Source organism: Chionomys nivalis, chromosome 17 (assembly GCF_950005125.1).
Source record: "Chionomys nivalis chromosome 17, mChiNiv1.1, whole genome shotgun sequence".
NCBI classification, from domain to species: domain Eukaryota; kingdom Metazoa; phylum Chordata; class Mammalia; order Rodentia; family Cricetidae; genus Chionomys; species Chionomys nivalis.
Window position 1 is genome coordinate 37854729 of NC_080102.1, and position 69892 is coordinate 37924620.

Genomic DNA, 69892 nt, shown 5'->3' on the forward strand with positions numbered 1-69892 from the left:
GCTCCTCTGAAGCTAAGAACTAACTCTCTCCATGTCCAGTTTCCCTATTAAGTAGAGGGAGGCCTCCCTTAGCCAGGCGATCAAGGTTGACAACAATGAGGAACACTAGTCACCCACAGACCCGTGTTGTGTGGTCATCATGACCCCCAGCTCTGCTCTGTCCTCTGTAATCCAGAGGATGACAAACACAGACGGAGGGACATGCCACGCATTACCTGGTCAGTCCTTCACAATTTCAAGGCCATAAAAAATAAGATCAGACAAGAAACTGAAACAGGGCCCAGGAGACAGGGTGATTAAACACAGTGTGGTGTCTTGGGTCAGATCTGGAATGGAAAACAGGCACACTGGGACAATGTGGGGGTGTGTGTGTCAGAACAGTGGTGTATGGTTACCAGTGGTGCAGAAGTGGACATCTCGATGGATGGCAGGGACAGGCGTCCAGGGGACATACATCTGGCCACTGAGTTTGTCACTGAGTAACTTGGTGGCAGCCACAGAGGCACATCTCTAGCTGGGGAATGCTCAGCTACTCAGTCACCTACAGGGACCTTCAGACACACAATTCTAGATGGAGGGAAGGCTGGAAAGCCAAGGCCCTGGGAAATGACTGGGTATGAGCAGGGCCAGGGATGAGACTCGGGTGAAGCATGAAGCCTTGGGCCATGCTCTGACTGTCAGCAAAAAGCCCTGTGTGAATCATGCTGCCCCTCCCCCATATGACTTGGCGGAATCACTTAACATCGCAGATCCCCTTGAAGAAAGTGGGACCAATTCTGCAATCCTCGTAGGATGTTTATTGTTGTTCACAGAGACATTCATTCTTGCGGCGTGCTTGGCCCAGAGCCTGAAAGATAGGGGCTGCCTTCATTACTGGTGTTACTGGCTGAGGTGGAGTGCGGCCAGGCTGCAGGAGGTTCCAGGCACCAAGTACGGGAATGGGCACTTTATTGCAAGGATTTACTAGGAGCCTGGGAAGTTTTCAATTATTTATTTATATAAATTATTGCATTTTATTTAATTGTACCGTGTGTGTATATGTGTGCTACAGTGTGTGGAGTGCGGAGGTCAGAGGTCAAATGTGGGAGTCGTCTGTGCTCTCCTACCACATGAGCCCTGAGGATTAAACTCAAGTCATCGGGATTGACTGCAAATGCTTTTACTTGCTGAGCGATCTGGTCAGCCTGAGTTTGCGTGTTCTTCAGCAAAGAATGAAGATGAAAAAATTAGCTGCTCAGCAGCTTTCGGGTCCCCGCAGCACCTGGAGCGGGTCAGTGGTCACAAGCCTGGCCACAAAGCTAGTGACCTCCAGCTCCCTGGAGACCTTGGCCGCCCCAGTTCCTGACCAGAAAGAAAAGTGGGGAGTGCCTCCACTCCCAGCCTCCCTCCAGGCAGATAGATGGTCTAATAACACGGGCAGGCTGGACCTGTGACCTGGCTCGAAGAAGCTCATTCAATGGCTGGACCTCCCATGGGACCCAGGACAGCAGCGTTGTAGAGCCCTGTGCACAGGCCTCAGGCATGGCGGCAAGTACCTGACACCAGGATGGACAGCCTTGGCTCTCAGGCAGCACAGAGCAGGACAGTTCAGAACCCAACTTCCTGTCCCCTCAGCCAGCTCTTCCTGGGAGGTCTTGAGGGAGAAGTGGGGCCATGCAGACGCCCCTTCTGTGGGAGTGTTCAGGGAGGGCTGATGGACAGTCTCAACCTACCATGTGTACCGTCAGGGGGCCTCTCACCAGGGTGCTCTTTCCCTCAGTGCCTCCTCTGTGTCTGGCTAGGGCACTGACCTCTGTCGCATACGGACTCACTTGCATTCTGTATGCACCACCAAGGACACTCCTATGCCCTCCCTGTCCTGGGGCTTGTTGCGGGGAAGCAGCTTGGCATCCTTAATATCTAGTAACTTCAGCCTCAATCCAGGTAAGCAGGGGGCCATCTACACCCCTATTGAGATTCCCTCTGCAACAGTCTCTTTGGGTCAGATGGCTCGCTCCAGGAGACATCAGAATGTGGTGCTGGCCTCTGTCCTTGTCAGCACCGCCCCTTGGGGCCATGTCCATGACCTCCTTCACTCTTGCTAGTTCGATGATCATTCCTCCTGTCTGGTCATCCCCAAGGCTGTTCTTGAACCAGAGAGCACAGATTCCCAGAATTCACCTCTCCTGTGATGGAAATCAGATGATGACTGGTTCAGCATCTGCATCTTCTTGCTATCATCTTGCTCTCTTGGCACAGAACTTAGAACTTCCTTGGGTTCCCCATGGTGTCAGCCGTCAGACCCACTGGCCTTGGGGCATCCTGATGGGGCCTTTTTAGAACCCACACTCTGTATAAGGTCAGTGTGGCCCTAACTGTGGTGTCATCTAGGGATAGGTTACAAGAGCCATTCTGGCTTCTGCCTTTGTCTGGCTGTGGGAGAAGCAGTCACTGTGTCTGGAGGGTACACAGGTGGTCTTATAGGGACAAGGGGCTGAGCCCCCCACCCCTCAGCCTACACTTACTTGCCATCTATAGCCGGCATCATAAAACATGTCCCCAGTCTTGGCCTCAGAGGCCAGGGATGGCCTTATGAGAACACTCCTCCCTCCTACTCTGGACCCCAACACATGAGTGGCAAGCTTGATTTTTGTTTTTTGCTGATTCAGCTATGGAGTTGGGAGGTAATTCATTACACAACACCAGATGATGGATATGGCAAACAGGCAGGCTTTCCTGAAGGAAGTAGGGTAGAGAATATGGGAGGGGGTAGAAGGGGATGGGAGCGGGGAGGGGCCTTAGCTTCCTGGGGGACTCCCATTTTCATTCTCTTCCTCCTAGTGACTCCCCCCAGCCCACCCTTATTAGGACCCAGAAGCATTTGATACCTGACCCTGGCCTTCAATTTTGCTTCCTGGACCAGCCACAGTATCCAGGAAAACAAGACAGCTCTGATCTGAAGTCCCCTTGCTGAGAAGGCTTCTCTGTCCCTTGCACTCACCTCTTTCTGCTCTGTGACTCTTATGGGAGGGCATCCATGTTGGGCACAGGGCAGGGTATTCTCCTTCACTCACACATGCTCTCTAGACTCCGTCTCCAGCGAGTGGAGCATTCCGCCCCAGCACTGGACCAGAGGCCCGGCAGGATTGTGACACCTTCTGCTCTGTGTACACATATCTGTGATTTGAGAATTGCCTAACCTAATTTCTTGACCCAAAATGGCAGGAAGACCAGTGACAGAAAAGTCATGTATGTCTAAAGGGCGCATCTTGCTATGCAACTAAGTGCACCTGGCCGTTGGCGTTCCCATGATTCCCTTCCCACTGTTTCCCAGGCCCCCCAAAGAAGACCTTCTGGGGGAAAATGGCCTCATGATATGGCTAAGCTAGTGGGGTCATTAGAATGCGAGCCACATTCAGTCAGCTCAGGAATGGAGGGCACTTTGCTGGTGGTCTGTGGGGACCACTCCTCAGCGTCATGAGAAGACCCCAAGGTGGGTGGAGGTCTGGGATGTAAGACAGGGATCCAGGCAGCTGGAAGTGTCCACCATATTATCTCGGACACTGGGATTCTGGGATGATTCTTGTTCAGCTCTTCCTTCTACCCATATATCACTCCACCTGTGAGCTATTAGCTCAGCTTGGGGGAGGGGCGCCTTTATTCATATCCCATTAAGACTGCCCATGGCTGTGAGGAGAGAAGGAATGAGGGTGTTTTGGGAAGCGGGAGAGAGGCTGGTTGCCTAAAAGACGAGCCCTTAATGGCCATTTTTATAGCCTGTTAAACACAGTGACATATAAAAGAGTGTTGGGCTCCTGGAGAGAAGTGAATTGGGGAAGGGCCACAGACGCTGATCATAACAGGGAAGGCCTCACCAGTGGGTACGACGGGAGTGAATGACAGCATGGTGTGCTGTGTGCTGTCACTATGGCCTCCAGAATGTTCTGGGGACTGAAGAAGGGGGAAGTAGCAGAGTCAGCTCAGTAGAGGTTATCAGGGTTCCTGGGGGAGGTGGGCCTTGACCAGTGCCCTGTGCCAGACAGTCTGGCAGGAGGCAGGGAGGGAGGCTTCTAGGGGGAGGAAGATTCTCTCAGGCAAAGAAGTCTGGAATGAGAGATTCGTGGCGTGTTCTAGGAAGGGCTGACCTCGTGCTGCTGGCTTCTAGAGCATGTGCGGGTGTTGGGAGAGATGCTGAAGGTTGCCAGGGCCAACTGCGAAGGACCAATGAGGATGTCTTAGTTAGGGCTTCTATTGCTGGGATGAAACACCGTGACCAAAAGAAAGCTGGGGAGGAAAGCTTTTATTATTTTGATCACATTTCAGTTCAACAATCCAGCAGCAGCAGCAGCAGCAGTAGTGAGGGCAGGACCCTGGAGGCAGGAACTGAAGCAGAGGCTATGGAGGGGTGCTGCTTACTGACTTGCTCCACATGGCTTGCTCAGCTTGCTTTCCAGAACCCTGATCACCAGCCCAGGGGTGGCCCCCGCCCACAATGGACTGGGCCTGCCCCCAACAACCACTAAAGAAATTGCTAATGGATCTTATGGAGGCATTTTCTCCATCGAGATTCCCCTCCCATCAGAAAACTCTAGCTGATGTCAAGTGCCATAAGACTAGCCCACCCAGCGAGCGAAGTGGGGAGTTTGGATTCCATTCTCTAGAAGACCCCAGGGTCTGCCCAGCAGCCACACCGAGGCAGACATCTTCAGTTGACTGGATGCTTCAGAGAGAGTGAGCACCTAGGCAGCTGATGCCACCCCCTGACCTTGCTGTGAGAAGTCAGTCCCACACCTGCCTGGGCTCCAGGCCGCCTCTGGAGGGTATAAACAGATAGGAGAAGGAGAAGGGGCCGTTACAGGAGACCAGGTGCAGAATGGAAAGGCCTGGCCTAGACCAGGGACATGCTGAGGTTCACCTTTGCCTCACCCCATCCCCATGTCCCGGTACTCAGGATCCTGGTGCGCACACATGCACTGAGCTAGGAGGTTGCTGTGTACCCAGATCTTCACTAACATGGTAGCCACAAGCCACATGTGGCCGTTTAAGCCTAGATAAATCAAAATAAAACAGATAAGTCTGCACTTGTAGAAGGCCTGGTTTTAACCACACAATAGCCACATGAGGTTAGTGGCTCCTTAAATCATTCCCACGATGGCAGAAAGGTAGAGTGGGACAGTGCTGGTGTAGAGAAAGCCCAGTCAAGGGGCTAGCTGGTGTGGTCTGCAGTGACTCCCTAGTCCAGGCCAACACCATCATCTGCTGTGTAGGGCAGCACCTGAGCTCAGCGAGGGAAACTGGCCACCATTTCTCTGCTCTGCAGCGGCCGGTCTTCAAGGGAATATGAGAATGATAAAAGCTCAAAATTACCGCTGAGTGAGTCTAGCCGGCTCTGCAGCCCCAGGAAAGAAGGGAGTGTCCAAGTTAAGGATGCATTGCCTTCAGGACTGGCCAGGGCTCATCCATTTCCTATAGCAGGAAACTGAGGCGGCGGGGGATGGGTGGCTCTCTGGGAAATTCAAACAGATGGAACCAGAAATGTTACTTTGCCATTCGATGCCTGGTGCTCCCTGGTGCATTGCTCAGTGTCTTGGGCCAGAGCGGATTTAGTAGGCCTCTCCCAGTGCCCACCCCAGAGCACACGTGTTCTCGGCAGTTGCGCGTGAGATCCGCCAGAGGGCGCAGGGGCAGCTGTCTCTGCCAGAAGCCGGGCTGGCGTTGGGGACCGCTCTACTGGAGCTGGACCCAGCTTGGCGCCCAGTCCCCCGGTGGTGGGGGACCCTGACTGAGCTCTTCGGCTCCCTCTTCGGGGAAGGGATTTGGTTAGAGGGTGGAGGCAGCATAATGGCTTCCTTGGTATGCAAGGAGGGACCTGAGGATAGGTGGGTAGGAGTGTGCCTGTCAACCAAAGATACAGATTTGGAGACCCAGAGGTGAGACATCCAACAGTTTCTCTGTACCACAATAAACAGGTGGCCTGCATTTCAGCGCTTGCCTACCTTTCTGGTTCTATCCTATCCTGAGCCACTTTCCTGTCCTCAGATGGCAAGAGGGAGGTGTTTCTGAGAAGCAATTCTTTCTGCTCTAGTAATACCCAACTCCGTGGGTCCCTGCGCACTTAATACTCCAGGATGCTTTACGCCTCTGCGACGTTTGCACGTGTTGTTCCCGCAGCCTGGGATACCCTTCTCCATTTCTTCAGCTGAGCAACTCCTATCCATCAATCTCCATTCATCCACTCAGACTCAGCCCAGGCCTGCATGAGATGCCCTTGTTAGGAGTTCCAGCCGCCAAGATGAGCCGCTGTGCACCACCTGAGGACAGGCACTGGGAAATGCGGTCGGAAAAGTGATTGCGAAGCACAAAGCCTGGCGGCGGCGGCAGAACTCAACTGTCTGGGTTTGCCGGTCACAGCGGCTGGAGGAGGCTCTTGACACCAGCCCAGACTCCCCATCAGCTGCTCATGTACCCAGTTCTGGGCGCAGAGCCCCGTCCCCGCCCCCCCCCCCCGCAGCCATGCAGGGAGACCCCTTGCAGGTGGTGTGTGTGTGTGTGTGTGTAGGAAGCACAGCTTGAAATGGGGCCAGGAAGGCTTTAGGAAGTTTCTTTGGGTAGCCGCAGAGTTCAGTATCCTCCAGGGGATATGGGTTAAGGCACATACACACACAGAGTGACAGTCAGTGCCCTGGTTGGAGGCAGAGAGAATTGGAGACTTTGCGAACTCGCTGGGTTACCTTGGGGCAAGCACTCTGCTGTCCGGCCTGCAAAATGGGAACGCAGCAGCCCCACCGCAGGGCTCGTCAGCGGTTACGCATGAGACCCCAGATCAGGGCCCAGGCAGAAAGGGGTGCACCTGGGGGAGGAGGGTCGAGGATGGGATTGTCCTCTAACGGGCGCTGCACCCGGGGCAACTTTGCCTCCAGCTGTTGAATGAGCTGGCGGAGGTGGTGGTGGGGTGGACCGAGACACAGCAGGGTGCGAGGTGCCGAGGCGGGGCGGGGCCGGGGGGCGCGCTCGGCGGGTGCCCGGGGCTCGGCGGTCCGCGGTGCCGCCGCCTCACAGGGCGCCACAGCTGCAGCAGCGCCGGAGCCCAGCGCGGCCCCCGCCCGGTGGCGTGTGTCTGGGAGCGCGCTTGTGGCCGTGGAAGCAGCCGGCGGAGGGGCTAGAGGGTCTGCAGCGGAAAAGCCTGTGAAGGGAGCCGGGACCCGGCTGAAGGGCCGGACCGACAGACAGACACAGTGATCTCCAGCCCCTGAGGCACCCCGCCCCGTGCCCGGGCCCTCTGCGGGCGGCAGCCCTGCGCGGCGGGAGGCGGGGGTGGCAGTGTCTGCGCGCACACGCACGCTCACAGACACACACGCCCGGGCCACGCCACAGACACACGACACGCACAGAGCCACGGCCGGCCGCTGCGCACACTCGCACCCGCGCTCACGCTCGCTCTCCGGCGCAGGCCCCGCAGCAGCCGCTGCCCGGAGGCGGTGGCATCCTGCTCGGATCTCAGCCCGGACTGGAGGTGAGTGAATTCCTCTAGATCCGAGAGCTGACCAAGGCTGGCGGAGACCCCGGGAATCCGGGCTGAGCTGAGGGCGCCCTGGCCGTCAGCGGGGGTGGGGCTTGAAAAGGGACTCGGGAGGGGAGGATGAGCCAGGGAGAGTCACTCCGGGTTCCTCCTGGTCTGGGGATCCCTGTAAGACCCCCAGGGGACCACCCTGCGTGAGGTGGTGGGGGTGAGGCTGGGCGGAGGCGTGGTGGGAGGGCAGGGAGGACCAGCGTCGAGGTGAGCATTTTCGGAGTGGTGGTGCAAAAGCTTGATGGAAGATGGTTTTGCTAGCCAGTGCCACACCGCACCTCTCTGGCCCCCATTTTGGCAAATCAGAGGCTCTGATCTCCCTTTCACTGAGTCCTGGCGGGTCAAGGAATTCATTTTCTCACTGGTAAGGGGGGTTGACGGAGTGGCTAAGTGGCTGGCTCAGGGTGAGGGAGCCTGGGTGCGGCTTGTCCCCCTTCCCCTTGGGGGCACTATGAATTTAGTAGGTGGAGCAGAGTTAGGGTACATGGGGGACCCTTGCAGGGGGCTGGATTTTTTCCTCAGAAGGGCTGGTGTGGGACAAGCCCAGAGGCACCAGCATAAACGACATACTGCAGCTCTGACTGGGCCCTGCCACTGCCGGATGTGTGTGTTCGCGTGTTTGTGTGTGTGTATGTTCAGACTGCAACTGGCTAGGAGGGGGCAGAGGGTGGGTGTGTTGGCTGGTGGGGAGGTATACGCACGTGGGAAGGGGTGTGTATTGACTGAGGATAGACCCCACCACCACACACACACACACACACACACACACACACAGAGTCTGTGGCCCAGCAGGGCTTCCTCAGAATGTTTGGAGAGCTGAGATGTGTGTGTGTGTGTGCATGTCTCCCTGTGTGTGAATCTGCGCACTTGGGGAGACTGTATGGAGGATGTAGGCTGCCAGGCCTCGGCGTGTCAGGCATGACCAAGGAGAATGAGCCAGGGACATTGCTGGGAATCTCAGTCAGCTTTGGAGATATGTGGTACTAAAGGGCACTTTCCGGGGCTCTGGACTCTTCCTGCCTTGCAGTTGCTGCAGAGGCACTGATCCCTTGTTGAGTTGTTGAGAGATACAGGTGTTGAACTGATTGTGTGTGTGTGTGTGTTTGGGTGTTTGAGTGCTCATGCATGTTTGTGTGCATGCGTGCTCTTGTGTCCGGCTGCGGATGTCACTGTCAGCAGGCCAGGCTGTGGGAGGAGAAGCTGGGGGGGAAGGGGCAGCTGCTGGCAGTACCTGGAGGAATGTGGTGGAAGCTGCAGCCCTGGCTATTGGCTTCAGTGAGGGAGGAGGGGCATCTCAACACCAGGAGCTGCACCGCGGGGGCTGGGCATGTTTGCATGTGTATGTGTTGCTTGGCTCATGCTGTTTCTGTAGCCTGTGGGCACCTGTGGGACATGTCATGTCTAGATCAACAGCAGGGCATGTGGGCTTGCACATGCCTGTACATGTTGTCTGGTATGTGGGTGAATGCACACTGGGTGAACACACGGTCTCAGCTACCTATGGGCCCTACATAGGGGGACCTCTGGACCAATATCCCTTCGTCAGGAAAAGAAGAGTAGGAAGACACTGGGGAGAAAGAAGTGTGTGTGATGTCAGTGAGAACCTTGGGCTGTGACATCAGCTTCTGGCTGTTGGTGACGTCACTGGGACAGCAGTGTGAGGGCTACCCTCATAGGCCTGGGCATGTGATATCACTGTGCATGTGGGCTGAGTGTGGTCCTGTCCCCTGGGAGGGAGAAGAAGAAAGGAAGGGAATGGGGCCTCAGAGCAAGCAGTCTCTCTCAAGGAGCCCCCATTTCCCGGTGGTTCTCCTTTTCTTAAGACCCCTCCCAGCTCTTGGGAGGCAGAGGCAGGAGGATCTCTATGGTACTTGCTAGCCTCTGAGCCTCTCAGGTCTGTGTTGGCCTTGTCCCAGAAGCTCAGGCACTGTGGGCACCTATGTTTGTAGTTGTCCATGTGGGTGCATGGGCATATGTTGAGGGTGCCTGGGGCCTTGGGTTCTAATCTCAGTTTGCCAGTTTTTGACTTTTGTGATTTGGGCACTCTCTCCCCACTTTCCTGTCAAGTCTTTCACCTGTCACTTGTGGAGGAGGCTGGAGGTGAAGGATAGGGTCACAGGAACTACAGTGGGCCCTTTGGTGCCTGGCAGTGGGTGGAGCTCAACCACGGCAGCTGTATCTTCCATTTCCTAGACCAGCCTCCTCCTCCCCCCACACCACCCACCCCTGGCAACTCCTGCTTGAACTTTGCAAAGAATTTTATTCTTTTCTTTCCCAGGGTCCTCGCATCCCATAGGTGGGTGGACTGGCTGCTGGTCACAGGGCTGCGCTTAGGCAAACTGAGGTCAATGAATTCTTTCCTCCACAGGGTGGCTTCAGGGACACATCAGATCAGCAGGGAAGGGGACCTTTTGTGCCACAGGGGGTGAGGTGAGTCAGGGTGGCAGCTGGGTTGAAAGGTTACTGGCTATAGTGGAGGTTGCCTGTGGCTTTCACAGATTTGCATAAAGACAGGCACACCCAACTGCTGATCCTTCTCTGGTGGGGAGGGCCTAGGGTCTCTGATACCCTCATGCTTTCTCCTCCACGTGGCCTCCTTGTCACTCCAGTACTGTTTTGGAAGGAGATTGGAGTGCTAGGACCACACCTGCCATTTCTGGTTGTATGGCATTCTGTAAGTAGGAAGAACTGACTGCTTAACCTTAGGATTTGACGTGAGGTCAGGCCCTGCACATCGCTTGCCTCTGCTAAGATTCTAGAGTCCAGGTCCTTCCCTTGCCCCAAACCTCTCCCTTCCCCCTGTGCTGCACTAGCCAAGTCCACTGCTTCTAAGTTTGACCCTCCGTACCCATCAGGCTGCTTGGGTGAGAACAGTTAAGAAGGCTAACACAGTTGTCTCCCTCCAGCTGTCCCGGCCGATTCCTGATCAAATTAACCTCCTCCTGGCTCAATGAACACCCAGGGCAGAGGCTCTGACACCATTCCTGGGCATCATGTCTGGGCTTGGGATAACAGAGCTCCCTTTCCTTCAGCTCAGCCCTGCATACAGTTTCCGGGAAGCCCTTGAGGGGCCCTGACGACTGGAGAGCCACCTAGGCAGGCCAGAGGAAGGGGTTGGCTTCAGAGAGCATTGACCAACACAGTGGTAATTCAGAGAAGTCTATCAATGAAGGTCTTTCCAGTCCCTGCCTAGGCCCTGGTTTGATATACAATCTATAACTCATAGATATAATCTATGGCTCTTGTTTCATCCCACAGAATCCTTGTGTAGTAAGAGCAACTGTTATTCCTCATTTCACAGACAGGACACAGGGAGTTGCAGACCAGCTCAGGGCCATAGAGCAGTGGAATCCAGACTGGAACTTTACAGGTAGACTCTGAAACCAGGTTCTGTTCATTCCTAAACACCTTTGCCAAGTGGGCCTGGGTCCTTTCATCTTGGCCTGTCACTAGCGCCCTCTCTGGTTGTAAATGGGCACTAGGACCTGGGAAGCAGTAGGTGAAGGACCTTGTGTGATGTAGGGACAGTGGGGCCAGCCCCCAGGTCTCAACTTTCTCAGCATTTCTTTCTCTGTCTCCACCCCAGGCCTGTGATATTCCTGAAGGCTGTTCTCTGATTCTGGCCTTCCACGATGTCTCCAGCATTGTGTTAGTGGGTACCTGGCAGTGTGTGTGTGTGTGTGTGTGTGTGTGTGTGTGCATCCTGCCCTTTCCAGCCTGTACTTCTCATCCCCTGAACTGCACAGGAACCAGTTCAGGAAGTGGGGAAGGGTCTGGGAGTTACGTTCTACCCCCCAGGGTTATGTCATGAGCTGGGAGAGGGTAAGGTACATCCTCTCTGTCACCCCCTCTCTCTAGGGGATGTGGGAAGTGACTCCCAAGGGTTGCTGGTCTGTCTGTTCTAAGCCAGCTCCAAGACTCAGACTTGACTCAGTTTCCCTCTTGAGTGTTGTCTCTTTCCCACTACAGTCCTCCTGGGGTCTTGGAGACACAGATTCGGGGCCCATTTGCCTGTCCTCTCTGCCCTTTTCACGACCTGGGAGGGATTTCACAGGTTTGCTTGCTTGCTGTCTGTCTCCCACTGCCTGCCAAACTCCGTAGGTTCTCAGAAAACACTCATCAAACTCACATTGCTTTCATCTCTCTAAGGATGGTTGATGTTGCTCTCATCCAGACTGTGCACACATCTGTGTACTGTTCACCCAGAGAGAGCAGCAGGCCCCAGGGCTCAGACAAGCACCTCTGGAGACGAGTTCTAAGCCTCTGGCACACAGTAGGTCTTGCTTGACAGGCAGTCTTCATTAATGAGTCTTCTGATCAGGAAGAGCTGGAGCTGCAGGCTGGGGGCAGGTGTTGTGCAGTCCCTGGCTGGCTGGGGGAGGCTGGGTTGCCTTCTGTTCTGGGCAACATGGAACTCCCTTGAGCCAGCACCTGCTCTGTGCCAGAGAGGCATGAGAGACTCTTTTGCTTGTTTAATTTTGGTTGCCGACGTCTGGTGGTGGAAGCTGGGGGCTCGGCCAGGTGGAGAGAGCAGTGTAGGCCAGGGCCGTGGAGGCAGGGAAGCTGGGAGTGGATTTTGAGAAGGCAAGCCTAGACTTGTGGTTTGCCGCACAGGCCTGTGAGTGCCGGGTAGAGAAACAGGGAATCATGCATAGTTCATGTGGCTTGGAGCATGCAGATCTCTCGGGCCTGTTAAAATGCAAGTTTTGAATGCTTAGTGTGAGTTCAGTTCACATGGGGTGGGGTGAGGGTTCAGGAACCTCACTTCAACACTTTCCTTGATGATCAACTCATTTATGTTTGTGGTTGGATGACAGTGAAGTGTATGGGGAGTACGTTACGTGTTCCTTCGGGTTTCTGAGACTCTTCCCACACTATGAGGAGGCAGAAAGGCTAGCCTGGTCTTCCTGAGGAACCTGAACTAAGAGCAGAACCCTGCCACGTGTGACGCAGGTGGATATGGACCGGCGATCTTTAGCGTGCTTTGGTTGCTATCCTGCATGGGTTCTGAGAGCCCCTTACACAGCCCCTAGATGCCACTTGGTAGCACTCCTTGGCACAGATGATCAAGAGGAGACAGTCTGCGGTCCCGTATTCGAGGTGAGCACAGCTGGTAAGGCTAGGTCTCAGAGGCAAAGAGCTGGAGAGGAACTGCCCAGCACCTTGGACAGAGTACCAGTTCCTCCGCGGAGCTGGGCCTGAGGCTGCGCATCGGAGGGTGCTAAGCCAGAAAGGCATCCCAGAGGAGGCGCGTATTCGGTGGGCCGGGGCTGGTCCCGCGGGTCGCCGCCGCCCCAGACACATCCTGCAGCTTCTCGTCCCTGCCTGGCATAGCCCGCCCCCGACTCGGCCGCCGCTTTCCGCCTTACTTCCCTGTGCTTAGAATTTGCAGCCGCAGCCGCTGACGCTCTCGCAGCCAATTTCACGGGCTCTGGGCTCGGTTCGGTGCGCAGGATGGATAGCAGCCGGCGGGGGCGGGTCGGGGTGGGTGTGGGGACACAGCGAGGCCCGCAAGGTGGTGGGGCAGGAGCGTGCCCCAGTCAGACTGGGATCCAATGCGCATACCCTGGGAGCACTGCAGAGCGTGCAGGCATGGTCGTGAGTCCTGGGGTTGGGTGGCAGGTATGCTTTGGTCCCAGTGCCTGGGAGGGGTTCCCTGTGTGTAGGCAGGCTTGCGGACATGTATGTGTTGGCGTGTGAAACCTCTGTAGGGTGTCCTGTGCACGGGGGCGTGTTTGTCTGGGTGCCTTTGGCAAGTTTGAATGTGCGAGCAGTCCACAGTAGGGGGTTAGTGTGTGTGTCTGTGGGTGTGCTGATGTGTGTCTCTGCAGTGTTCCCGGGAGTGTTGACACAGCTGTGGGGCTGTGTGTTAGGACTTGTGCCTATATAGCCCCCTCCCCCCCAGTCCAGGCTCTGTGGGCGTGTTGGTTCTGTCTGGGTGCACTGTGTGGGTGTGTGTCTAGAGTGTGTTCTATGGGATGCAGCCCTGCTGGCCAAGGGTCTCAGCGGGCTCTCCACTAGGACTGGGAGCCATTCTGTAAGCTCCCAGTCTTGCTCACCCTTCCTGCCTCTGGGTGGGGGTGAAGGAACCCAGGCAGGCAGGGCCTCAGTGTTTATGTTCTGGGTGCGCTGGCTGCCAGTGCTGGGTGGGTCTACATATGTTTGTGAATGGCACTGGCGAGGGGGTGAGGTGTGAGCCCCTGCCTGCGGGGGAGGTCTGGGAGTGCCATCTGGGCTGATGGAGGATGTAGGACCAGACAGGCGAGGGGCCCGTGTGTGTGCACAGCACGTGTGTATACATTCGGAGACTGAGCTTGGCCTCCGTCATCCCTGTCCCAAGTATGTCTGTGCAGGTAGAGAGCAGACAGGTATGTCAGCCTGTGGTGAGAGGCTGGCAGGGCAGGACTGGGCAAAGGGTGTGTGCCAGTCATGTGGACTTCTGAATGAGAGGGGGCATGCAGGATCAGGGGGCTTGTCCTTACTGGCTGCAGCCCACTGTGTGGCTTCAGTCCATGAGAGGGGCTAGGCATTGCTGGTGATTTGGATGGCTGACAGGAAGGAGACACAGATGGGCACTGAGATGAGGTGAAGGCTGGATGTGTGGGCAGTGGGCATTAGATGAGTATGTCCAGTGTGCGGCCGCGACTGTGGATAAGGGGATTTGAGAGGTCCATTCTGACTCGGGTGCCCATCAGGGAGTCAGGAATTGAGCAGCAGAGTTGGAGACCCTCTGTTCTCAGAAAATCTTCCCATCTGTTGATCACTCTCCTGCCACAGGACTTCGAAGATGTCTGGGGGCTCCTGGCCTCTGGCTGTATCCCTGAACCCCGTGGTATGCCTTGGGGAGTCCCCAGCCCGCCTTCTGTGTTTTGAGGCCCTGCCCTCCGGTGCTCCTCCCCCACTGGTGCTCTTTTTACTTCTGTCTCTAACCAGTTTGCCATATGATCCATCTTTAATCCCCCATCTCTTGTCCCTGCTCTCGCCCCCTTTCCTGTCTTCCGTGCGATCTCTCAGTATCTCTCTATCTCTCTCCCCATGCCTCTATCTCTGTCTCTTGCCATCTCTTCCCATATGTCTCTGTCTTCATCCCTTCATCTTTCTCATCTCATCTCTGACTTCTCATCTCATCTTACTATCTCACCCATCTCTCCTCATATCTCTTTATCTCTTTCTCCTCTCTCCATCCTCCCCAATCCCTTTCCCTCCCCATCTCTCTTCATCTCTCTCCTCATCTGTCTCTCTCTGCATCTCTCTATCTCTGTCTCTCCCAGCGTCTCAGCCGCCACCTTCCTCCATCTCTGTCTCTAGATCTGTCTCCATCTCTCTCCCTTTCCCTCCACCCCTCCCTTCCCTCGGCCTCTTCTCTCTCACACTGATATCATTTGTGGTATATGCTGTTGCCATGGGAAACCTAAGAAAGAAGTGAGTGTACCCTTCAAGACTTCAGCATTTTCCCTCCTCCCTCCTCCTGCTGTCCCCTCCCTCTCTTCCTCCTCTCCCTCCCTCCTTCTCTCCCCCTCGCCTCCTGGCAAAGCAGAGGACTGAGGAGCTGCTGCACTGGGCCAGGACCCGAGACCCTATTGCCACCGCTGCTGCTGGGGCTGCCTGACCTCCTTGAGACCCGGGTCAGGGACAAAGCCTCACTGGCTGCAAGGGCCCCCTTTGCCGGCAGACATCTGGTAAGGACAGGGTCCTTATGACTGTGAGTGTGTGGCTGTTTGTGAGCACAGTTCACATGACCCGGCCTTGCAAACCTGTGATGTAGCCCAGCTTCAGCCCTCTGAGATCCCTTCCTGCCAGTCCCAGGCCCTGCCCCCAGCCATGGGCACCCCAACCTTGCCTCTTTCTGGCTCCCTTTCCCTAAGGCCTCAGAGGCTCCTGGCAAAGTGGCAGGCTGTTGGGGGCTGGGACAGTCCTTCACTGTGGGTGAGAAGGAAACACCGCTTCCATCCTCTTTGCCTAGCTTAGAGGCTGACACTCCCTGGCCTGTGCAGGGGATGTCTACATTTGCTAGGAGTGTGGGGGGGGGGCAGCCTCTGGAAGGTCTGGGAGAACACGGCCCCGTTTCCCTCCAATGGGGGCTTTTCACCAAAGAGCAGGCTTACGGAGGGTCTAGGTGAGAGCTGACTGCAGAAGATGCTTCCTGTATGCATGTGGGGTCTGATCCCCTGTCATTGAATTTTAGAGGTGGCAGGAGAGCAGCCTGACTCCAGGAGCCTGCAGGCAGGCAGGCAGGCAGGCAGGCAGGCAGGCAGCCGGCACTGTTCCAGTCGAGCTATGGTTGGTGGCTGCCCCAGAGAGGAGAGGCTGTCACTGTCAGCAAGGCTGTGTTGGTGGTGGCCACGTGGAGGGAGCTGTTGTCCAGGCAAGCGGGGCGGGCGCTGAGTGACGGCAGTTGCTGTGGCATTGTGGTCTCCATGGAGAGAGGAGGAGACAGTGAGGAGGCTGGTTGGCTGGGCTAGTGTTGGTGGTTGCTAAGCAGAGAGAGATGCTGTCTCTAAGATGTGGTGGTCTCCACGTGGAGGGCCGAGGCTACTGAGATGTGCAGGTCCCAGAAGGGGCTTCTGCAGAGGGAAGGTGTGGCGGACTAGTAGCAGGGAGGGGGCTTCAGGGCACTCAACGTTGTTGTTATGGGGTGAAGTGGATGTTTTTTTGGGGGGTGCTTTCCCGTGGGTAAGCCTGAGCTTCTTGTCCCTTCTACTGCCCTTTCAAAGCTTTCTCTTGTTTTCTGAGGGGACCATGGCCTGTCTGGGACTCTCTTACCCTCTCCCCTCAGGGCCTTTGTGCTTCCAGGTCCCCATCTGGACACATGTTCATTTCTTGTTCCTGTGCATGCTGGAGACCCGCCAACCCAGTGCAGTGCTCTGGGCATCTGGCATTATTTCTGCCTTTGAGGTCCGAGCTGAGGCAGTTCATTGTCTGAGGTCACCCAAGAAGTCCAGGCCCCTGGCTGCTGAACACCCAGTTTTCCAGCACCCTCTTTCCCTGAGAAATCTGCCTTTGTCTCTTCCACTCCCTGGAATTCCCTGGAAGCAACATTTCCTTGAAATAATAACAGGAAGTAGTTGAGAAAAATGCTGAACTTCTGGGTTTGAGTCCTGTGACCCTGTGCCTTGGTTTCCTGCTCTGTACAATGGGAAAGAGGTTTCTGTCTCCCTGGGTGGCTGTGTTTGGGACACGACATGGATACCTAGCATGTTTCTGGGTCATAGATGACTCACAGCAGGTGACACCATTACTGTCCTCTTAAAGGTGACTTCAATGTGATTTCCTGCTATTCGTGGGAGGCCAGTGGTCTTGTCCCTAGAGATCTGCCTCCTTGTGTCCTTTTCCCCAGTTCTCTAGGAATGGGAGCAAGGTCTCTTGGTGACCAATCAGCATGGAACTCTGTGTGTTTGTAGGCTCTGCAATAGAGTCTTCTGCTGCCTGCTTTGGGTGCACTGTCCCCAAGGGGTCCCAGCTATTGCCCGAATCCTTGTTTTCTGCCTTCCTTCTTGGGGTTCTGTGTTCTTAGACCTCTAAACCAGTCATGGTCTGGGGCACTGCCCACCTAACTCACTTAGGGAATGTCTATCCTGTCTACTTTTGTGGCACCACAGGGGTACTAAGGTAAGGGACTGCGAGGGGGTACTAAGGGCGACACTGGACATACTTGAGGAACAGGCAAGATGACCGTCTTCAAGGAACAAGGATCTTGGTTCAGGTTCTGGTCTAGAATGGTGACCTCGACAGTGGAGAGCCCCTTGCCCCTTACCCTCTCACCCTGTCAGCCTTCTTTGCATTGCCTGGGGGAGGGGACAGAGGGCTGTTCTGGGTGACCTCAACTGGTGTTAAGAGGTCCAAGCACCCCTCAACTTTAGCTGGGCGTAATACCAGACCCTGATAGGGTTCAGCAGATGTGAAGTGGGCAGGGGGACTGGCAGGAGCCCAGAGCTGGGGACAGCCAGGCTCATGTGGTACCCTCTGTAGGATCTCTGGAGCTGCAGTTTTCTTGCCTGTAAAATGGGAGCCAGGATAGTGCAATGTGGAGAACTTTAAATGAACTAGGGTACGAGGAAGACATCCCCGACTGATGGGGCCTGTGACCTAGCTCCTGGGTGTTGAGCCCCTACTGTCCCCATGTCTCTGGGTTCTGAGTCTCATCTCATTCCTGGACTTTAATGGCTGGTCCTTTTGTCATTGCTGCTTCCTGGCTGGCTGTTCCAGTTGTCACTTCTTTGGGAAAGGTCTCCTTACGGCCCAGTTTGTCTCTCTGAACCTCCTCACTCTTTCTACTTATGGCTTTGAACCCAACTAATAGTGCTTTTTAATTTATTTATTTATTTATTTATTTATTTATTTATTTATTTTTTTCGAGACAGGGTTTCTCTGTAGCTTTGGAGACTGTCCTGGAACTAGCTCTTGTAGACCAGGCTGGCCTCGAACTCACAGAGATCCGCCTGCCTCTGCCTCCTAAGTGCTGGGATTAAAGGTGTGCGCCACCACCTCCTGGCGCTTTTTTATTTTTTAAAGTCATTATTATATGTGTATGTCTGCATGTGTATATGTGCACCGTATGTGTGCCTGACTCCTGAGGAGGCCAGGAGAGGGTGTTGAATCACCTGGAATTGGAATTATAGATGGCTGTGAGCCACCATCAATAATTAGTGGTGCTGAGAATTAATCCCTGCTTCTCTGGAAGGGCAACTGGTACCCAACTGCAGACTCATCCCTCTAGTGCCTATTAATTTGTCTTTATTGTGTGTGTGTGAATGTGCCTGTTTGTGTGTGTGTGTGTATGTGTGTGTGTGTGTGTGTGAGTGCATGCACACTGCACACATTGTGTGTTCTGGTGTGGGCATATGTGTGGAGAACAGAGGATATCCTTGGTTGTCATTTCTCAGACACTGTTCAATTTCATTTCCCTTCCTTCTCCCTCCCTCCCTCCCTCCCTCCCCCTCCCTCCCTCCCTCCCTCCCTCCCTCCCTTCCTTCCTCTTTCTTTCAAGACGTGGTCTCTCACTGGCCTAGAACTCACCATGTAGGCTAAACTGGCTGGCCCGTGCAGTCCAGGCTCCATCTGTCTTTACTTCAATAGCAGTGATATTGCAATTAAGCACCTTTTAATCTGAAATTTTAAAGAAATGTATGTCCTGGGGACTGAACTTAGGTCTTCCTGCTTGGAGGCAAATGTCTCCCTGTGAGTTGTCTCTCTAGCCTAAGATACTGATTGTGGCAGGGTCTCGTGTAGCTCAGGTTTGCCATGAAGATGAGGATGATCTTGAACTCCAAATCCCCCTTCTATCATCTCCTTAGTACTGGGGTCATGGGTGTGCGCTGCCCAGCTTTGATACCTTTTTTTTTTTTCTTAAAAATGATTTATTTGTTCTTATTTTATGTCCATTAGTGTTTTGCCCACATGTATGTCCACATTAGGGTGTCTCCTGTAACTGGAGTTGACAGAAAGTTGTGAGTTGCCATGTGGGTGCTTGGAATTGAACCTGGGTCCTCTAGGAAGAGCAGCCAGTGCTCTTAACCACTGAGCCATCTCTCCAGTACCCTTTGATACATTTTTATTTATCTGTTTACTCTCAGACCTCCTAACCCTGTGGTGTATGGGCTCCCCAGAACAAATTACTGCCCTGTCCCAGGGCCTGCAGGGGATCTGGCACACAGAACGTCATTAACTGTGTGATGAGCACATGGGAGGGCAGCTCAGTCTTTCCAATCCCATTTTACACAGGGCAGGAGTGAGACCGGCTGGGCCTGGGCAGCTGGTGACGGGTCCTGTATTTGAGCCTTGGGCTGATGGACTTTTGTCTGCTATACTGCAGCAGAGTCTTGCTGAGAACCTTTATGTCCCAGGGTTAGGACTTGATCCAAGCTCCAGAGGCAAGATCACAGAAAGCTCTTGGATGAAGAAGGCTTAAGACGAAAGGGAGAGTTGGTGGTAGCAGTTTCGAACAGTCAAAAGCAGTCAAGTCAGCAGTTCATTAGCTGGGTGACCGTAGGCAAATTATGGAACCATTCTGTGCCCTCAGTCCATGTGACTGAAAAATGGGAATCCTCTCTCAAAGTCTTCAGGGCACAACTACTTTTGGCTTTAATCTTTAATGTGCAGGTTTGGCTTTGAGATCCCCTCCCCAGAGCGGAAAGATAGTATCTGTGAGCCATCCAGTCTAGCTGCCCTCACAGTTAGCTTGCACGGAACTAAATCTTTGATTTCTTGTGTCTGCACATGTGTGTGTGTGTGTGTGTGTGTGAGAGAGAGAGAGAGAGAGAGAGAGAGAGAGAGAGAGAGAGAGAGAGAGAGAGAGAGAGAGAGAGAAAGAGCATGCGTGTGCACATGCGGGTGCCAGAAGGCAATATCATGTATCATTCCTCAGGTACCATCCACCTTGGTTTTCAGATGGATTCTCTCACTTGTACCTGGAGTTCCTCCACTTTGACTAGGTTAGTCAGAAAGGAGCCCCAGAGCTCTGCCTGTCTCCTCTTTCCCAGCCCCGAAATCATAAGCCAGAGCCACCATGCTTGGCTTTTTGTGAGGGTTCTGGGCATTGAATGCAGATCCTCAGGCAGCAAGCATGTTACCAGCTGAATTATCCCCCCAGCCCGAGGTGTTGAATTCTGAAAAGGGACATTGTAAGTGTACAGGACAGGCCACACTCTCCCCTGCCAGCTTGTGCTCAGTTTCACCTCATCACGTCAGGATGGGGAGGAGGTGAGAGAATTTTAAAGAAGAGAAAGAAGGAAGCGGGTTTGTTTTATTTTAATTATTATTGTTTTTGTCTTCTGAGACATGGTTTCTCTGTGCATCCCTGGAACTTGCAGAGATCCATCTGCCTCTGCCTCCTGAGTGCTGGGATTAAAGGTGTGCGGACCACCACCATCCAGTAGGAGGCTGGTTTAACTGAGCTCCTACTGCGTGCCAGGGACCTTCCCCTGAGTCCCTTCCATGGCTATCACAGCCCAAACAGCACAGGGGAAGCATCTGAGCCACTGAGGTCTGAGCACTTCTTTACTAGGGCATGGAGGGGTTGAACAATGCTCAGAGCTTCTATAGGAAGAGGAGAGAACAACCCAGGTATGGGAAAGGTCTTTCCTGCTCACCTGGGCCATGGAGAGGTCTTTCCTGCTCACCTGGGCCATGGAGAGGTCTATCCTGCTCACCAGGGTCATGGAGAGGTCTATCCTGCTCACCTGGGCCATGGGATGTGGGGTTAATGCCGTTAGTATGGGTTGTTGAGCATCTAGCCCCATTTTAGAGCCGGACAAGGGGTGCTGAGACAGACAGATGGCTCCCTGGCTTGGCTGTCCACCCCACTGGCAGCCACGCAGGGCAGGGAATAGATCTGGCCTTGTGTGCAGCATCCTAGTGTCTTGCTCAAGACCCCATTTGTTTGGGGAGGAGAAAGGGGGGTCTGTGGTACCCAACAGAGGTGGGATTCATGGATGGGGCCTGGCAAGGAGGGTGGCCTGCCTGGTACTGGCCCGGCCTGGAGGAACGCCAGTAGGGAGGCTGAGAGACGAGGGAACTGGGTGTGGCATACTGCACTCAAGGAGGGGGCCATGTGCACAGAGGGCCCAGGCAAGAGGTGGGCGTCACACTCTGGCTTTCTCATCTGAGGAAAGGGAGTTCCCAGTGTGAGGGGGCAGGGCTTCCTCTAGGATCCCTAGTCTGAGGGCGGAGGTGCTGGGGGTGTTCTGAGCTAGGCCGCTCTCTGTGTGCAGGAGAGGCTGGCCCCCTTGCCTGTAGGGTCCCTGGGGACCGGAAGGGGTGGCGGAAGAAAGGCCATGGGTAGGTTTTCTGCACTGGGAATAAGACACCCTACATTAGGTCCACTTTAGAGATGTCACATGCCTTAGTTTGCTCATCTGGGAAATGGGGGCCTGACGTGCCCTGGAAGGGATAAACAGAGGTAGAGTTGGAGGGAGACCACACACACACACACACACACACACACACACACACACACACACACACGGCCCACAGGGCTGCCAGGGCCTGCATCTGGTGAATTCTAGAAGCTGCCATAGCTCTACCCTCCCACCCACCTGGTGGCCACACTGAGTCACAGCCCAGTTAATTCTGCTTTAATGGTCGTAGGCATAGAGAGAGTGGGGAGGGGCTGTAGGCCTCCTCTTCCACCTTGTGGTGTGACCCTGGCTAGCCCCACCCAGCTCCTGCCCTTGAGAACAGGGGCTGAAGTGAATGGGTAGACGTGGACCTTCCCCTCTTACCCAAGGGCTGGGCTTTGGGGATTGGGTGGGGAGGCAGAGCTCTCCGGGAACAGCCCCATCGCAAATGATTGACAGCAGAGGAGAGATGATGGCTCGGGAGCCCCGGATACAAGCAGAGCCGCCACGGGTGAGCCTTTTCTGTCCTGCCAGACACTCAGGAGGGCTGGCAGGGGTGACAGATTAGAGCTGAGAAACTCCTGGGCTATGACGTGCGATGATGCAGGAGGAGTTAAGCACGTGGGTCCACAGTCAATTTCCTGTTCTACCCGTAGCAGGCTGCCCGGTTCCGTTCCTCGCTAGCCCGAGGGGATGCTCTTCAGTGCCCAGCCCCACCCCTGACCCAATAAGTCCTCCCGAATGCCAGCTCTGTACCCAGATTCCTGTTGGGGGGGAAATAAGTAAGGCTCTGAGGTTGTTGGAGACGGGCATGGCCTCTGGTGGCCAGGACTGGGAAATGTGGGCGGGCACGTCTGCCTCTGTAGCTCCTCCCACCCGCCTCACTGCCTTTGGAACAGGGCCTGAAGACTCTGCCTTTGGAATAGACATGTGGGGTCTGTTCTAGCTTTGTGCCTCTCTGTGGCTCAGGGAAGATCAAACTCCCAGCCTCAGTTTCTCCACCTGTAAAGGGGATTAGTGTTGTTTGGACTGAGCAGATAAAATAGGATGATGGCCTCTGCTTTGTCCGTTGGGCACATGCTGGACACTCACCTGCCATTCCCTGTGACTGCCTGCTTCTCCCTTTTCTGATTTGGTGATGGAAGAGGCCTTGAGCAGTTTCTGAGCTGGGCTACGGGGGCCTGAGCAGAACTTTTCTCTTGGGTTCTCCTTCCTGCTATATCTGGTCTCCAGCTCTCCGCCTCAGCCCCTCTGGGCCCCACAGCCTTCTCTCTGGCTCTTGGCCTGGAGGGAGCTGGGTTGATCTGTGACGCGTGTGTGGCCTGGGCAGTTTTGCCATGAGGTGGGCTTGGGTTGGAGGGCATCCTGACCAAAGAATGTATGGGTTTACAACCCCGTTTAAGGGTTGACACCTGCTCATAGAATGTGAATAGAAAGGACCAGGCTGCTGTCCCCAAGACCCCCCCAAAGACCACCACTGGGCCTGTCTTCAGTCCCTCCAAACACATGCACAACAGCTTTTTTTTTCTGGCTGCGACACACCACAAAGCTGGCTGGGTACCCGCACAGCGAGTCCGGCAGGGTTCCTGTTCCCCTCAGGCATAGCAAGAGCTTCCGCATCCCCAACTTTCATGGGCCTGTTTCTCTCTCTGCAGGAGGTAGCCAGGCATTGCCTCCTTCATAGAGCAGGCTTCCTGGGTGCACCCTGAGACCAAGGTGGTGGTTCTGGAGATCGGCTTCCGGGTCTGAGTGTGGGCATCTGGGTTCCCCTGGTACCTTTTGGCTGTGCATATGCAGGAACCCATTCTAGATGGGGTTCCAACCTGTCTGCTTCTGCAGAAGGGTGGTAGCGTAGAAGAGAGTGCTGGATGTCCCTCGCAGTCCCTGCCTGCCTGACATAGGCTCATGGGTGTCCAGGGGAGCTTTTGTGTGGTGGCGACAGGGTGTGCCTAGAAATCTGTTGTGGTCTTCCACAGTTGAGGTGGGATTAGGGAAGGTGAGAGACAGTCCCAGGAGAGGGAGTGCAGGAGGCTGGAGAGGGTCTAGGGACTTTAGCCCCATGCTGTCCCCTGCTTTGTCTACCACAACTGTCCTCAGGTTTTCCTTTCTTCTTGGGGTCTGAACTGGGTGGGTCCTAGGAATTTGCTCTGGGCAGGGAAGCCAAAGCCAGGATTTGAGTTGTCACACTGGCTCTCACCCCCTGTGGGACCCAGACCTTGTGTAACCCAAGAGTCAGAGGGGATCTATTATTATTAAAATCGCTTCAATAATACCTGTGCCAGGCGCTAATCTAAGAAGGTCCCAGGTGTTTATTAAGCCTTCAATATCCCAACAAAATAGATACTATTATAGCCCTACTTTACAGGAGGGGAAGCCAAGGCACAGAGAGGTTAAGGATCCTGCCCATCACCACACAGTGAATGAATGAATGAATGAATGGTGGAATTAGGATTTGAACTTCCTAAATCTCCAGCTGCTGCCTAACCACCTTCTGTTCTAAGTACCCTTGGTGATCTTGAGAGCAGAGAGGCCAGCCCAGGCCATGACCCAAGCTTTAAATGTCTGGGAAGAAGGCCCTACCATGGGTGGGAGTGGCTGCTTGCAACCAGGTTGTGTTTGAGTCCTTAATTTAGCATTTACCAACTTAGTGGAGCCTGAGTTTCCCCATGTGTAAAATGGGGTAACAGTGGTCCTTTAGTAGGGCTGTTATGTAAATCTGGCACAAAGAGGCCTGCGGCCCCCCGGGCACACAGTAAGTGCTCAGCACATAGAGTGGGCACTGTGATGGTTCTGTGACAAGGTGAGGGGCACACAGCAGAATTGAGCATGCGCTGCAGTGTTAGACACTGGGCTATAGCTAGGAGTAGGGGGAGTTTAGTGGACACACTGGCAACTCCTCCTCAGGGCTGCCCACCTGCCCACCTGTGCCTCTGCCAGGGCTTGGCCTGGAGCATAGCCTGCTGTTTGTGATGTAGGTATTCCACCAGCAGTTGTAGATAAAGAAATGACCCAGGGTTGGGGATATCGCTCAACTGATAGAATGGTTGCCGAGAACACAGGAAGTCCCGAGTTCTGCCCGCAGCACTGTATAGACCAGATACCGTGGGGGAGGACTCTAACTCCAGAACTTGGGAGGTTAGGCAGGAAGATCAAAAGTTCAAAGTCACTCTCAGCTACATAGAAAGTTCCAGGCTAGCCTGGGGTACATGTGACCCTGTCTCAAAATAAATAAGCGAACAAACGGTATTCTTAAGGCCACTTGTCAAGTGATTTTACCTTCAACTCCCTCCTGGCGGAGCTGGTTTAGAAGAGCAGGGGCTTCCCAGAGTGCCAGCAGGGGTTGACCTGGGACGTGTTCCTCATCTTTGTCCAGTACAAACGTGAATGTGCATGCAGAAGAGAATGCTCACGCACTGTGCTGACGGGAGGGCTTCCCTCGTTTTATTAGCCTAAAAAGATTCATCTCTCTGCCAAGTCCATGGGCTGGGTACCAGCTGTGGTACCTGCCTCTCCTGCAGCCTGTGCTGTCTGGGGATGGGGCAAGAATCCTGGGAGGGTCCTGGGATGGTGGAGCAGAGGAACCCTCACCCTCACCCATAATCTGTTGGGTGCCTGACAGCTTCTGTCTTGCTCCTGGCCACGTTATCCAGAAATCCCACTAGCCCAGACTCACTGCTTGCTCCTCATCTCTACCCTGCCACTTCTACCCCTCATAAGCATTTTTTTCTGGGGGGTGGATGATATTCCCCAGGACCAGTGTCCCCTCCCCATGCCCGAGGACAACATTTCTGATGCCAGGGAGGAAATTGATAAACACGGAAGGCAGAAATCAAGTCTTTGTTTCCCTCTCTCCCCCATCCCCTGAGCAGATGCAGAGGGGAGAAGGGGGACTGTGGTTGGTTCCTGAGGTAGGGAACCAGGCTGGGGGTGGTGAGTGTGGCTGAGTGTGGCTGAAGGCAGTCGGGGGAGGGTAGGTAAGGATGGGAGGCGTGATCCCAGGACCCTGAGCAATTTGCCCTGTTCCTGGAGGGGAGATCCTGAGTCAGGTGCTTCTGGGGGGCACCATCAGCCCCCTCCCCAACCATTGTGACATTGTGAATTCATTTGTTCCTGTCTCCATGGCCTATCATTGATTATAACTGCTATCACTTATTGAGTTCTTACTGTGTGCACTGAGAAGGGTTTTGGGTATCATCCAGTCTTCAGGACGATGGTGTGGGACTCAGAGAGGGAAGGTGACCTGTCCAAGTCACACAGCTAAGAGGCAGGGCAGAGCTCAGATCTCTGCAGCCTCGTAGCCCCATCCTGTGAGCTGCCGGGAGGAGAAATCAAGGTGAACCTCGCGACTGTAGAGTGAGTTAGCGCTTGCTGTGTACAGACAGGGGACAGGCTTTTTTGAGACCATGGTCTGGAACTCACTGTGTAGCCCAGGCTGGCCTTAAATTTACAACCCTCCTCTTGCCTCTTCCTCCTGAGTGCTGAGGCCACCAGCGTGCACCACCGCTCGTGACTCACATGCTTTATTTCATGCTTGCAGTGACCCTGTGAGCCGTGTGCACCACGCCTTTGCTTTCTCCACTTGGTATTTACCGAGTGGCCAGTGGTTCAGGGAGGTGAGGGAGTTATTGATGAACTCTGGCCATTTTTTCCTCTATGCTTCCTGTGGTCAGGTCTGGGACACAGGTGAGGGGCCTGGCACAGAGTAGATGTTCAGGACATGGCAGGTGCCTGGTACACAGTAGGTGCTCAGCATATGGCAGGTGCCTGGTACACAGTAGGTGCTGAGCACACGGCAGGTGTCTGGTATACAGTAGGTGTTCAGCACCTGGCAGGTGCCTGGTATACAGTAGGTGTTCAGCACCTGGCAGGTGCCTGGTACACAGTAGATGTTCAGCACCTGGCAGGTGCCTGGTATAAAGTAGGTGTTCAGCACATGGCAGGTGCCTGGCACACAGTAGGTGTTCAGCACATGACAGGTGCCTGGCACACAGTAGGCGCTCACCAAAGTTTAGTATCTTGCCTTTTCGCTGATCATGAGGCACCTGGAGCTGCCTGGGGAACTGCGATAGAGCCTGTGCAGCCTCCCAGCCCCCAGTGCCACTTTTCCTTGCTTGTGACACTGGGGAAGGCAGAGCTCAACATCAGGACGCTCCGCAAGGGTTGGGGGAGGCTGGGAATGCGAGCAGGAGGGGTCTGGCTTGAAGAACTGTTACATAACAGGCGCGAGGACACCAGTGTGCTCTGTCGCTATGCCTGTCTCTAAGAGCCCTCCCCTAGCCTAGTCCCCATCCCCAGCCACTGCCTAGGCACTGCTCCATGTCCCCAGAGTTTCTACAGCAGAGTGCTGGGGACACCCAAATCTCCATTCTTTATCCAGGATCTGCCTCTGGCTGTCAGGGAAAGTGACCTCTGGGGAGGTGTCTCTGACACCCCCACATATCAACACATCTCTTGCTGGCCTCTCCCTCTGCACCCTGTCCTTTGCCCCTTCCTGAGGCCTGTGACTCCAGGGTGGGCACTGCAGCTTCTGACCTGCACCCTGGTAAGCATCCAATCCCTGCCCTCACATCCCCTCCGCACCCTTTGCTGGCATTTCACCCCATCTTTCCTGTATCTTCACAGCAGCCCCCACACCCCCCTGCACCCTTCCTCAGTGCCTACTCACCAGCATCTCACTGGGTTTTGACTGCTTCTGGGCCAAGACCCAGATGTCTTGCTGCAGCTTCTGAGACCTGCCAGAATTTGGCCCAGCCTCTGCCTCCCTCAGGGCTCTTCTCCTCTCATGCACTTTCTAGTATGGCCTAGGCCTAGCTCGTCAAAACTCTCACCTTCTGGGTACTATGATAGCCACGGTTCCTGGGTCAGATTCCTCCTGGGTGACATCCTCCCTGACCCTAGGGTGGACAATGCCCACAAGTGACCCTGAAGAGGCTTCTTTTGGCAGGCTGTATCTGCCCACTCTGCAGATAGAGAAACTGAGGCTCAGATATCTGAGCACTGGGACCCAAGCCTTTGCCGTTTTGTCCTGAGTTCTCCTCGGGTGCGTGTACACGTGTGCATTCGTGTGGCGGTGGGGGGGGGGGTTCGGGCTGCAGTCTACACAAGGCCATGTTTGGGCTGGATTGCTGAGCCTCCTCCAGGAAAGGAGGATTGGGGCTGTCTCTGGGGACCCAGCCTGCCTTTCCTGTGGTTGGTGGGGATGCTGTGTGAGAACCTGGGGGAGTGTTGCAGCCCCCCAGGAGCCCTTGGGACCACAGCCTCCCAGCTTCTCTTGCTTTTCCCCTTCTCTTCAAAACAAACACCCGCCAGCCCAAACCGCCCATCCAGCCAAGGCACAGATGGAGCCCAAGTTGGAATTAATTAGTCCTGTTACCAAGGCAACAGGGACCTGGACTGGGATCCAGTCTTCTCCCTGGGCCTTCCCCTCCCTCCCCAGACCCTTCTCATGTTTCCACCCCTTGTAGCCATGGCTCTGGTCCTCAGCCCTACAGTAACTGGGATGACCTAGGGACCTCTTCCAAAGTCATGGAGGCAATTGTGAGGGTGTCTATGAACAGGCTTGGAGTTGCTCTTGGTTTGGTGGGACCTTGGGCAGATTCATGGACAGCTGTCAGCCATATTTGGTTTGGTAGGGAATATGATGAAAAAGCTGAGTCTGCTTGGGGTGGCAAGTGCCATGGCACTGACTGATGGAGGGGAATAGTGGAAGTGGCCTACGTTTGAGGTATCACGGGATACAGTAGGTTCCACGGTGACACCCAGGCAGCAGGCCATGATGGGTACTTCTCAGGGACTAGCATCTTCGTGGTCTGTGACAATTCTGGGATGCCCTTATTCCTACCTACTGGCTCTCACTGTGTTCGTCTATCCAGACCTTGCTCCTTCTCCGCAGAGGAGCCCACCTCCTTCCTCTTTCCCCGCTTCCCCCGGAGCCTCTCTGGACTCCAGTCCTCAGGCTGTGTTCTTCATCTCTTCCCATGGTGTGCCCAGCTCTGATTCTCCCTCTGGTCACCTTGCAGGGTCGCAGTGAGTCACCCAGTCCTGACCTTAGTCCCTAGGAAGGACAATGGATATTTCTTGTGCCCAGTCAAGGAGTGGGTACTCCAGGAGAGGGGCCCTGGAGAAGCTGAGACATATCACAGTCAGCTACTCCTCATCCACTGTTTCCCTTGCTGGAAGGTGCAGGTTCGAAGTACCCAGCCAAGACTTTGAGGGTCAAGCTCCTGGGTCCTCTCAGTGGCTCTGTGAATCTGCCTGGACCTGTAGCTTCTCCTGAGGTCTAGAAGATGGAGGAGGATTGTTGTTGGAGTAATAGAAACAGACCAGGCTGCGAGGTTTAGTTTTGGTCCATGGAAGCAGGCGCTGTGGGTGGTTGCTGTCGTGGGCTGTTTGTGGCAGTCCACTCAATGCTGAGGCTATGGGGACCCTAGTGAAGGGGCCACCTTTACCCACTGCTCTTATCTACTGAGTCCCCAGTGGTGGTCTGGGCATACAAATGTCACCTTGAGCTGGCAGTGCTGGTTTTTCTTAGCCACCCTTCTGGCCCCAAATACTCTGAGCTGCTGCTGGCCATAGACCATATCCTTGTTGCTTGCCTAGCTCCTCTGGGTACAGGGAGGCACCTCTCCACCTGGCCTGGTAGGACAGGGAGAAAATGAGCCAGGTCTGGTGACCATACCCTCCCCTTCATCCCCTCCCTTGGGACCTGTGGGTTGGTTACCACCCCCCTTCTGAGCCCTGCTTTCCTCATCCTTCCACTGGGCTCCCTGTGGTTTTTGTTTTTGCTTTTTTTTCTGACTTCAAAACTTATTGTGTAGCCTTGCACTTCAGGCAATCCTCCTGCCTCAGCTTCCTGAGTCCTAGGTCCACAGGAGTGGGCCACCATGCTCAGCTGCAAGCTTGCATTCTGTGGCAATGAAATTACCAAGATGAACACACACATCACTCCCTCCCTGCCTCCCTTCCTCATTCCCTCTTTTCCTCTTTCCCTTCCTCCCTTGCTCCTTCCTTTCTCTCTCTGTCAGTCTTATATTGTAGCCCAGGCTAGCCTCAAACGTTGTCAATTTCCCTGCCTCAGCATCCTGAGTGCTGACATACATCACAGGTATGGGCTACCATTTTGATCTTTAAATTTTTTTCTCTTGAAGTAGAGGTCTCATGTAACCCAGGCTGACCTTGAACTTGCTATGTAGCCTGTGCTAGCCTTGAACTCCTGATTCTCCTGTTTCTACACCCGGATTCTAGGATTACGTGACATGCATGCACACTGGCACCTGGCTCTGAAAAAGCTTTTGAGATACAGCAATGAGTGACAAACACTGCTGTCCATAGAGGCTGTGCCATGTGCAACTGCCCTTGGGGCCTGAGTCAGGCAGTAGGGTGTGGTGGGGCTTGTAGCCAGCTCCAGCAGCCAGCCAGCTCTGCCTGACAGCATGGAAGCTGGAGTTTAAATCCACAGAGCTAGCCAGCACAACCAAACTGCGGGCTGGGCTGTGTTTGGAGCTGCCAGCCTGCCCCAGAAGGCAAACTCTACAAATGGATTAACTGGGGGAGGTATTTAGCTATCCTTTACATAATAACAAGGGCTAACATTTATCGAGGGCTTGCTCTGGGCCAGGAGACTACTAAGCACTTAACTGGGATTATCTGCCTTGATCCTCACACCCACCCTGAGGCGGGCAGGGTGCAACCACTGTTCAAACTTTGTCGTGGAGGCAATTATACCACAGAGAGGTTAAGTCTGGGGGCCAAGATCACACTGCAGCAGGGAGGTGGTAGCACCAGCCCCTGAGGCCTTCTGATTCAGTGTGTGTGTGTGTGTGTGTGTGTGTGTGTGTGTGTTGGGAGGGCTCTCCCCTGTACCCTCCCAGGGCAGGGGCTGGGGAGGGAATGGCAGACCCACTTGGCAGGGAAACACTGGAGTCTGCAGCTTTTCATGTCTCTCACTGTCGCTCGCAGATGCTGGGGGAGGGAGGAGAAACTAAATTAAACAGACTCAGGGTGTTGTGGGGCTAAGGAAAGATATTTGATTTTTTAGGAGCTTGTTAACATTCGGCAAGTTAAGTGCTCAGAAATGCATACCCCTTTTTTGCATGTGTCCAGGGGACACAGGGACACAGAAACACCCTCCCTGTGCCTCCGGGTAAGGCTGGTCTGTACTCTTGCCCAGTGCTGGCTTGCTTTGACTGATTTCAGGTGAGTCCACGGCCCAGCTGTGGCCACGGCTTCCGAGTACCCACTGGGCCCAGTGCTCCCTCACTGTGGCTGGGCCTCCTCCTGCTCTGCTAGTTCTGCTAGCCTTTGGCTTCGATGCCACCAGCAGTGACTTGGCCCTTAGATCAGAGAGTATGTTCTAGTAACTGTCACCAGCCACATCAGGGACCCTAGGACATAGAGGAAAAGCCTGTAGACCACCAGCTTTGAGGTCTCTGAGTCTCAGTTTCCTCATTTTTAGAATGGGGGCAATGACAGCGCACACCTCCTAGCTCTGTGAAGAACGTAGAGATGACACTGGCTTGTCGGACAACCATGCCCCCCCCCCACTTTGCTGATTCATATCTTCTGCAACCTTTGTCTTCTGTGAGCTGGAGAAGAAGGTGACCCTTGCTCTGGAGCCTCATTCTGGCCTGGTCTAGGAATGCTGTCCTGAAGCCCAAGGCGCCATAGCCCCACCCCCACCCGTCATATCCCACTCACAGGGTCTGGTCTCCTGCAGGTCTCCCCAGAAGCTGTGGGCTTCCTCAGGGTAGCACCATGCCTGTCTGCTCTCTATGGGTCCCTCACTCCTGCTCCTCCAAGGTGTGGCCTGGAATAGGGCCCGGAGGAGTAGAATGAAGCCATGAGTGGCTTACCATGAGGACTTTCGCTTTTGGAACCAGAAGTTTCTTGCAAGTATGGTGGTTTATGAGTTGAGAGCGATTCAGTCTTAGCCCTCACTGGATCGTCTCAAGTCAGGAAGAAGCCAGGTAGGGGCTGGGAGTCATGGTGACAGGCTTAGAGATGGGCAGGGTGGCAGGAGACGGTGGTTTTGCAGCCAGCCCTCTCTGCCGTCTGCTCTGGTTAGGTGTGAGGCTCATGGCTTCCCATGAATGGCTGTTCTTTCTCCCAGGGCCAGCCCCAGAGGAACAGGACACTGGGCCCCTCTGGGGAGATGTGACAGGACCATGGGCCTCACTTTCCTAAAAGTCTGTGAAATGATAGCCACTCAAAAGTTAGAGTCATTTCTGGTGCCTCTGGGCTGAGAGCAGCTCAGACTTCATCACCAGAGGCCCTGTCCTGTCCAGGTGGTTCAGTCTCAAGAGCCCAGGTCTCCAGGCAGGGAGAAAGCAGGGTTCCTGCCAGTGCCAGCCAACCACCAGCCTTCCTCTGGGTTTCCACATGGGGGTCCCCAGGGATAGGTCAAGGTTGCTGGCTAGGGAGGCCAATGACCCTCCCCTCTTACCATCCCTGCCCTCCCCACCCTTCCTTCCATGTGCCTGTCAGGGACCTGCTGGGTGCTGCCCCCCACCCCCAGGGTCTAGCTTTAGTAGGCAGGGAGGAAGTCCTGGTCAGAAGCTCTGTCCTCAGTGACTTGCTCTGAGCACTTGGAAGAATGCTTCTCTGCCTCAGTTTCCCTATCTGTACCCCGGGGCTTCTTTGAGGATTCAGTAGTGTCTTTAAACCCTTATATTTTTGCTCCGCCAAGAAAGGCTTTGGGGGTGACTGGGACCAGGGAAAGGTGAGGTAATGAATCCTAGATGGGAGTAGGTTTTTATTTTAGCCAGTGGCTCCAAGGGCAGGGCAGGAGCTTAGGTGTGTGACTCTGGGGGCTCCCGGGGACAGAGGAAACGATGGCTTAGACGCTCACTGTAGACTGAGCAGCATGGGAAAGACAGCTCTGGGCATCCTATGCGGAAGGAGATAGTGTAGGGAGTTGGGTCTGGAGGCCGAGTGACACAGCCTGTAAGTCTAGGACTCTCAAGGCCAAGGAGGAGGGCAGACGCAGAGACCAAGCCTTCCAGACTGACTGGTGCCTGTTGGGATGGAGGACTTCCTGGAGGGGGCGGCTTGGCGTCCCTGGTGGGAAATAGCAGTTACCAGCACAATGGGGCAAGGTCGCCATTGGACTGTAGGATTCTCTGGGTAGGCCAAGAGGTGCGAAAAGACCCTAGGGTCAGGGACAGGAGGCCTGAGGAGGTTCCCGGGAGAAGCCTGGATTCAGGGTCTTCTAGCAGTGGGGAACATGGCAGGCATGCTGAGCTGAGCTGTTGGTGTGGTGTTTCAGGACCAAACAACCATGGGAAAAGCAGAGGAGAGGAGAAGGAGAATGGTCGGGAGGGACAGGGTCAGGAGAGGGGTCAAAGCAAGGGATATATCCAGAGGGCCCAGCATGAGCAAGAGAGGGGGAGATGGTGTTCCTGTAGGTAGAGGTGAGCACATGTGTATGTGGCATACCTGTACATGTGTGACATGTCTATGTACACGGGTATGCTCTGCATGTGCACAGCACACACAGGCTTGCATGTCTATGTACATGGGTACACATATGTATGTGCACAGCACACACAGGCTTACATGTCTATGTTTGTGTGGCATGTATACATGTATTCATGGCAATAAACATATGTGTATATGTGTGTGTGCTCCTCTTTGTGTGGCGGGAAGAGGTTTGTGCTGAGAGCATGCAGTTCTTCCAGGTTCAAGCCACGGGGGCTTTTCAGATCCCCAGGGAGCCAGGGATGGGGCCAAGGTGGCTGAGGTTGGCGGTCAGGAGGGGGCAGCTGCTGTAGCTGTCCGCGTAACTGTTAAGTGGGGGCACACAGGGAGGGGAAGGGGGTTAGATCCAGGAAAGATGAGGGCTTGCTTTCCAGGTGGAAGGAGCTGCAGTCGGTGGTTGGAGCAGCTGCTGGTTGGACAACTCACAGGCACAAACAGTTGGGCTAGAAGCCAAGCGTCCCAGCTTCCTTTGAAGGGTAAAAGGCAAGGGCAGTCAGAGGGAACCTGTAGAGCGAGGTCATTGTGCAAGGCTCGAAGTCACCGTGTGCAGCATTGCACAGGTTAACAGGTCCGGTGCCCCAGTTCCGGCGGCTGGGCTCTGAGCAGGCTTTTGTGATGAGGACCCTGAAAGGGCCTGATTCACGAGGTGCTCCGCAGTGCGTGCTGCTCTGATCTCATCTAACACTTTATCCCTAGAGACCCATGAGGAAGCCAGCTCCGAGAAGCCCCACAGGCAGCCCAAGATCACACAGCTGGGGACTTCAGAGCAAGAGTGTGGGTCCAGGCTGCAGGGGCCTGCTTGCTGTCCTTGCCCTGGAGCCCGTGGCTCCCAGGATGCAACTGGGTCTTCTTTCCCTCTTCTGTCCAGAGGCCCTGGTGCCTCTCGGAAGCAGATGCAGGCAAGGGTAAGCGCTAGGCCAGCTGCTTGCCTGTGTATAAGTGGGGGCCCATGGAGAAGAGGGCAGCTGTGTGCTTCGACACGGCCAGCTGTGTCAGCTGCCTATGGCCGACGAGGCTCACGTCAGAGGCTCCGTCCACGTCCTTCCCTTTCCCTGTCTCTTTGTACTCACCTGGCCTGACAGGGGTCACATATCAGATATTTGAGTGACGATTCATAGCAGTAGCAAGATTACTGTCATGAAGTAGCAACAAAAATAATTTTATGGCTGGGGTCGCCACAACATGAAGGGTCTCAGTGTTAAGAAGGTCGAGAACTCCTGAGCTTAGAGAATAGCACATGTCAGACCACGGAGAGGAGGGGGGCAGAGGAAGATGCTGCTGCTGCTGGGGACCTGGGGACCTGCAGCAGTCACTGAGACTAGACACAAGTGGCACTCTAGAAGGTGATGGGGTGTGTGCTGATGCCTTGGTCCAGGCCATCGCCTTCTCTGGCTCCAGTTTTCTCCCCTCAGGGTTGTGGCCACTGATGGCTCTGACCTTCCCTGAGGTTCCTCAGGTCTGAAGACAGCTGCAAAAGGGGCCTGCTGCCTGATCGTGGACTTGGGGACACGAGCGCTGACAGTTGGCATTGGCTGCTGCATTTACTGACCACCTACTGTATACCTGCCTTGTGCTGGGGGCTGGGGAGCTACAGCTGCATCCACCACCTCTGTAGTGGTCACGGCGGGGTGTACACCACAGACGCACCCAGGAAGCCAGGAGGGCCACCTTGCTATATCCAAACCCAGTCTGAAACGGTGGCTTTTCACAAGAGGAGTTAGGAGTTGGCTTCTTTACAAAATAACTTCCAGGAAGGTATCTTTAGACTCCCAAACTTGGGCGCATTTGTGAGGGTTTTGATTTGCCTGGGCCTCACAGGCGATCTAAGCTCCTGCCTCCTCCTCCTCTCTTCTGTTTGTCCATGTCCTTGGCCAGGCGGCTGCTGAGCTTGGCAGGTGCTGTTTCCTTGTGGACTGCCTGCCTCTGAGGTACCCAACTTCTCAGATTCACTGGCTCCTGCCTCTCTTCTAGCCTTCTGGTGGCCCTGTGGTGCAGGGCCTGTGCTCTGCCTGTCCCATGAGCTCCTTGTCACTGGTTCCAAGTCCCCCATCCCTCAGTGATGGTCTACATGCTTTCCCCCATTCCCTCCACACACTGTTGTAGCTTAGGGTCTGTGGCGAGTGGGTGGACAAGGTCTCTTTTATGAAGTGTCCCCAGGCTGTCCTGCCCTGCACTCACAGAAGAAGGAGGAAGCTGATGTCTGCCGAGGGAGGGTCGTGCTCAGTTCTCTGCTGTTGTATGCTTGACGACCTCCCCTTCTGCCAACCAGCAAGCTGAGCAGAGGTCCAACTTGGGGAACCTCGTTCCTGTTCCTGTTCTTAGCTATGTGTCCTTGGACAAGTGACTTCATTGCTCTGGGCCTCTTTCCTCATCTCTGCAATGGGCAGAGCAACCAGGCCCACCCTTTAGGGTGTGAGTGACTGAATGATACGGTGTATGGTCAGGGCCTGGTTTTGATCTTATAACCAGATTCTTACAGGGCAGGGCTTGCATCCTGTAGCCACTGTTCTGGCCAGGCCACTTTGTCTTTCTGGACCTTGTCTCGTCTGAAAAGCGGTCTCTGTTTAAGCAGGGGTCCTATTGGCAGGGGATGGCCTGTGGAATGACCCCAGGGACTCCACAGGAAGCTTCTTTATAGGGTACCAGGTGCAGAGCTGCCTGTTATTGGAGCTATGGGTTGGGTCTGTTTGCTATGTGGGGGAGGGGAGCTGTGACCTTCAGGATGGCTCCTGGCTTCAACCCGAGACCTGAGACAGCTCTACGGTCATGATGGGTGGTCCTTGGGCAGCCCAGCAGAGGAAGGGGAGGAGACAGGGGATGCCGGCGGTCTTGCTGCTATCTGCATAAGGGCTGCTTCTGGTTTGAACGGCAGGACAGCAGGTGTGAGGCCTGGGCAGGTGTCAAGACAGATTGGGGATGAGGGAGAGGTCAAAGCCATGCATGAGGATGATGGTGGAGTGGAGGCACCCGAGGTTTGGGAAGGAGCCCACGGCGATACAGCCAGAGGTTGAGAGCAAAGCTTCAGGCTGCATCTCAGTTTTGGGCATGAGTGAGGGGAGGACAGCTGGCCCCGCTGATGTTGGTGACCCCCAGCCTGGAGACGCCTGGGGGAGCACACACAGTGGAGGCAGAAAGCGGGTGTAGCCAGTGGGGCGGGGGAGACGTAGACCGAGGTATCCTCACACTTCATTGGAGGGTTCTCTGGGCACTGGGCATAATGGAGACTAATGTGATGTCTGCTGGGGAGCCAGTGGACATGCAGCTCCGGCAAAAGTGTGGATGGGAAGGAATCGGCAGGGAGGGAGGCACTGGATGGATCAGGCCTGAACCAGGTGGTTTGTGGAGACCTGGGCTCACAGCCAGCTCTGGCCTTTCTGCGGAGATGACCTTGACCTCGCTGGCCCCTGTCATCCCACATCTGCCTCCTCACATCATGGAAAGTATACGTTGTTTTGAGGCTAGGGACAGAGCTGGGCTTAGCATAAGACCCGGGGCTGGGAAGGGCTCAGGAGGTGCTGCGGGATATCGTTATTTATGTTCTTATTATTATGTGACAGCCCACTGTGGGTGATCAGCAGGGTCTCTCCATTTCTAGAAAACAAGAAGAAAGGAGTGCCTCCAAGAAACTGACAGAGCAGGGGCAAAGGGCGGGGCAGGACCACCTTGACCAAGCTGGCCAGTGGAGACTGACCTTGTCTGATTCTACCGGGTCAACAGGTGGGAAGCCCAGGGAGGGTAAGGGTTTTGTTCAAGGTCACACAGCAGCTGGTGATGAGAGCAGACCTGTTGGCTCCGGGGGAGAGGGGAGGTCTGGGTGCTATGCCCCTCCTTTGTGAAGAAGAGATGTGATCATTTATCAGGGGAGTTTAATAATGAATGAAGTCGAAATGTCTCTAATGCAGGCAGCAGGCCCGAGGTAATAAAGGACCCTGTATTAATTCAGAAGTTAATGAATATGCAGGTGTGTCTGGATGATTAATGGGGCTCCCAAAGGCCTCGGAGAGGAGGTGTCGAGCTGTTGCTGGTGGAAACATGAATATTGCACACATCTGGGAAAATGCAACCTGGGAGCAGGTGGGCTTGAGCGAACTGGGGGACCGCAGTGGCCAGAGCACTGGAGACTCCCAGGCAGGCCCGCAGAGGCATGGCCAAGCGGTCTCATGGTCGTGCACAGTTGGCTTGAGCAAGTTAGTTAACCTTTGGGGGTCTCCCCATCTTTGATGTAGGATGAGACAAGCAAACACACTAGTGACTGGCTCCCAGGATCTAGAAGACCAACTGAGGCAAGCCTTGTGGGCTGAGGCAGGCTTAGGGGGCCCAGCTGATCCAAACTGATACAGGATTTTGTGAGGGGAGATAGGCGGGCACCTGTGAGGCCCTGGGTTCAAACCTGAGCAAGGGGGGAAGCTAGGATTTATTAGACTGGATTACAGAAACCAGAGAAGAACAGCACTTCACAGTTTATAAACAGGCAGGGGCCCTCTGTCTACCCTTTGCTTCTTGTAGTAGCTGCATGGGGTTGAGGTGGCCTTGGGGATGCCGAAATGCCTAGGTCCAGAGAGGTCTGGTTACTGTCCAGGCTGCTGGCAGCGAGGGGTAGAGAGTGAGAGGCAGGCTTGCGCTGCCATCCTGTGACTCAGGGTACATGAAGACAGAACCCAGAAGAGCCTTCAGTGTCTGGGCCTAGGGGATGAGGGGGCGGTGAGATAGTCTTTGGGCTCCTCAGCTTTTCTGGCTGCTGTGTGAGTCCGTCCATCTGCGTTGAGATTTCCGTGAGACCCTGCTCCTTCCCCATGCGTGACTCCTAGACTCTGTAGCCATTGCTACTCAGAACCGTGTTTATGAGATCGTATGCATTTGTCTCAGATCCCAGAAGCAGTGGGTGCGGACTTCGCGATTCCTGCTCTGCCTTGCTTGTTTTCCCCTTCAAATATTCCTGTTAGTGTGGCTGATATTCTAAGCATGCAGGGCATAGTACCAGGAGGTGCATCTCCTTCTCTGACCCACGTCTGCCTGTGGGGACAGGGCCCTTGGCATGAGCCTGTGGAGCCTTTTTCATCCTTCAAATCCAGAGGGGCATGGAGGCCACACTGGGTACTGTTGCACCCTGGGTTTTGCAGGGTGGTTCAGACTGTCCTCTTGGCTTCATTCCCTATAAAGCCCTGCCTCCTCCTCATGAAGTCGGGGTGGACCCAGAGGATAAAGGGCAGCCCAGGACTTAGCCCACCCAGACTAGCCCTTGTGACTCCTGGCTGTAAAGGCTGCTGGAGAGAGGGCCAGAGCTCTGGTCCCCAGGCCTCTTTCACTATGGCTGCACACTCCTAGGCAATGAGCGAGTCAAAGCCTGGACACCTTTGGCTTCGAGAGAGCGAGGAGGCCAGGGAAGCCTCATTTCTCTCTTCTGCTTCATGGGGGCTCTGGCCTTGGCCCCAAGGGCCTCTCCCGGCCAGTCCTGCTGGGGTAGAACCGTTGACCTTGGTGGTCCCTGTCCTGGTGTAGCTTTTGGGACAGACATGGAAACCAAAGCCCAGAGGAAGGCAGCTATGGGGCTGGGCTGGGGTTGGGGCCCTGTGGGGCCCACTTAACTGTGTATTTATAGACCCCACTGATCTATATTAACTCTGGGCCTGCTCAGGCTTTGGCAGCCTGGGATCTGAGGACTGCTTTGAACCCTCTGGGGGGGCTGCTGTATCTGAGCTCAACCCCTGGGGAGAGGCAAACAGGGGTGAGCCCCCTTCTCACCTTACCCTTCTGCGCCTGGGAGTTCCTGCTGGGTCCTTGGCTTGCACAGTCTTTAGCTGCTTGGGCTGGGCTAGGGCCACCCTCGGGGGGGGGGGGGGTTGAGGGGTTGGTATCTTTGTCTGAGGATTGTCGTGCCTTGCTTCTTCCAGCTCTACAGAAAGACTGCCTATACAGCGTGGATCCAGGGCAGCCCCACAGGGCAGTCCCCGGGCCTCAGTCCTCACAACTGTAGAATGGGCATGATTCCCAGGCAGTTTATAGGCATCAGGTGCGAAGCACTCACAGCTCCTAAGCTGGAAGCCACTACGTGCATGCCTTCTACATCTCTTGCGGTCCTTGTCACGTGCTTGGAGGGACCAAAGTCACCTCTAGATGGGACCTATGAGGCCCTAGGGGCAAGCATGACTTGAATTTGGACTCACCTAAGTCTGAATGTTCCCTCTCCCCAGGAGCCTCTCCAGGGCCCATGGGGTCCTTGGTGTGTGTGTGTGTGTGGGGGGGTGACTGAACTCCTCCCCCAACGGCGTGGTCCAGTCCCTGGTTGCCATGGAAACAGCTCCACTAACTTTATGCTTCTCTTCCAGAGCAGAGACGACTGGCCGCCCTGAGTGCAATTCAATTCAACAGACATTTACTGAGTGCCTACTATGCGCCAGGCCTTAGGCTAGGCACTGGGGAGCACAGAGAGGAAAGTGGGGGTCCCATTCTCAGATAGTTCGGTTACCAAGAGAGAAGCCCCGTGGAGGGTTGAGCAGCAGAGCCTGGGGTTCGAGTGCACCATGGGAGGGCTACTGTCTGTCTATGCTTCAGTTTTCCCACCTGTAACATGGGAGGGCAAAGTGGGGTGAGGCTTTTCCAGGAATCCATGGGCCACTCATTGGGGGTGGGGTAGAACAGGGAGGCCATCCTTCTCCTGCAGGCTCCTCAGAGAAGGGGCAAAGTTCTGGCCCCAGGGTGTGTATGTGGGTGGGGGGAACAGCTCCCCAGGCTCAGGAACACCATGGACAAAGACCTGGAGGACATGGGGGGCTAGCAAAGCACACAGCAGGGTGTGAGCTCAGAGAAGGTGAGGTTTGAGGGTGTGAGCTCTGTGTGGGGGTAGTGGCAGTCTTGCCTGGCTGTTGAGGAGTCAGGGACACATCTTGCTTGACCTCATCCTTCTCCTCCTCCTGTCCTTGGAACTCCTCTAGAACCAGCAGCCACGTAGTTAGTGTGGCATCTCTGCTGTGCTGGGCACATCCCTATTAGTCTTTACTACTGCCCTGGAGGTGGGTATTCATGGGCCCAGCTCCCAAGCTAGCACACTGGGCCTAGAGGGGGAAGCTTCTCGTTCAAGGTCTGATCTGACCCCCACCTGCCTATGCTCTTACCATTACCTCTCGTTGAAGGGGTCTGCACTTTGTGACTTCTCTTGTCCTCTCTATATTAACGTCCCGAGGTATTCCCAAGAGCCATGGCAGGAAGACACTCAGAAGCCTCTAGTTAGACTGTGGGCTTGGCAGCCATCCTTAGAGACCAGGGTAGAAGAGGTGGCTCCTTCCCTGCTTCACGAGTGAGTACCCTGAGGCTTGGATCCAAGGTTAGATGCAGGGAGGGACAGCCGGTGCTGAGATCCTGTCTCTTTAGTGGCAGCTGAGGCTTTGGAGATGCTGACGCTGCCCCACTCCTGACTGTGGAGGAGCTGCTCCCAAACAGCCTCATCAGGGAGTGAGAAGGACTCAGACCTCGGATCTGGGTTCAAGTCCTGGTGTTGCCTTGCATGACTGTGTGATGGTAGGAGACCATTAGCCACTCTGAGCCTCGGTTTCTTTGTTTCGGGGAGGGCTGGCTTTCCGATCCACTTAGCAGCGGGAGATATTTATTAAGCATCTACTGAGGCCTGGTGTCGGCTGGGTTGGTGGGGAGGCTCAGACTTGGGCCTTCCTTGGAGAACTGAGTCTAAGGGGAAAAGCCAGTGGCAGTTAGGATCCTAGTAGAACTGGAGAAGGACAAAGCCCAGGGGCTATAGGGACCTACAAGGGGCACCCCAACCAGGTGAGGAGAGCAGTTTCCGGGCTCCCAAGGAACCACAGGGGCTGGGCTGTGGGTGTGCTGGAATTTTCCCAGATCATCCAGGAACTAGGGAAGCCTTTCTGTTAGGGGAAGCCATGCTCAGATTTATGTTCTAGCAAGTTCTCCCTCTGCCGGGAGGAGGATAGCTGTAATAGGTTGCTAAGCCTGGAGGCAGACCAGAGAGGATGCTGAAGGAGTGGAACTCAGCAGGCCCAGTGGAGCTGGTGGGCATGGATTTCCCTAGGGTGGGAAGCTGGAGAGAGGCCAGACAGGGTGTGAGGGGGGAAGAGGGTCCTTCTAGGTGTCAGGGAGGAGACAGGCAGCTGGGACAGGGCTGGGGGTGGCGGGTTAGGTGATGGTGGGCAGCACAAAGCCGTCTATAGGAACCACGGAGAGGACCAAGATGTGCTCTGGGACTGCAAGTAGGCTTGAGAGCAGCCTAGACCCCAGGAAGGGTTCTGAGGAATAGGGGCACGGGAAAAGGCAGCCATGCGGGTCCTCAGGCTGGGATGGCTGTGTTTCCCTAGAGGGAGGCATAATGGATGCCAAGTCATGGGTGGCAGGAGAGCCGGGAGGGGCCTGGAAGGCAGAACCCTTGCTCACAGCCCTAGGAAGGGGAAGCTATGGTGAAGGGAAGGTGTTTGGGAGTGGAGTAAAATATTTGCATGCGTAACAGGGCTGGGTGAGGAGAGGAAATTACCATACATCAGGATCTTGTTATTCAACCTAATTTTCAAAGGGGCACAGCTGTCGCGCTGAGATAATCCGTTAATTATAACAGCCATTGTGCTCCGGCAATGGGAGAGAAACCGAGGCTGGGTACAGGCTGAGGCTGGGGTGGAAAATGGCGTTTGAGGGTCCAGGACCTTAGAGAGGGGGCAGGGAGAAAGGCAGAGAGGGGTGCTGGGCTCTCAGGACCAGAGGAAAGAGCAGGGCAGGGACCAGGCCGCAGCCTCTGCGCAACCACTGCCAGCATGGAGGTGATAAGGTCAACTTGCCAGCTGGCACTGTGCTCCTGGAGCCAGTTGCTGGAACCTTCCAGAGCAGTTAACTTTATTGAGCAGTTACTATGTGCCAGACCCTGCTCCCCCTAGCTGTTACCTATAGCCAGAGCCCTTCCGCTCTCTCTCTCTCTTTTCCAGCAGAGGAAACACACAGGAAGGTAGTTTGCCAGGACTAGTGGCTGAGATAGATGGTAGGGCCCCATGTGATCTGAGTACAGCCCTCAACTTCCAGGATAGCCAGGAAGACAGGACCCACTGAGTGGGGTAGACACAGGAGCCTCCATGGTTTAAGGCATGTCATCACCGCGGTCACGGGTGGCCCTCCCCCAGTGGCGTTTCCGGGGGCCCTGGGTGCGGACAGAGCCTCCTTGTTCTCTGGGCTGCAGCTGCAGGCCCCCTGCGGCCTCCAAGGCAGCCTTCAGTTTGGCCCCCAGCCCCCAGAACAACTGCCCTCAGGGCCAGGAGAGGGCGTTCCACATGATCCTGGGTGGCCCCCATGCTGGTGTTTGCGACCACCTGCTTGGAGATAGGAAGGATCCAGACAACTGGCTCAGCCCTGGGAGGAATCCTCAGCCCAGCCTTGGTGGGGAGGTGTGTATCAGGGACCTTGGGTGCTGGGGCCTGGGAGAGGCAGGTGAGAGGCAGTGAGTCATGGCATAGTATCCTGAAGTCTGGCTACTCAGGACCCCGTATACATTTGGTTCAAACTTGGTTCAGGAGTCAGCCTTGGGCTTGATGTCCATGCAACCTTGACTAGGAACTCAGCAGATGCCAGGGGGCAGGAAAGAGGGCTTATTCCGGAAAATCAGGTGGAACTCCCAGTGTGACCCAGAGATCTAGGTAGCATTGTTGGAGGGCAGGCAAGAAGTTGGGGGTGCTCGGAGGGGCAGCAGGTATGGGAAACTCTGAGGATTCCCTTGCTGAAAGCCAAGGGGAGGCCCAGGGAGGCTGGGGCAGTTGAAAGTCCTGAGAATGGATGGTTCCTAGCCCAGACCTAAAAGCTGCAGACTGTTGGGACCAAAGAGCCACAACCCTAGACTCGTCCTTGGAGACTCCCAACCTGACAGACCCATGCTGCTAATGTCCTAGAGTTCTGAGACCCAGAATCGCTGGGGGTAGGGAAGGAGGCAAGGACTGAGTGTGTGGGCCAGGAGCAGCCTGCCCGTGGGTCCCCATGCAAGCTGGCATGACTGCCCCCACTCTTGAGAGTCCCTGTCTTATTTGCCTTGTAAATTTCAGTGCCCAGGTATGGGTCAGGGTGATAGTCAGGGAGGATAGTACCACCACTACCCCATCTGTCTGTGGATGCTACTGGGTTCCAGAAACAGGAATGCTTTAAAGATAAAAGCCTCCCAAGCTTTCCACATTGCCAGCCAGCTAAAAACAAAATTTAATTACTGTCCAGATGAAGCAGGGCCCCTTGGCATTGCATGAGTCAGAGCCTGGGGCCGAGGAGGAGAAAGCCACCGCATAGCAGCTGGAGGCCTAGTCTCTGCCTCTGTATAGTGGTGGCTGGAACAGCGCAGGCCCAAAGGCTGCTTCCCAGGAAGCTCCCAGGCCCAACGGATGCCTTTTCTGCCCCTGTATTCCCCTGACAGGCCAGGCTGTATGCTCCGACCTGGAGCCTCCGCCTCTCCCCAGAGGTCCCCTGCTACAGTGCCCTGCCTTGGGACAACCCTAAGGATATTGGAAGGCAGGAAAATGCCCACCCTTGGGACCCTGGAGGAGGAGCAGGCTGTGCAGGCAGAACCGAGAGGGTGGGCCTAGCCGGTGCCTGGTACATAGTAGGTGTTCCATAAATGTTTATTGAATGAATGAATGGAGGCCATGCAGGCAGAGGCAGCGTGCGCGCGCAGGCACTGTGCAAGAGCGGGTCCAGTGGAGACCGGTGAGTAGCTCCCAGGGACTGCCGCTGAGCCAAGTGGGGGAGGAGAGCCAGGCAGGAGAGGGCAGGAGTGACAGGAGGAGGAGACCAGGTGGGGAGAGAGGAAAGGTTGGTGGGGGAGATAAGTAGAGAAGGGGGGAGGAGGAGAGTCTAGGTGGGGTGAGGGTAGCGTACAGTGGTGGGGGGTAGAATCAGTCCCAGAGGTGGGTCCAGGGGAGGAGAGATGTTATGGGGGGGGGAACAAAGACAGTTCCCTGAGTAGGGGGGTTCTGTAAGAGTCAGTGCTAGGATGGACTTCCCTTCAGAGCTTCCTTGAGGTGGGCACCTAAGGGCCCTTGGACCTGGCGTCTTAAGTTGGTTGAGGCTCAGGTGGGAAGGAGCTGGACCAGGTCAGGTATTACAGAACCGCTTACAACCCAGGGCTGGGCCTCGCTGGCAGGCTGTGGGCAGCAGCCAAGACCAAGGCCTTATAGAGGTCCTTGACTTCCTGCATGGAGGATTAGTTGTGGTTTGTGCTGGGGTGTCTTGGGGACAGGGATGTAGAAGACCTATGAGCTCGGGGGCTGACAGTGGCGGAGCCCAAGCGACCCGTGCACACTGCTGTTCTCTGAGTTCAACAGGAACTGAGGCCCAGAGACGAAAGGCCCTGGACTGCAGGTTTTGCCTGAGGACCCCACCCACCGGGCCTCATGGCCTCATTGCCAAGACTCTTCCATGCCAGCTCCGATTATGGCAGCTCCTTCTTGGTTATGTCTCTGGCCAAGAGCTCCATATTCCGAATGTGTGTGGGTCTTTCTAGGCTCTGGAGGCCCACCAAAGCTCAGAGATGGCAAGTGTGTCTACTGCGGCAGGACAGGTACCAGAAGAACCCCTGCAGGGTGTTGGAGACATGGTGCCTGACTGTGGCTGCAGGGCTCCCGGTGGCATGGCACAAGCCATGACTGCTCCCAGCGTGGGGTAATGTGGAGTGGGTGTCGAGGCCAGCTCCCTGGGGACACTGAGCAGCTGGCATGCGGGCTGAGATTAATGAGATGTGATTGAACGGGGTAGATGAAACCCAGCACCTCGGGTGGGATGGAGATGGAATGGCCCCCAGCTGTCCTGGATGTTCTGAGGGTGTCCGGCAGTGTACACACGGGGCCCGGGGCCCTGGGTGACATCTAGGACAAGGTGAGGACAACATTGACGCATGCTCCCATTGCGTGGGCAGGCATAGGAAGCTAAGCATGGTAAACGCAGTGGCTCAGATGACACTGGCCTTGATGCTGGGTTCTAGGTAGCCCAACTATAGTAATGACCTGGAGTGGCTGAACCTAGGGCAGGAAAGAGCTGCCACCCTGGTTCAGGGAGAGATGGAGAGAACACAGCAACAGGCACAGACTGAGAGTTCTGTGGTGGACACATGCGCTCAGGCTGGCCTAGGTTCCTGGCTGTGTGACCTTGGGCAGAGTGCTATGCCTTTCTGAGCCTCTGTCTCTTTGTCTGAAATGAGAAGTGTAAGGAGTTATAAGGCCAGGAGGCTCAGGGCATTTCCTGACACATGGTGAGCCCACTGGTGGTGAGCTCTGACCTCTGACACCCTGGCCCCGAGGGAGTCAGGGGTTCTAGCCCCTCTTCCCGCTGCTACTCCCCATCTCTCCTGCACATGGCAACCCCAGCACCTGGTGTGTTCGAGCCTGCAGCAAGCTTGGGGGTTACACCAGTGAGAAAGACAGAGCCCGGCTGTGCTGTGCTGGTGGTGGGGGAGGGAGTTGCGGGGGGAGAGTCAGATGTTATGGGTGAGTACAGCAAGGGGGCAAAAGCTAGGCTGGCAACAAGAGGGGTTCTCTCAGGTTTGGGGACAAAGCAGAGGTGAGGGTAGGGAGCGGTTCAGGAGAGATCTAAGGTAAGGCAGAGGGCTGTGGCGTGCTGAGGAAGTAGATACCAGGTAGACTCACGTGCAAAGGCCCTGAGGTTGAGACACGGTGGTCTTAACTAAGGACTTCTTGATTGACAGATAAGTTAGCCTCCCTGGGGTTGGGGAGTTGGGGACAGCTCCTTCTGTTAGGTGGAGGTAAATGGGGGTCAGGAAGCCCACAAGATGGTCAGTGTGTGTCTGTCCCACTGCCCTGAGAATAGCCTTCCAGTCTTATGTTAGCGGAGGCATCCGTCACACAGGGTTAAGGTGAAAAGACTGGAGCCCAGAGTGGGAGGTGAGCCTGCCTGTGTCACATAGCTCCGTGTTGACCCCAGAAGCTCTTATTTCCAGTGCCTGCACACTCCCGTCTCCCTTGGGGCAAACACATCACCCTTGAAACCCAGGTAACTTACCAGGTAGTTCAGTGGTGATGGCACAATGTCCCACGCTATAGAGGAGGAGCAGAGACCCGGGGCAGTTTGCCCTAGAAGACCTGGATGATGAAGGCAGCAGCAAGCCCTAGGGTTCGATTCTGAGGTCCGAGCCTTGGCCCCAGAAGGTAGCCAGGTTTGTTCCTGAAGGCGGAAGCATGGGTAAGCCTGGTGGCCCAGTGCTAGCTTCTAGAAAGGAATGGTGGTGAGCGCTGGGAGCTCTGGCTGGCCTAAGGCACCCCCGTCTTCCTCATCCAGAGTACCAGCGTGGTCTTGAGTGGTTATTATGATGGCATTGGGGGAGGCTTGGCCAGCCTGGCCCTGAGAGGAATCTGCCAAGCCTGAACTGCTACAAGTGACGCGTCCCCGCTGATTTTCTCATCTCTCATGGGTGGCCAGGACATGAGCCGCATGTTCCCATGTCCCATCCTTGTCCCTTGAGCCGAGCGGCATCCTCATGGGGGTGGAAGCCTGGGTTGGCATGGCTGAGGTGACTCTTCACTGACACGACAGGTATGCCGTGCTGTGTCTGGAGGGTCCTGGAGGCCTGGGCACTCGGCATTTTGCCACATAAGAAACTGAGCTCAAAGAAGGCTGAGGTTCCCCAAGAGTCTCAGGGTGGCCATTCCCATCCAGACCACCACAGGCTGATGTCACAGAAGTCACATCAGCATCAGCTGTACTGCTAGGCCTGGGTTGCCTCAGCCATGCCTGTGGGGTGCTTCCATTCAGCTTCTTGTGTGAGAGAACCAGGGTTCAGACCAATGCCTGCACTACAGGGAGTGAGGACTTGCCAAGAAGAGGATCCCACTGGGGCCTTGGGCTTGACATCCTGGGTCCTGCATCCGTGTAGGACCGTGTTCCCTCTCTTGTCCTGACCTGGTTTCCCTCATGGGAAGCCTGGAACCCAGCTGAGCCCGGGCTCATCTTTTCATTTTGGAGATGCCAGGATTCTGAGTCCTTGAAGGTCAGGGCATAACCCCAGCTGGGCCAACCTGGCCACTGAAGCTAAGCCTGAGACAGAAGAACACTGCCCAGGTAACTCAGACACTCACCAGCTCTGACCTACCCCCTCTACTCCCCGGTAGCCGGTGCCCACTGGTGTTGCTGGCTCTTCTCCTTCCTTTCCATCCAAGGATTCATGGGAAGGGCTTGTCAGCTCTTTGCCAATGCTGCACGGATTGGTGAGGTCTTGCTTGCGTTGCTGCATGGCTCCCAAGGGACTCGGCACTGTCGTGATCTTAGACTCTGGGCAGCCGCCCTTCATGCGTCTGTCCTCCCTCTGACTTGCTCTAGGATGTGTTTCGGGGCTTAGCTGAGTCCAGTCTCAAGTGTCCCCTTGAGCCTTGGGGGTAGGTGGCGGGTACCTGTGCCACACTGTCACACCCAAACTCACACCCCCCCCGCCCTGCCCTGTGGCCAGTCCTCTCCATTTGTCTCCCTGCTCACCATTGCTGCCGTTTTCTCTCTCCTTCCTCCCAGGTGTGTCTGTGTGCTTGAGGAGCACCCTCATGGGGAGCAGGGGAGGATGGTCTTGCCTGTCTGACCCCTGAGACCCGACTCCCACCCCCCCACCCCTACCCCTTGCACACCTGCACCTTGATCGGGTGAGCGGCCGGGCAGGGGGCCAGGTGCTGCTGTCAGCATCTTTGTGGCCTTGTCCTATCCCTGCCAGTACGAGGCCTCAACGGGTGGTGGGCAGACAGCCCAGCATGGGGACAGGGCAACTAACACACACGGGACACAGTGATGGGAGCCCCTCCCCACTGTGCGCCACAGGGAGAGTAGGAGCCGGGCCTCAGCCCAAGCCATCCTGGGAGCAGGGAAGCAGGAGAGGGCCACTGCAGGGTCACCTTGTGGGTTTGGGGGAACTATGAGCCTTCTGCCTACCCTGGCCTGTCTTGGAAGGGCAGGGCCAAGTGAGGCCAGCACCTCTCCAAACCAGGGCCCCCTTCAACCTATTTCTCCGGCCTCTTCCTATCCCCTACTTGCTGGTATCTTCCACAGCTCCAGCCAGCCTGGTCTTGGCTAAGGTGATATTGGTTTAGCTCAGATCTAAGCAGGGGGAGGGACTCTTTGTATGGCTGGTTTTGTATGAGCAATACACATGTGCTTAACTGGCATTGAGGGGGTGGGTAATTGCCTGCCTTACCAAGGCCCCAGGCATGCATGCCTGCCACTCCTCCACACACCAGCATGGGTCCCTTTGGCTGATCATAGCTGCGCATGTCCTGTGTGTGTGTGCACAAAGGACCCCCCCCCCCACGCACTCATGCTTATGTGCCTTCCTGCATGCTGTCTCGGTGCATATATCAGCACCCTTGTGTCTGCGTACTGAGTCAGCCATACACCTGTGTGTGCACCTGCATGCCAATGTGGTTCCCAGACCGAGGAGAGCCTGTGTTACAGACTGAGGGCTCTCAGACAGACTGGTTCCTGCTTCTCAAGATGGCAAGTGGAAGGACTTTACCCCCTCTGGGACAATCTGTCTGCTGGTGGGAGGGGAAACTGAGGCCCTGTGTCAAAGGAGCCAAACTCTGCAGCTACGACATCTTTGTGTGGTACGGGTGAGGACAGATGAGCTGTCGGCTGCCTGGGCAGCCTTGTGACACCCACGCTGGCCCTGCAGTGGGGAGGGAGAAAGGTGTGTCAGACTGGCCTCTGACCCAGGTTGGACCTCATCACCTGGAACCTCAGCGCGCACTGCCGGAGCGTCCTCCCAATGTGTCCCCACCGCCTCCCTCTCTCTTTCCCTCTGCTGGTCACAGTTTTAAATTGGCTTCACTTTAACACAAAGTCTAGACATTTTTTTTTTCAAAGCTCTCTTTCCTGGAGTCTCCCTGGGGGAGGAGCCGAGGTGGAGGTGGCTCTGTGGACACTGTTTCAAGGCTTTCTTTGACAAATGTGCATTTCTCGGACCATCTTGTGTCCTTGTTGGAACACAACTGTCTAGGGCCTTTGCAGTTTCTGGAGTCTGGAGCACAGGGTGTGAGCCGGAGCCAGGTCTGGCCGAGTCCAGCTTGCAGGGGACCTAGCCAGATCTCCCCAGGCAGACTTTGGGACTTGGTTTCCTCATGGGAAAGGGAAGGATGAATCAGATGGGCTGTGGGCTGTGACCCCTGCTGCTGTCCTGTCCTCTGTGGCTCAGGGTGAGCAGTCAAGTCACCTTGCTGCTTCCCATCAAATTGCCCAGGAAAGGGCTAGGTTCCCCTACACTGTACAGAAGAGCAGTAGCTAAGAGATAGAGTGATTTACCCACAGTCAGGCTGTGCGGGGAGGGCCTCTTGACTCCTGACCCTGAGTGTCTCAGGAGCCTTGATCCTGGCCCAGGCTTTGCTGTGTTACTTGGGACAAAGCCCTGTCCTTCTCTGAGCCTCTGATTCTGGAAGGGGATGTAGGGATCCAATCGTGTTGGTCCCAAGTCCTGACCCTCCTTTGGGCAGCATGCTGTCCTTGGGAGTACCCTACTAGGGAATGTGTCTAACTCTTGACCCTTCTCCTTTAGCTTAGTTATGCTAACAGGACCAGTCCTCCTGCTGCCGAGATCCTGGCCCTTGCACCCCACCACACGGGAGGCCCACCACCAGCACGTTCTCTCCCCTCCCCCACGGAAGCTGAGACAAGGGAATTATTTTTGGAACAAGAGCAGTTACACAACAAATGAATTATTTATCTTTGGGCTTGGAGAATGAGGCATTTTGCTGGGCTTCTTAATTCTCATCTGGATTTGGGGGTGCCCACTAAGATGTGTGGACATGTCTGTCACGCACACAGATGTTAGGGGTGTGTGTGTGTGTGCGTGCCTCCCATGTGAGCTTTGATTTTGTAGGTGTTGTGCAGGCCAGCAGTTGCCTGTGGATGGACACTGTGTGCCGGGTGTGCCCTGGAGGGGGTCAGGGCACTCGGGCCCACCCGTTCCTCTCAGTTTCCCTTCTCTGTCTTGGTGCTCAGACTATCCCCACCCCTACTGTAACTCTTCCTTGATTCTCTCTTCCCTGCCTTGACAACCCCAGCCCTCCCTTGCTTTGAGGAAGCAGGGGACCTGGGGCACTTGCTGGTGCTGAGTCCCTGGTTCTGAAGGAGGATAAAAGAGGGACAGGAGCCTACACTGATCTGAACAAGAGAGGTTGGGCCCCCACACTGACCTACCATTTTCTCTTGATGCCACCTTTCAGGAATTAGGTGACAGATGGGCTTCTTCCTCCCTGTATCCACCTTGCTCACCGTCCCCCAGTGTTGCACTTCTGGCTCCTGTGGGAACCGCTGAAGTTCTGACCCCCGAATCCAACGGGAAGGAGGAGAAAGAGCAAGAAGAAGTCAAAGCCTGGGAACCTGCACTTCCGACAGTGACCTAGAGCACAGCAACGCCTAGTGCCTGCTTGTAGCCCTTCACAACAGCAGGAGCCAGTTGTGTCCACCCTGCCCAGGGCTCCTGTGCTGGAGGTCACCCCCAAGATGGTGGCGGCTCCAGGGAGGACTGTGCTACCGGTCCCGTCTTCTAGCCGCTAGGTCCTTCTGTTCTCTGGCCCTTCACCCCAGCTGGGTCTATAAGGGGCCGAAGCGTGGGCCATGCTGCGCCTGGGGCTGTGTGCGGCGGCGCTGCTGTGCGTGTGCCAGCCGGGTGCTGTGCATGCTGACTGCTGGCTCATCGAGGGGGACAAGGGCTACGTGTGGCTGGCCATCTGCAGCCAGAACCAGCCGCCATATGAGACCATCCCCCAGCACATCAACAGCACTGTGCACGACCTGCGGCTCAACGAGAACAAGCTCAAGGCTGTGCTCTACTCCTCGCTCAACCGCTTTGGGAACCTCACGGACCTCAACCTCACCAAGAATGAGATCTCCTACATTGAGGACGGTGCCTTCTTGGGCCAGACGAGCCTGCAGGTCCTTCAGCTTGGCTACAACCGGCTCAGCAACCTGACTGAGGGCATGCTGCGTGGCATGAGCCGCCTGCAGTTCCTCTTTGTCCAGCACAACCTCATCGAGGTGGTGACGCCCACCGCCTTCTCCGAGTGCCCCAGCCTCATTAGCATCGATCTGTCCTCCAACCGCCTCAGCCGTCTTGATGGCGCCACCTTTGCCAGCCTTGCCAGCCTGATGGTGTGTGAGCTGGCCGGCAACCCCTTCAACTGTGAGTGTGACCTCTTCGGCTTCCTTGCCTGGCTTGTGGTCTTCAACAATGTCACCAAGAACTATGACCGCCTGCAGTGTGAGTCACCGAGGGAGTTTGCTGGTTACCCGTTGCTTGTGCCCCGACCTTACCATAGCCTCAATGCCATAACTGTCCTGCAGGCCAAGTGCCGCAATGGCTCCATGCTTGCCCGGCCTGTGAGTCACCCCACGCCGTACTCCACGGATTCCCAGAGGGAGCCCGATGAGAATTCAGGCTTCAATCCTGATGAGATTCTCTCAGTGGAACCGCCTGCCTCGTCTACCACAGATGCGTCTGCCGGACCTGCCATCAAACTGCACCAAGTCACCTTCACCTCGGCCACCCTGGTTGTCATCATCCCGCATCCTTACAGCAAGATGTACGTGCTGGTCCAGTACAACAACAGCTACTTCTCTGATGTCATGACGCTCAAGAACAAGAAAGAGATTGTGACGCTGGACAAGCTGCGGGCGCACACCGAGTACACCTTCTGTGTCACCTCGCTGCGTAACAGCCGCCGCTTCAACCACACCTGTCTGACCTTCACCACAAGGGACCCCGTGCCCGGGGACCTGGCCCCCAGCACCTCCACCACCACGCATTACATCATGACGATCCTGGGCTGCCTCTTCGGCATGGTCATCGTGCTGGGGGCGGTCTACTACTGCCTGCGCAAGCGACGCATGCAGGAGGAGAAGCAGAAGTCTGTCAATGTCAAGAAGACTATCTTGGAGATGCGCTATGGTGCCGATGTGGATGCCGGCTCCATTGTGCATGCGGCCCAGAAGCTGGGTGAGCCACCCGTGCTGCCTGTGGCCCGCATGTCCTCTATTCCCTCCATAATTGGGGAGAAGCTGCCCACTTCCAAAGGGCTGGAGGCCGGGCTAGAAACGCCCAAGGTAGCTACCAAAGGCAACTATATTGAGGTGCGCACGGGTGCTGCAGGGGACAGCCTGGCCCGGCCTGAGGACGATCTCCCAGACATTGAAAATGGCCAGGGCTCAGCGGCTGAGATCTCCACCATTGCCAAGGAAGTAGACAAGGTTAACCAGATCATTAACAATTGTATCGATGCCCTCAAGCTTGACTCAGCCTCTTTCCTAGGGGGTGGCAGTGGTGGTGGGGACTCTGATCTGGCCTTCGAGTGCCAGTCCCTCCCTGCAGCTACTGCTGCCCCCTCAGCTGCCACCCCTGGGGCTCTAGAGCGGCCCAGCTTCCTGTCACCCCCTTACAAGGAGAGTTCCCACCACCCGCTGCAGCGCCAGCTGAGTGCTGATGCCGCGGTGTCCCGCAAGACCTGCAGCGTGTCATCCAGTGGCTCCATCAAGAGTGCCAAGGTCTTCAGCCTGGACGTGCCGGACCATCCAAGTACCCCCGGGCTGACTAAGGCCGACTCCAAGTACATAGAAAAAGGCAGCCCACTCAACAGCCCGCTGGACCGGCTTCCACTGGTGCCCACGAGCAGCAGTGGTAGCAGTGGTGGGGGTGGTGGCATTCACCACCTGGAGGTAAAGCCGGCCTACCACTGCAGCGAGCACCGGCACAGCTTTCCTGCTCTCTACTACGAGGAGGGCAACGACAGCCTGAGCCAGCGCGTATCCTTCCTCAAGCCACTGACCCGTTCCAAGCGTGACTCCACCTATTCTCAGCTCTCCCCCAGACATTACTACTCAGGGTATTCCTCCAGCCCTGAGTACTCGTCTGAGAGCACACATAAGATCTGGGAGCGCTTCCGGCCCTACAAGAAGCACCACCGTGAGGAGGTGTACATGGCTGCTGGCCATGCCCTGCGCAAGAAGGTCCAGTTCGCCAAGGATGAGGACCTGCATGACATCCTTGATTACTGGAAGGGGGTCTCAGCCCAGCAGAAGCTGTGACCCTCTCCTCCCCCACCGGTGAGGTGAGGGGGAGGGCAGGGGTACTCGGGGGATGGGCCCCGCCAGGGTGGCCGGGAGGCGGGGGACAGGCCAAAGGGTCCGGACCAAGGGGCCCGGGCCTAGGAGTGGACGTACACGCACACCCGCACGCACGCACACACACACATACACTTGACCACCACCTGACTGTGAAGCAACACCCAACAATAACGGGCAGGAAAACAAACATTTTCCTTAAAGTTTACAACCTGCTACCGAAACCAGTTGTCTCTATTGTGCTGCCCAAGGGACTCATGGGGCTGGGGAAAGAGACCAGAGAGGGTGTGGGGTTTGACGGAAAAAGAGATTAGGGTAGAAGCAAACCATAGCTAGCCCTCTTGTTCAGGGAAGGTATCCTCCAAGCTGGGGGACATTTCCCTTGGAGATCTGGCAGCATGTGGATGTTGGGCATCCTCTCCTCCCACTTTATGGATGGCCCAGAGAGGAAAAGCCCCAGGGGTCTCACCCACCAGGTTACAGCTTTGTCTCCCAGCTTCCTGGCCCAGTGCTGGCCCCGCCTCCAGCTGCTCCTCTGGGCCCCGCCCCCTCCACCAACTACTCCTTCCAAAGCTGTGGTCTCAGGGGTCTAGGGACTGAGGTAGGCAGGTGCTTTTCTTCTCTAGAAAGTTCATGGGCACCCACAAAGTGAAAGACTATGGTCCCTAGCCCTAGATGGTCAGGGGAGAGGAATGTCCTGCTGACCAGAGAGAAGCCGAGGCAAAGGGTGCCACCAACCCCCTTCACGTGTCTTCCAAGTAGCCCCAGGGAGCTGCCTGGGGTTGGGGTGGTGGGCCGACCTGCTCCCCACTGGTATCTCAGGTGCAGGCCCCCCATGCCACAGCCCCTTAGTTTCTACAGAGAAGCAACAGTGAATGGCAAGGCCTGGGGCCAGTGTGGAGGCAATCTGGAATGTGGGGATTACTCCCTGCACCCTATACCCACATTTGCTTGGCCCCTGCTGTGTGCAGCACCTTAGCCTGCCTAGGAAGGCATCTGCCTCCACCCCACCCTGTCTCACCCCCTGGCTAGAGGGGCTCCCATGTTTCCATGGCAATGACCACAGTCCTTCTTCTGACCCACTCCCAACACCAATCAAAGCACAAACAGTGAGGTGCCCCCTACGGCCCTGGTCAGGGAGCAGGCCAGGTTCCTGGCCCCTCCCCTTCCCTAGCTAGTCTGTTGCCACGGCAACCCAGTGCCTGGCAGTTGGTGCCCAGAGGGACTAACTGACCAACCGTTGGGCTCTGAAGTTCTCTCAGTGTGGGTGGCAGCAGAGGGTGGTTAAGGAGGTCTGGCCAGGTGGCAGCTCTCTCAAGAGCCAGCAGCTTCTAGGGATAAACTCTGGAGGTTCTTCTGGAGACCCAAGGATAGCCTATGGCACCGCCTTTGCCTTTGAGTAGGCAGTGGGCCTATGGAGCATGGGGATAGTCGCACTAGGCAGTTCTGCCCCCTGCTAGTGTGCCTTTTGGCTTGCCATTGAGATAGGGAGGAACCTCCTTGGCTCTACCCCGAACCCTTCCAGAGACCCTCACTCCTGTCACTCTTTGGGGTTTCTTGAGATGGGAGAGTGTGACTGTGGAGCGTGTGTCTGGGGAATGGGGGTGGCATCTCATTTGACGAGTGAGGGCTCTGACCAGGAAAGCTAGGGCTATCCTTGGGGGTGGGGTACAGGGAAGGACTGGGGTGGGAGACTTGACTGAACACCTCTATCACATCGACTTCGGGGTGGGTTGAGCCCAGGGCTCACTCAGGGGTGACATTTGCAAAAAAGAAAAAAAAAAAGAAAAAAAAAAAGAAAAAAAAAAAGACTGTTCTCCTGGGGAGAGGAGGAGATTGGCCAGCCTGGGTGTAAAGAGCAGCGCTCCCCCAGCCACAAACCTGTCCTCACCCCACCCTACACCCACCACCCCAAGAAGAGCAGGCAGGCCGGGAGGCCAGGGGTATGAGCGAGCAGACCCCTGTTATCTTTGCATGACGATTTTACTGTATTTTTCTGAGCAAACATCTGTCGTGTGTGCCAGTTTGTCCAGACTCCCCTCCCCACCCTTACTGCCCTCCATGTGATCCGAGCAGCTCTTGAAATCCAGGGAGGGCCAGCTCTGCAGAAGACCCAAAACAGGTGCCACCAACTTAGCCCTGCCTTCCCCCCTCCCATATCCTCCCTTTTTTGGGGCGTTGGGCCCACAAGTGCTGCCTGCCTTCCTCCATTACCACCCCTTCCCGTCTCTGTCCCACCCCATCGCTGCTGGTCCTTTTCCTCCCTCTCCACCAGGGAAGGCAATCTCGTAAGAGTGTCCCCAAGGCCACGTACTTGCGGAAGGGGACGGGAGGATCCTCGTCCACCTGTTCCCATTTGGAGATGAAGCTGGGGCCCTCTATAAAAGGGCACCTTATCCGGCAGCTCAGCCAGCCACACAGGATGGGGAACTGTCAGCCATACTGAATATAGGAAGTCAAGAGCTTGGGGCTTCCTGGAGAGGCCCTGCAAGAGGGGAATGGGCCTTGTCATGCCCAGGGAGGGTCCCCACCGGGGATTGGGCTCTGTTCCCCCTATTTGACCATCATTCCTGGTTGAAGACAACTTATAAAACCTCAGATGCCACTCAGGAGGACTTTAAAGAGAGGGTCTATTCCAACAGTGGGGCCCAGGTCACAGGGATCTTTGAGACAGAGCAAGGGTCCAAGGCATAGGCACTTCCACCGGTCGGGCCCTCCAGCGGCCCTGGCCAGTCCTCCAGGGTAAGGCCCTTGGAGTTTCCCTCTGGCACAAAAGACAAATGCATACTTTCTCCCTGGGTCCAAGTGAAGCCCCTGGCTTTGTAGTTCTAGGGGCACTGGGAGCGGGAACACAGGGGGTTCATGGAGTCATCTGGGAGACATGAGGGTTGGAAGTTACAACTGGGCTTCCCTGTCCTGGCAGAGAAGAACCTGTGAAGCCGCCTTTGTTAGAACATGTGGCTTCCAGAAATAAAAAGCTTAGTCTTCGCCGGATTCAGGGGAGCCTGTATCAGCTTGCCACTTCCTAGGCCCTCTGACTCTCTTCCCTCTTGAGCACAGAGCAGGAAGCCTTTGGGGCAGCCTATGCAGGGCGGGAGGAAAACCCTGACCACCTTAGGAGGACTTGGGCCGCGCAGAGGAGGCAGCTAGTGATGGCGGTGGTCTGGGCTGGCCCCTGGGCCTCCATGTTCATGATGAGAAATCACCTGTGCTGACAATCCAGAAATTTTAAGGAGTTAAAGTGGGCAAAGGGAACTCCCTAGACAGTTCCAGAGGGGGACAGGGACAGAAGCAGCGGCCCTCCCAACCTCCCACTTCAAGAGGGGCTGAAACTGCGGGGGTGGGGGGAGATACAGGCTCCCCAATAGTGCTAGGCCCCTGCAGAGAATGAAGGGAGGGATGGGGGAAGGCAGGGCAGGTGGTCTCCCATCCCTCCAAGGAGATGACAGAAGCAGGAGGGAGAGGTGTTGGACCTGCTGGCTGTCCCCAACCTCTTCTCTGGCCACTCTATAACTCTGCCCCAGCAGGTCCTGACATGGTTGGGGGCCACTTCAGGGTGTGGGTGGGTGGGAAAAAGTATGGGAAGTTATGGGGTGTCTAGCTACCTGTAGGGTGACCTTACCCCCTTGATGCTTGTCCCTCTTGACAAGGCTTGCTCTCTGGGACCCCCCCCTCAGCCCCAAGAGAGGGTGTCTTCTCCCAGTCTCCTTGCTCATGTCACACACTGACACCTTCCATGACTTTTACATCCACCTCTAAGAACCAATATCTCCCTCTACTTGCCCCAGTGCCCTCCCCCAGATGCCAGCTGCCCCCTGCTGAACAGCAGGGAGAACAGAGGTTCCCACAGGGGTGTCCTCCTCCTCTTCCCTCTTCAGCCAGGCAAGCACAGGGTTGTGGTAGAGGTCTGGGCGTTGATGGCCACCTCTCCTCCCTGCTTCCCACCCCCCCACCCTCCTCAGGAGCTGCCAGCCCCCGGAGGCACGGCGGCCTGGCACCTGGTTTGAGCTTTGCGGAGCTGTGCTCCGGGCCCTGGACTCTGAACCTGTGACCCCTCGCTGTGTACGGAACTTGCCTCCTCCTGGGGGCCTCGGACCCTTCCCTTGTCTTCTTTTAGGGGGTAACTTCATTTATTTTTCCTCTTTCCATTTGCCTCTCCCCCCCAATTTTCCTGTTTTAAACTGAATGGCACGAAATCATTTTCCTCACCTTGGAGATTCCTGTATGGAGAGAATCAATTTCTATATTTGCAATAAATTTCTTATTTAAAACAACGGAGCCGAGGTCTGCACTGACTGCATCCCCAGCGTCTCATGTCCTCTCTTCTTGGCTAACGGAACTGAGTGGGTAGTGCCGTCTTGGAGTGCCTAGCAGGGAACATGGGATGGCCGTGCATTCCCACCACCCCACCCTGTCACAAGAACCTGGAAGTTACTCAGTACCAGTGACCTGGTGCCTTGTTTGTGGTTCTGGCCTCCCTCATGCACATCCCTGGGGAGGCACATGGGCAGCAGAAGGAAAACCATCCTAGACAGTGATCTCGCAGCCCAGTTTGTTCCAGGCCACATTCCCTGCTCTTGGCAAGGTGGGATTCCTAGGCTGCCTCTAGACCTGGCCTGGGCACCCATCCCTGGACCCTGGTCACCCGCTGATCACTCCTCTTCCATGTTCTTTACCATCAGCCACTTTTTCCCTAATAGCTGCGAACCATCCCTGCCTTGAAGAATCAAGACTTCCTACGGGTTCCTCTAGTCGAGCAGAATGTGGGTTACCATGCTAGGTGGAGCCTCAGGCTTATCCTTTGGGGCCAGAGTACCCCCCACACTCAGCCCCTGCCTCCCAGAGGCTCTTCCCCTCCCTCAGGCTCCTCCTATTCCTCCAACTGCTTCAGACTCCCCCTGTCTCAAGTGTGCCCCACATCCATTTGGGCTGGATTACTGAAGACCTTTTTAAAGTGGGCTCTCAGGACTGAGCTAGTTCCTGTGAGGGCAGTCGCATGGGAGTGTTGCTAGTGGCCATTGGAAGACAGTCCAGAGTTGCCGCCTAGAGCCAGAGGCGTCTCTCAGAGACCAGCCCTCAGGGCAGCCCCGACTCATTGCTGCAGAAGAGAATCATGGTGTGTCCACACAAAGCAGAGCCCGAGTATACTGAGGCTGTGGGGCCTGTGGATGTGGCTCAGTTGGTAGAGTGCTTGCCTAGCACACAGGAAACCTGGGTTCCATCCCTAGCAGCAGGTGTGACAGCACATGCCTGTAATCCCAGCACTCTGTAGGTGGAGGCCTTGGCTATATGAGAAGTGCAAGGCCAGCCTGGGATAGACAAGATCTTGTAGAAGAAGAAGAAGAAGAAGAAGAAGAAGAAGAAGAAGAAGAAGAAGAAGAAGAAGAAGAAGAAGAAGAAGAAGAAGAAGAAGAAGAAGAAGAAGAAGGTGGTTTTAGTATACATTTAAGCAAGGGCATTGAGGGAGAAAGAGTCCAGAAAGGATAGTACATACATACATTCTGGAGTTCCACCGAGAGTCCCACTTAAAAATCTTAATAACCATGAATACAATTTTGGTGCGTTGCGGAATTACATTGTTCAAGGGGTTTCTAAGGACCTTTCTTCTCTTAGTAAATGAGGTCCTCTGGTGGTTTCTGAGGGACAGTGTATAGGACAACAGGCTGATATGGTGAAGCCATAGGTCATAAGGGTCAAGGGAACCCTTACCATGCTAGTTCACAAGAGAAGCTGAGACTCATGCTTCATAATGTTGCTTGTGTGAGTCTCAAGCCATTCTCATGGGAGAGGAGGGAGGGAGGCTTTAGGCTTTAAGTGTGGCTTGTTGCTGTTTTGTGTCATTTCGTGTATGGTTATTTGCCTGCATATGTCTGCGCACCAGGTGCATGCCTGTTCTGATTTTATTTGGGGTTTATGTGACTGGAGCATCGTCTCTTTATGGACGATCTTCACAGTAAATTTTATTGCATCAAATTCCTCTCTCGGCTGGTGAGAGGCTCTACCTTTTGTCATTTTGGTGTTTCTGTATCCAGCTCACCTTTCTCTCAGGTCCATCCATGAGCAGGACCCCAAAGGCTCTCTCCTTCAGGAAAGGGTCTAGCATTTTACTCCTCCATAGTGACTTTGTGGGTGACCTGCCAGTTCACGTTTTCTTCAAATTCTTCCCCATTGTGGGGTCTGGCTTTCTCTTGGACCTTGTCTATATTGTTGGTAATCAAGCCCTGCCCCTTCCTTGTCTGCGGCTCCCAGCCTGCTCTTCTGCTCTTACAGGTAGCACCTGGTGCCTCACCAGTCCTTTGATCACAGGAAGGTGAGCCTAGGTCAGAATGAGGAAGGGTCTGGACTCCCTCCCATTCCTGCCTTTGTCTTTGTTGGTAGGTTGCCCTCTTCCCCTCCAACTCCTGGCTCATTCCCACTTATGCACCCTTGGGTCTTACATTTCAGAAGAGACCCCTCCTTTTTTTAAACCGGCCTTGCCAACCCCTACACAATGCCTAAGGAACTCAAGCTTGTTCCTATGATCTCAGGAGAGGCCTGGGCCTCCTTCCTGAGGTCTAAGTGACAGCCTGGGTGGACACCAGGGCTGGTCTCCTCAGCAGCTGACCAGTCCACATTGTGCTCAGCTGCAGCCATGTCCCCTGTCTTGGACTCCTAGAAAACAGACTCTGGGGGCCTGTCTTTGATCCTTGGGGACCTGCCAGGCTCACGTGAGGATGAGTTTTAACAATTAGAGCAGACACAGAGCGACTCAGGAAGCTGCAGCTTGTCAGTGTCCTCTGTGTCCTGACCTTCAGTGTCCTCTTCGACCTGCTCCAGCAAGCTCCCCTCCCCCACAGGCCCTTCTGTTGGGAAGGCACCCCCCCTTTACCTGCATTTGCACATAGAGTTACAGCCTGCCCCCCAACCTACCTGGACACACACGGCCATGGGACTCCCCCCACCCCCTGTTCTGTTGCAGCCAGCAAACTTTTCTAGTTGATTTGGTATGAGTAGAGTCAGAAGAGACCAGGTGGTAGACGGTTTGGCTGGGAGGCAGACACTCGCACAGAGGTCACACTTGCACATGGCTGGGCTGCAGTAGATACTACTGTCCCTTTGGTCCACCCCCAGGCCCCCAGCTGCTGTCACCAGGATCATGGCTGCCACTACTCTTGTCTCATACAATACATCCTGACCATAACCTCCCTTCCCTCCCTTCCTCCTAGTCACCCCTCACTTTCCTCTCCCCCTAATCCAATGTTCCTCCGTTTCTCTTCAGAAAAGAGCAGACCTCCCAGGGGTTATCAACTGAACACGGCTTAACAAGATGCAGTAAGCCTAGGTACAAACTCATGTCAAGATTAAACAAGGTGACCCAGTAGGAGGGAAAGGGTTCCTCCTAGGAGCAGGCAAAAGAGTCAGAGATACCCCCACCCCCACTGTTGGAGTCCATCAAAAACCACAAGCTGAAAACCACAGCACGAATGTAAGAGGGCCATGCAGGCTTTGTGATTGCCTCTTTGGCCTCGGAGAGCCCCTATGAGCCCTGCCTGGTTAATTCTGTAGGCCACATTTTCCTGTTTTGCCTGCAAGATGTGCTGGAACAATGGTGGCTCAGAGCTGGTGGGTGTGGCCAACCAATGACTGGTCTAACTTGAGGCTCAAACTCAGTCCATGCCTGACACTGCCTGGATGGCCAGGATCTGGAAGCTGGGTGGCTGAGAGACCGAGGGTAGAGCCTAATAGTGCAGGTCTTACAAAGGCCACTTGATCTACAGACAAAACACCCCAATCCTGGCCCTAGGTGGAGTGTGACAGGTCTGGCCAAGTTTTGTGAACCTCTGTGGTCCCAGGGACCCTTGCAGGATAGGGGCAAGGCCTCCTGTTGTTCAGTTCTGCTGTGCCTTGAGAGGGAGAGGGGAGACAGCATGAGGCCAGAGGTTGCTTCCTTGAGCTAGCCCACCTCATCTGACCCTAAGACTTTTCTTGTTCTTCTATATAATTTCTTTCTGGCATCCCTTCGGTGGGGACGGCCTTCCAGAACGCACCAGTCCAGAGGCCAGCAAGTGGAGGAGTACTAGTCTGTGACAGCCCTGGGCCTTGGATTCTGGACCTTGAAATCAAGGTCAATTCTGGACCTTAAAATTCATCTAAGATTAAATTCGTAGGACAACTTCTTCATCCAAAGATGATAAGAATGAGACAGAAAACCCTAGGGGTTGGGAGGGCCTCCTTGGGTTCTAGAAAGCACCACAAGAGGTAGGTGGCTTCTTCGCTGTTTTCAATGCGTCCAGACATGGCACCATGATCCTGAGATGGAAAAAGGAGGCGATACTGGGTCTCCTGGGTCAAGCATGGCCCTCACCCAGGCTGTGTACACAAGAAGGGATTGCATGGGCCCAATCCCACCCCAGCTCCTCACCACAGCACCAACATGCGTGTTCTCAGAACTTTCACACTTGGCCCATTTTTGAAAGACCCGGGACCCCGGGACGATCTCTCAGTTGGCCTCAGGCCCACGTCCAGGGTCTGTCCTCCCGAGGATGGCCTGTGTCCACCTGTGTGGGTGTCCTCTGCATGTGCAATGGTCCAGATGCACAGAGAGCTGCAGACAGAACTTAACAGGGCTGGGTATGTGTATGCAAACACTTGTCCCCTGAGTTTTGGGATGTGCTGGGAGAGCAGACAAGGGGTATGCTTCAGGCTAAGGGGTGGGGCTTACCTCTCCCTGGCCACTGCATCAGGGAGTCTGTCAATTTGAACTAGAGGCCTGTCAGGCCGTGCTGAGGTGTATTTATCAAAGGGTTGTGGGCGGGGGGGGGGGTGCTGCTATAACAGGTTGTTAGCTTGATTTCTGACTTCTCAATATTTACTGCCATGATATGCAGCCACCTTGGGGTTCGACTTGATGAGGAGACACTAGTGATGACATGGGTGGTCCGCACATTGGAAGAGGACATGGCCACAGGCTGGAAGCCGTCTTTTGCATTTAGGTGTCTGGTCCGGAGCAGATGGCTTTTGAAGGTCAAGCCCCAGGCGGAGGTGGAGGATAGTGGGTTCCCAGCAGAGCAGATAGTGCTAGGACCCAGAGCTGGATGGGACCAGCCTAAAATCTGGGATGGGGGAGGGGCGAGGCAGTGGGAAGCCCAGGTAGTCAGTCCCTTGGCCCCTCTGTTGTCTCAGGGAATCACACTTCTGTGGCCACCTCTGAGCTCTTTGTTGGTCATACCCTCCGACACACTTCACTCGGGGCCCTGAGCACCAGCAGATGGCAGGACCCCGTGGGGTCCAGGCTTGGCCGAGAAAGCGACGGAGGAAGCACAGTCCAGTCTCCTGGAGTCATAGGGTTGGGTGTTGTTGGCTGCTCTGCTGTAGGAAATCCGGGTTAAAGCCTGATTCAGGGCATCTTTTGGCCTAGGCCTCTCTTATTCTCCTCTCCTTTCCCCACAGTCAGCCCTCCACCCCTTTCTGCCACCTCAGCGGTCACTCTGGTCTCCCAGCCTCTGTGGTCTAAGGACTTTTCTGGGGCTACGACTGGAGGATAAAAGCTTCTACACTCAGGTTCAAGGCTGATTGCTCTTATTCCTAAAATAATGTGGGGGAGTCCCCCGGGGGGCTCACGGAGCAGCAAGCTCCGGTGGGTCCCACAGAGTTCCCAATGCCCGGCGGTTGTGAGCAGACCCATGGACACAGAAAGTAGCCATAAAAGCATTTATTAAAAGGGGAGAAAAGGGGGGAAGGAGGAAGGGAGAGAGAAGAGAGAGAGAGAGAGAGAGAGAGAGAGAGAGAGAGAGAGAGAGAGAGGGAGGGAGGGAGGGAAAGAACCAGAGAGAGCACGGCCACGCTGAAGAAAACAGAAGGAGAGCCAGAGATAATGGGAGTGGGTGTGGCTTGTCCCTTAAAGGGAAAGAAAAGCACAACAATTGCGTTGAGGGTTTGGTTTGCAATGAGGCTCCTGAAGCAGGGCCTGTGCTGGTAGCCATCATCTCCTAGCGGCGTCTTGAGGACACTGTGCCCTTTGATTCTTCCCCAGGGACCCTGGACTTAGCTGTGGTCCAAGCCGAGTGCTGGGTTTCCTGACTTCTACCACACTAGACCTCCTCAGGCCTCACTGCCCCTCCTGTACCCATGCACATAAACAGATGGAGCCATCCACTAGTTTATGAACCAAGGGTTTGACTGACCCACCAGGATGATCTGCAAAGGGAAGTGTGGGGGTGTGGATTGCCCATTGAGTTCCAGAGCCTCCATTTGCACATCTGTGAAATGGAGCCAGCTATGTCCTCTGGTCAAGTTGTAGTGTGGAGCTGAAGGCCTGAGAGCCAAGGTGCTCGTCCCTAGGCATGGCTTAGCAGGCAGTTCCAGAAAGCTGGCTGAGGGCACTGCCCACACGAGGGTTATGCCAACTTATCAAAAAAGAGTACAAAAGAGCAATACGGGGAGATGGGGAGGGGCGCTGCTGCCTGATCAGGGAGGTGTCCCGGAAGGACATCCCTGGAAGGACTCCTCTCTGAGCTCTGAACCCAATGGATTCCCCCCAGCTCATATGGCTTGTGCCTGGTAGTTCCACTATTTACTTTCGCTGCATCTGTGCCAGCTCTGACAGCTGGGATTCGGATACCTGCAGTAGGGAGAGAAAAGCCCAGGACACTCAGCTGCCACTCTCAGGCTTTCTGTTCCTTAAGTCCCTGGGCTCTAAACACCACCTATAGGCTGGCAGCTCTTGGGTCACCAGACCAGAGTGGCCTTCAGCCTTCTAGTGCTTGCTACCTTATCAGAAGTCCCAGCGGCTGCTGGGGGTCACCCTTGTCTCTACTTTTGTTCCTCAAATTTTATGCTGCAGCATCTCCCAGGAGATTCTCCCAGAAAAGCAACCCCAATAGGGTCCAGTTGACCACTTTAGGAACCCCTGGCCCCAGGGTACAAGCCACTTGACCTTTCCCTAGGTGGCTGTGGCAGCCCCCAACTGTCTTCTGTGCCATCCCAAACACTAAGTCAGTCTCCATGGCCAATGAGCAATACACTGGACATGGCTTGGCTATCACCTTCATCTGTTTGTCTTTGTAGCCTCTGGGTACCTGCTCTTCTCTCAATGGGGTTCCCTGAGCCTCTGTTTCTCCCTGTACATCCCAGCAACACACTGTTGTGGCATTTGTGGCATTTGAATTGGTCCAAGCCCCACATGGTGGCTCTACCCTATCTTGCTAGTGGTTGATTTAGGAATGACTGCATGACCCTTGTCCCATCAAGGTATGGAAGGGACACTGAGGGGAGAGGAGCCAGGACTACTTCTGGATGTCCTTGTATGTCCTTGAGATGTAGGAGTTCCTAGCCTTCGCTGTAGTGATCTCTAGGAGGCACCTGACTTGCTGAGATGACTAAGGGAGAAGGAAAAAAAAGCAAGGGTGGCCCTAACAACTCTTGGAGCTCACTTAGTATGTCTCATGTGACTTACCTCCATGCCCCATCACCACGCCATCTGCATGTCATTCCCACTAGTGAAAAATTGGGCTTAGTGTGGGGTCCCAGAGTGACAACACTGTTGCTAGATACGATGCAGTCATGGGTCACCTCGATAGAAGTGCAGGATTCGGGGGGAGGGTGAGAGGACTGCACTCCTCTGAGATGTCCCCTCTCCACCTAGGGAGGCTGGGGTCCTCTAAGTGACTTCCAGGAGGGAAGCTGACTCCCTGGAGAGCAACTCCATTTAAAAGACTGGGAAACCCTGGTACACAAAGGACTCATGAAGAAAACGGGAGCCTTTATGGTGGGCTTAAAGGATACTCATGGAGATCTCACTAGTCTTTGAAGTTGCGCGTGGGGCTGCTGAATTGAGAAATGAGTGGCTATGTGAGGCACTCTGTCCAGAATAAGGTGGGTGACAGACAAGATAGAGCCAGCATGCTGACCGGGGTGGGTATGATCCAGGTTAGCTTTTGATAAGGATACTGACACGTGCCAGGGCAGGGTAGCCCCTGACTCAGACCCCACAGAGCACACACAGGTCCTGAACTGAACTGCTCTGTGTGCTTAGTTACTTGACACAAGCACATCAAGCCAAGGACTGTTCTCCCTTCTTACAGATCGCTGAGGCAGGTAGAGGGTTCTCCTTGAGAGTGTTTGAAACGCAGAGGACACTGTGAGAGAGAAGAAGGGAAGTTGAGCATGGAGAGAATTCTTAGGCAAAGATAAAAATGACCAAGAAACCCATGCAATCGTACTCCCGCATTGGGGCAGAGGTCACCACATGTGTCCCTCCAAAATCTACTTTCTTTTCTACATAGGAAAAAATGTCTGATTTTGCTGGCCAATTGGTCACCTAGAATAAAAAAATTTTCCAGCCTCCAATCTAGATGGTTGTGCCCAAGTTCTCTGATCAACGGGAAGCATCCAGAAGCCTTCCTTAATGGTGGGTAGGTATTCTGTATTATTTTCTTTGTTGCTCCTTCCTTCACATGACTAGGAGGTGAGGTGCAATGGTTGGGTTCTCAGCTCCTACACTGGATGGAGGAGACAGGAGCAAAGCTGACTTACAATTAAGAAATTAGCCTTGCTTGCCCACACAATGAAGACAGCTCTGAATGTCACCCTCCAGCTTTTCCTTGAGAGTACATTTCTGGCCAAGCATAGTGGCTCAGGCCTGTGATCCCAGTACTCTAGAGGCTGAGGCAGGAGGATTGCCGAGAGTTTGAGGAGAGAGGAGTGTATCTGTATGAGTGACTTTCCCCATAGATGTGACTCAATATCTGCCTGGAGGCAGCTTAAGAAAGGTAGGGTTCTGTGCACAATGAGGCTAGAGTCCCCCGTGGTGGGGAAAGTGTGGCAGTGGAGGGGGGGGTGTCTCTCTCCACAGTCAGGATGCAGAGAGCCCCGAATGTTGACCTCCAGAACCCACGTTTAGGGCCCCTTGCTCTTCATACCTCAGTTAACTTTGCCAATAATTTTTCTCACATTTTCTCTGCTGTAATTCTAAATCCCATCAAGCTGACAAATTCACCCCTTGTCAACCTGACACGCAAACAGGCCACATTTAAGGTACAGCCTTCCATCCTCTGACTCTCTAAGGCTCACGGCCATTGCCTAAAACAAGATGCATTCAGGAAAATCGTTTCCCGGTCTTTAACAGTTCAACATTGCTTAAGATACAAAGCTCAGGCCTCATCCAAAGCTCAAGGCAGTCTTTTAATTATGAGATTTGTAAAATACAAGTTACATATATCTGATATACTATGGGACAGGATGTCCATTCCCATTCCAGAAAGGATGACTAGGGCACAGCAAGGAATAATTAGATAAAAGCAAGGCTGAAACCCAGCAGGGAAAGCTTCAGATCTTGCAGCTAGCTCCATGTCCAGAATCTGGGACTCACAATGGAATCGTCTGGGCTGCAAAGGACTTGATGCTTAAGCAAACATGGCTTCTCTCTTGGGCTAGCACCACTGGATGGCCACCGTTTCCCTCAGTGGATGTGTCCGTGGCCCTGGTGTTTCCCAGCATCCTGCAGTCTTCATTACCACTTGGACTTCACCTTCACAGCTTCATGCAGTGGCCTCTCAGGGTTTCTGTGCGGGGACTCTGACATCCTGCCACACATTGTCTGAGTGGCTCTCTGGAACTGTGGTGCAAGACTCCATGACCCTCTCAATCTTGCATCTTTCATGCCTGCAAAACAGGTATCACGTGGACTACACTGCCATGCTCCAGTGCCGGTCAGTTTGCTTGGACCAGCACCATCTAAATCATCTCCTGTGTAAGGATTCTGGGGACCATTTCTCTTGCTGTTGAGCTGCTGAGGAACAGGGAGCTCTCCAGTTGTGTTCTCATTGCAGTTTTTTTTTTTTTTTTTTAACAAATTTTCATTTTCACAAGACAGAACCTATGATGGGTGGAGTTTTGCCCTCAGGGCCCCTTTGCTGGTGCCCAGTGCAGAGCACCAGAGCCAGATTTTCAATGACATTAGCCTCTTTAACAATTAGATACTTTGACATTTGCACTCCCCTTGTTGAAATGGTAAATTTGGGTAGCCATCTTTCCTCGCCAACTCTTTTCTCTGTCCCTGTGAACCCCGATGAGAGCAGTGAGCGGAATCCATGTCGCAGCTGTGTGTTCTTCTGCCAACATTGCCTCTGCCAAGTGAGTCTAGTACCCACGTAGCCCCGTCTTAAGACGGAGACCATGGTGTGTCATTTAGTAAACTATGGAGAGAAGAATTGACTCAGAAATGAGCTCTGTAGAGCTATTCTAGGTAGACGCTACCAAGGTCCAGATTAGAGAGAGAGGAGGAGCAAGTTCTGGTCTGAGGGATCTCTGTCCCAAGTGAGGGAGACTTTAATACCTGGTCAGTTCTGTATGTTAAGATGGCCTGGTGTCTCCTGCCAGTGGCCTGGATCCTAATGGATCAGATTCGACTTCAGAGGGCGCAGAGAGTGAAATTTCCTTGGGGTGGCGAGACTTGATTTTAAGTTCTCTAGAGCATTCCACTTGTAAAATATTGCAACTTCCTGGACAGGGACGCTCCCGCTGTCTGTTAGTCAAGGCAGTAGACATGAGTGAAACTCGAAAGGAGGTGGCAGCCTGATGAGTATGTGTGAGGTAGATGGTCCCAAGGAGGGCAAAGTAGCTGGGCACCAAAGACTCAAGGGTTTACCACGGGGCGATCCTTTGGAGACATGACTGTGGAGCCCGCTAGCTTTAAACTCAACTCGAGGGGCTGGAGACACAACTCAGCAGTTGAGGGCATGTGCTGCTCTTGCAGAGGACCCAAATTCAGTTCCCAGCAGCCACACTGGGTGGCTCACAATCTCCCAGGGATCTGATGCCTCTGTGTGCACACCCCCCCACATACCCCGCCATATAATATAATGTTCAAATTCAACTTTATTTGAATGTGTCTAGATTCTCTGCCTGAGTATCACATGAATGGGCCCCATCTGAGTCCCTGACTTGTTCCTCCTGGAACCTCATGAGCCAGACCTCTATTGCCCGCCTGCCTTTCAGCATTCCAGTTTCCCAGCTCCCCCAGAGCCCTGCTTACAGTATTCAAGGACATTTCTAGCCTGATTTTTCCCAACTCTTCCTCATTCCTCCCACAGAGCAGTTCCACAAGCCTGAGGGCCACTGTGCCTTATCACAGCAGCGCTGTGCTGATTTCCCTTTCTGTTGCTGTAATAAAACAGAACGAAAGGCAGCCTATGGTTCCAGAGGGAGAAGGCACCACGCCACAGTGTTAGAGTGGAGGCATGGTAGCAAGGAGCAGTCAGAGCAGCAAGAGAGAAAACTGAATGTAGGTGAGGCATTTTCCTCAAAGCCTGTCCCTTCAGTGAAGCCCTAAACCTCCCCTGACAGTGCCATTAACTGGGGGCCGAGTGTTCAAATGTTGGAGACTGGCTATAGGGGACGTTTTTTCAAAAAGGTTATCAGTGTTTTGCCTGCAGGGATGTTTGTGCACTGCGGGCATCTCTCACGGTTATTTGAGAACCACTGAGTAGGTTCTGGAAACCAAACTCAGGTCCTCTGCAAGAGCAGTAAGTGATGTTTTGGTTTGGTTTGGTTTTTTTGAGACATGATTTCTCTTAGCCCTGGCTATCCTGGAACTCACTCTGTAGACTATACTGGCCTCAAACTCTGCCTGCCTCTGCCTCCCAGGTGCTGGGACTAAAGGCGTGCACCACCTGGGACAGTAAGTGCTCTTAACTGCCCAGCCAGCTCTTTAAGCCCAGGGGCCTTCTAACTGCCGTCCACCCCTTGGAACCGATTTCTGTGACACATTTCTCACCGACGTCTGATGAGATACAAGAGAGAGAGGATTTTGGTTCAACAGCTTGTGGTGGGGTGGGGGCGCTGCATTTGGTGGGAGGGGTATAAGAAATTTGGTTGCCTTACATACGCAGTCAGGGGCAGGGAATGGGAGATTTCCTATGCGCAGCTTACTTTTTATTGAGTTTGGGACCTGGGCCCACAGACAGTGCTGCCCACCTGTAGGGCGGGTCTTCTCACGCCATGAACTCATTTTAGAACTAAGCTCAGTCTGATTCTAAATCCCAGGAAACAGACAAGATCAGAGTAATGAAACACCTTTTCCCCTCAGGGCGAGCCACTCGTGCCCAGTGCCCATGTCTTATCTTGACTGGCAGAGGATGTCGAAAGACCATGATCTGTCGCTTTAACTCACAAGGACTGGCAGACATTAAGAAGATTGTGTCTGAAGACAGCATGTCAGGGTGGTTAATGCCTCGCCTTTCCCCTGGAGTGTGTGGCGCCTGTGCCTCAGTTTCCTCATCTGAAAGATGAAGGCAGAAGAAGGGAAATTGCCCAGAGTCACTATGAAAAACAGAGCTAAGGTGGCCCAGAGTGGACCCGGTTGTCACTGGGTTGTGGATGTGGCCATGGTCCCTACAGGACTGCTATTTCAGAGAGCTCTTTGGCTCCACGGCCGTGTTTAGTGCAGTAATCGCACCCCAGGGACCTGAAGTCGTTGGGGGATGAGGACTGTCGCTGGTTACTCTCCCATTCTGAGATATTCCTGCAGCAGGCGCCATGGAGTCTCCAGCCTAGGTAGTCTGGAAGGAAGTACCTGTGGTGACTCCTGTCACAGAGAGACCTGCCTAGGTCGTAAGTGCCCAGTAGCCCACAGTTCCTAGGAAGCAGGCTGCCACTCTGGAATCCCCCCCCGCCCCCACACGCCCCGTGCCCCAAGGAGCAGGAAGTTCTCCACAATGACCTTTGCAATGGCATCTCATGTTCCTCTCCATCTCCCCGGCCCCCTGTCCCATCCTCCCACAGTCCCTTAAGATCTTCCTCTTGTTCCCTGCATGGCCTTCTGAGTAAATCTCTTTGCCTTACTTTTCCTGTGGCTGGGACAAAGGGCTGAGTTCAGGTCACAGTTCCGTGTGGGGGTGGTCAGGGCAGCGGGAGCATTGCATCTACTGTCTAAAGAGAGCAGCGGATGCTGCCTGCATTCTGGTGCTCTGCTTGA

At 54.9% G+C, this 69892-nt stretch overlaps 1 protein-coding gene across 4 annotated transcripts; it reads left to right on the forward strand.

The window, feature by feature from the left end:
* Positions 1–6954: 6954 nt before the first annotated feature.
* Elfn2 (extracellular leucine rich repeat and fibronectin type III domain containing 2) lies at positions 6955–57184 on the forward strand. Of its 4 annotated transcripts, none has more exons than XM_057791973.1 (3): positions 6955–7492; positions 39186–43545; positions 50046–57184. In XM_057791973.1, exon 3 carries the CDS (start codon positions 50440–50442, stop codon positions 52900–52902), a length of 2463 nt encoding a protein of 820 aa, XP_057647956.1. In that variant the 5' UTR covers positions 6955–7492; positions 39186–43545; positions 50046–50439; the 3' UTR covers positions 52903–57184. The 4 variants fall into 4 exon arrangements, with proteins under 4 accessions (XP_057647956.1, XP_057647957.1, XP_057647959.1 ...); XM_057791975.1 differs by lacking the exon at positions 6955–7492 and adding an exon at positions 15091–15228; XM_057791974.1 differs by lacking the exon at positions 39186–43545.
* Positions 57185–69892: the final 12708 nt, after the last annotated feature.

Coding starts and splice junctions, on each gene's coding strand:
- Elfn2 (XM_057791973.1), top strand. CDS start 50,440: ATGCTGCGCCTGGGGCTGTGTGCGGCGGCGCTGCTGTGCGTGTGCCAG.